General features: G+C 44.1%; 6 protein-coding genes across 9 annotated transcripts in view; 1 reads left to right on the top strand and 5 right to left on the bottom strand.

Moving 5' to 3' along the window:
• rftn1a (raftlin, lipid raft linker 1a) overlaps positions 1-3,661 on the bottom strand; it is a gene marked incomplete at both ends in the record, with an annotated part of 13,638 nt that extends 9,977 nt beyond the window's left edge. Inside the window, one exon of the mRNA XM_080531790.1 lies at positions 3,517-3,661. Within this exon, the coding sequence (XP_080387916.1) occupies positions 3,517-3,661 (145 nt within the window). The remainder of the gene's footprint in view (positions 1-3,516) is intronic.
• Positions 3,662-11,618: 7,957 nt separating this feature from the next.
• Positions 11,619-16,255, bottom strand: dazl (deleted in azoospermia-like; the record flags this gene model as incomplete). Its single annotated transcript, XM_080531789.1, has 8 exons — positions 11,619-11,663; positions 13,719-13,769; positions 14,166-14,246; positions 14,336-14,535; positions 14,672-14,738; positions 15,735-15,786; positions 15,873-15,964; positions 16,154-16,255. The coding sequence occupies 8 exons, from the start codon at positions 16,253-16,255 to the stop codon at positions 11,619-11,621; spliced, it is 690 nt and encodes a 229-aa protein (XP_080387915.1).
• A 1,975-nt stretch (positions 16,256-18,230) lies between these two features.
• Positions 18,231-23,319, bottom strand: LOC308158979 (polypeptide N-acetylgalactosaminyltransferase 15-like; the record flags this gene model as incomplete). Its single annotated transcript, XM_080532703.1, has 10 exons — positions 18,231-18,428; positions 19,511-19,654; positions 19,753-19,854; positions 20,037-20,168; positions 20,268-20,462; positions 20,866-20,983; positions 21,276-21,437; positions 21,991-22,195; positions 22,462-22,628; positions 22,790-23,319. 10 exons carry the CDS (start codon positions 23,317-23,319, stop codon positions 18,231-18,233), a joined length of 1,953 nt encoding a protein of 650 aa, XP_080388829.1.
• Positions 23,320-31,945: 8,626 nt separating this feature from the next.
• Positions 31,946-37,703, top strand: gpnmb (glycoprotein (transmembrane) nmb; the record flags this gene model as incomplete). Its single annotated transcript, XM_080531788.1, has 11 exons — positions 31,946-32,078; positions 32,174-32,338; positions 33,013-33,192; positions 33,420-33,581; positions 33,694-34,011; positions 34,118-34,177; positions 34,909-35,103; positions 36,467-36,593; positions 36,784-37,001; positions 37,249-37,339; positions 37,550-37,703. The coding sequence occupies 11 exons, from the start codon at positions 31,946-31,948 to the stop codon at positions 37,701-37,703; spliced, it is 1,803 nt and encodes a 600-aa protein (XP_080387914.1).
• A 3,997-nt stretch (positions 37,704-41,700) lies between these two features.
• Positions 41,701-58,955, bottom strand: igf2bp3 (insulin-like growth factor 2 mRNA binding protein 3; the record flags this gene model as incomplete). 4 transcript variants are annotated; one of them, XM_080530890.1, is made up of 16 exons in its annotated part: positions 41,701-41,855; positions 42,386-42,499; positions 42,743-42,874; positions 43,028-43,102; positions 43,304-43,423; positions 45,397-45,465; positions 45,727-45,858; positions 46,460-46,595; positions 46,956-47,078; positions 48,131-48,265; positions 48,400-48,678; positions 49,179-49,242; positions 49,423-49,474; positions 51,376-51,424; positions 57,756-57,816; positions 58,781-58,955. In XM_080530890.1, the coding sequence occupies 16 exons, from the start codon at positions 58,953-58,955 to the stop codon at positions 41,733-41,735; spliced, it is 1,839 nt and encodes a 612-aa protein (XP_080387016.1). In that variant the 3' UTR covers positions 41,701-41,732. The 4 variants fall into 4 exon arrangements, with proteins under 4 accessions (XP_080387016.1, XP_080387015.1, XP_080387017.1 ...); XM_080530889.1 differs by lacking the exon at positions 45,397-45,465 and having other exon boundaries at positions 45,676-45,858; XM_080530891.1 differs by lacking the exon at positions 45,397-45,465.
• A 6,860-nt stretch (positions 58,956-65,815) lies between these two features.
• tra2a (transformer 2 alpha homolog) overlaps positions 65,816-71,842 on the bottom strand; it is a 7,719-nt gene continuing 1,692 nt past the window's right edge. Inside the window, exons 2-9 of the mRNA XM_080530493.1 lie at positions 71,660-71,793; positions 71,349-71,505; positions 69,000-69,053; positions 68,254-68,442; positions 67,631-67,746; positions 66,926-67,117; positions 66,484-66,554; positions 65,816-66,366 (exon numbers count right to left, since the gene is read on the bottom strand). Of these exons, the coding sequence (XP_080386619.1) occupies positions 66,356-66,366; positions 66,484-66,554; positions 66,926-67,117; positions 67,631-67,746; positions 68,254-68,442; positions 69,000-69,053; positions 71,349-71,505; positions 71,660-71,793 (924 nt within the window). The 3' untranslated portion in view covers positions 65,816-66,355. The remainder of the gene's footprint in view (positions 66,367-66,483; positions 66,555-66,925; positions 67,118-67,630; positions 67,747-68,253; positions 68,443-68,999; positions 69,054-71,348; positions 71,506-71,659; positions 71,794-71,842) is intronic.

Genomic DNA, 71,842 nt, shown 5'->3' with positions numbered 1-71,842 from the left:
CTCCCACCTCCAGGGCTTATCCCCCGACTTGCTCCTGGCTCACATGTATTCAAATAGGCTTTTAATGACTACCAGAGTTTATCAGGGATGTTTGCCAAACAGCAACTAAAAAAGAATACACTTCCTAAAGAGGTCTCCCAGTGCTGTATGAGCCTGCGGGGAAGACTGCCAGGACTTACAGTGTCTGAGGACGTCTGACTTCTGCTGGTTTTTTCACATAACAGGAAATGTTTGACAAAGTGCACTAAGGTTAGAAAAATGACACCGCCCCAACATAATCTCTGTGGTGGAGTAAACAGCTCCATCTAAGTACATCTGCCATCCAGTCACATTTCAAACTCTCACCAGCAACTTGTCATGCGGTTCCCTAGCAAAACATGTCACTCACTAGCGGAGCTGAACATCTCACAAACAGAAATGTCACTCGGTGTCATAACTAAATACATCACGCTCTCTCATTGCTGTATGCATCACCCACTCTGACAGCTAAATATATCATGTACTTTGGCAGCTGCATACATCATACATCATACATCACAAACACACACACACACACAAAAGAGCACACACACACACACACACACACAGAGTTTGCCCTAACTCGTGGTCTGATGGGTTTCATGAGTGAATAAGCTGAGAGTATCTCTGTCTCCCGGATCTCTAAAACTCATCAGCTCGTTAGTCAGAAAGTGTCAGCGCAGGAGAGAAGCTTTAGTCAGAGTGTGATCACACCTGACTAATTTCTCACCCTCATTCCCCTGTCTCTCTCTCTCTCCTCACACCTTCTCTCTGCCCTTGTTTCCTCCCTCCTTTCTCATGTCTCACCCTCTTTTTACTCCCTCTTGTTCCAGGGACGATGTCATAGCTGCTTCTCACCTGCACTAAATTTATCCTGGTGGATTACAGAGATGTCAAGGCATCCCATATTACAAAAGACGGGTTCCATGTTGAGGCTTCCCAGCAACACTGTGAAAGAGTTACTTGGTATGGATTGATGGATTGGGGTCCATTGATGGATGATTGGGGTCTGTCTGGAGTCCATTCACTACTAGTAAGGTCAGAATCTTAACTTGAAGTGGGCACACATAACTTGGATTGCATGCATTCATGTCAATGGGAGTTTTGTGTAAGACATTCAGTTTTGCCTAAGTTGAAGATGCCATTAAATCTTCCATGAATAAATAACTTTCACATGTCTTGATATCTATAGAATGTTAATGGAAAGAGTCATTACTGTGTGGGAGTCATGAAGTCACAGAGGGAGAAATAATGTTATTAATGGAAACCAAATTGAATTAAAACATGAATTTGACCGTGGTATCTCTTCAATGTCATAGACTGAGACCAACTGATTGCGCTTCTCACACTCATCCTACATCCCGTGCGCGCTCTCTCTCTCGCTCTTTCTCCCTCTCTCTCCCTCCCTCTCTCTCTCTCCCTCTCTCTCTCTCTCACAAACACACAAACACATAAACACACACAGCTAAATAAATCCCATTGCTGGGAATAAGGTCTCTCAATCTCCACAAACAATCAGATAATCCTTCAGGAATCCTTCACTCTCTCTATCACAAACAAACATGCAGACATGCACGCGCGCATGTGCACTCACACTCACACTCTCACACACACACACACACACACACACACATACATACATACTGTATATATACACACACACACACACACACACACACACACACACACACACACACACACATACACACATACACACATACATATATACATACACACACACACACACACACACACACACACATTTAAGTATACGGTACATATATACACAAAACACACAGATATTCAGAGTATCTTCCTTTATCCTCTCAAACAGAGCACTCCATTGCAGTCTTAAGGAGCTCAGGTGGAATCAGTGAGTTTACCATATAAATGACCTGCCTGTCTGTCAGGAGATAAGATAACAATACTGAAGACTGAAAACTATAATGTGTGTGTGTGTGTATGTGTGTGTGTGTGTGTGTGTGTGTGTGTATGTGTGTGTGTGTGTGTGTGTGTGTGTGTGTGTGTGTGTGTGTGTGTGTGGGCGTGCGGGCGTGCGGGCGTGTGTGTGTGTGTGTGGATGTATGCGCATCTGCATGTGTTTCTTTGTGTGTGTGCGTGTGTGTACGCAAGAATGGTTTTGATTGTTTGTTTGTTGTTTGAGTTTAGTTGGGTATGTGTGTTAACATCCAATATTGAGTGTATAGATGTATATGTATGTATACAGTATATTGGTGTGTGTGTGTGTGTGTGTGTGTGTGCGTGCGTGCGTGCGTGCGTGCGTGCGTGCGTGCGTTGTTCTAAGCAGGCTTCAATCTATCCGATAATACGATTTGCAGAAATAGAGGTTGCTGAATTCAGTGCTTTTGGCTGCTGGATCTTCATGGCTTCTCCTGCTTTTGTCTGGTAGCCAGATCTGCTCCTGATTGAGCCAGCTCCACATGCCATACACAATGTGCTATGTGGCTGCTGTGTTGATTGCTGTCTGTTACACAGTAATGTAACACATTTAACTGAATTGAGTTTCCTGCACCTGCTTCTAGACAGAGGATGAAAGAGAGTGCAGTTTAACATAGAGATTAAACAGTACAGAAACATCTTTGCTTTCTATAGTATACCCAGAGATTGAGAGGCTTTGGTATATACTCTCTCTTTTCTTTTCCCTCTCTCGCTTTCCCTTTGTCTTCACAACAGTAGAACTCGTATATTTAGAAACAAGCAGCCTCCAGACGATCCTCTTCAAACGTTCCCAAACTGTGGAGAAGAACTCACACACACACACACAGACACAGACACAGACACAGACACACACACACACACACACACACACACAGACACACACACACACACACACACACACACAAAGACACACACAAAGACACAAAGACACACACAAAGACACACACACATTCCATTCCCAAAACACTGCACTACACGTCAGCTACACTATGCTGTCATCTCTGTCTCATTGTGAGAGTGTGTGTGGTAGAGTGCTGGCGGGGGGGGGACATACACTGTAACCAATACTTAGTAACCCGAACATTGTAGATTCAAGTTGGGGCAATTCTGACAAAAGACAATGTACCTTACCCAGTCAACTTGAAACTTACCCCTTGGGACAGGGTGCATTTGAACTGGGTAAGCTGATCTTCCTTTCAAAATAGTTTTCCTGGGGAAGCTTTATATTTTATATTCTAGAAATGGGGAAGACTAGGAAGTAATTAAACTAATCCTAGATCTATGCTGCCTGGAGATGGCTTCATCCTACTGGCCTGACTGGACCCGTACCTTCCTTCACCCTACTGCCCTGTCTGGACCCGTACCTTCCTTCACCCTACTGCCCTGTCTGGACCCGTACCTTCCTTCACCCTACTGCCCTGTCTGGACCCGTACCTTCCTTCACCCTACTGGCCTGTCTGGACCTGTACCTTCCTTCACCCTACTGGCCTGTCTGGACCTGGACCTTCCTTCACCCTACTGGCCTGTCTGGACCCGTACCTTCCTTCCCCAACAAAAAGTCCAGGAAGTGGTAGGTGTAGGCCACGCCTACTTTGGTCTCCACCTGTGGACGTCGGAGAGTGGAATAGATCTTCCCTGGACTCCTCTCCTCTGTCCTCCGCAGCTTAGGCAGCCTGCAGCCCATCCTCCTGAGAGAGGGGAGGGGATGGGGGTGGCGGTGGGGGTGGGGGTGGGGAGGGTGGGATGGATAGATTTAGAAAGAGGAAAGGGGGAGAGGAAAAGAGAGAATCAGAGAGAGATGGCGAATGAGAGGGAAAAACATGGTATTACAGTTTCTAAATATAAACAGTTGTCAGAAAGAGAAATGTGCTAGGAGATTTATTTCACAATCAGGAGCTACGTGCTGACCTTTAACATTACTACAATCTACTGGGGTTCTAATTTTTGTTTATCTGCAATTACACTCTGGTTTGAAAGCCTATGGCGTGCCAAGGGATTCAGATTAAGCCAACCAACCAATGATTTAATGATTTCATTTCTGTTGGCAGGGAAAAGCCGCTACAAAACAATCTTTTGTTGCCTAGAGCAATAGCTATTTTAAACTCACTCATTTTAAACAAAGGGGTGGACACTGAGGGGTGTCATTAAGGGACATTAAACTGCCTGGACTATGCCCATAGCTGTTTAAAGCAACTCTGCACTTATCACTGTACATTTTTTTTTATTTTGTTGTATACCAAATACATTCTAATTTTGCACACACACACACACACACACACACTCGGCATGCACACACATATACATACACAGACACACGGTATAAACAATACAGGAACATGAATGTGTCAACCATCACCCGCATGGTCGGCTCGGATACGGGCATCCGCAAATCAAATAGGGGTGATTGGGAGCGACATGTTTGATCAGGATGAATTAAAGCAGAAATGAGACTCTGATTTCCTGCCCTGTCAACCGTGACAGCGTTCCATTAGAGGAGTGGAGTAGAAAAAACCCTAGCAGAGAGAAGAGGAGGTGAACGGTCAAATGGAGTAGAGGAGGAAGTGAGTGGAGAGGAGCAGAGAGGAGGAGCTGGGTGGAGAAATGGAAAGAAGAGGAGAGAGCATAGGAGAGGAGAGGGGAGAAGAAAAGAGGAGGACCAGAGAGGAGCAGGGGAGAGGAAAGAGGGTCAGAGATGAGCAGTGGAGAGGAGGGTGAAGGAGGAGCAGAGGAGAGAAGAGGAGAGAAGGGTGAGGGAGGAGTAGAGGAGAGGAGAGGGGGGTCAGAGAGGAGCAGAAGAGAGAAGAGGAGAGGAAGGTGAGGGAGGGAGGAGCAGAGGAGAGGAGAGGAGAGTAGAGAGGGGTCAGAGAGGAGAGGAGAGGAGAGGAGAGGAGAGGAGAGGAGAGGAGAGGAGAGGGGGGTCAGAGAGGAGAGGAGAGGAGAGAAGAGGAGAGGAGAGGAGAGGAGCAGAGCGGAGAGGAGAGGAGAGGAGAGGAACAGAAGGGATGAGGGGAGGAGAGGAGAGGAGAGGAGAGGAGAGGAGAGGAGAGGAGAGGAACAGAAGGGATGAGGGGAGGACTGGACAGTCACAGAGGAGCCGAGCAGAGGAGGGGAGGGTGAGGGAGGAGCAGAGGAGAGGAGAGGAGAGGAGGGTGAGGGAGGGAGGAGCAGAGCTGGTAGCTCTTAATCAGCTGGGCAGGAACAGAGCATCGTCAGGCTAATCCGATGTGACAGCATCGCTACCCTCAAACCATCTCTGTGGTTACGGTTAATATCCCCGTCAGCAACGGTTGGTTAGAGCCGCACAAGCAGACATGGAGAGGTGTGTGTGTGTTTGTATACAGTTATGTACAATGAGGCATGTGTGTACCAGGAAAGGTCTAAATCTGTATGTGTTTAGGGAGCATGGAGAATGACACTAACTCCCGTTAGGCCTTGCACACGGACATGAACTCAGCTAACGAATCTGACGGACAGCTTGAAGTCAGGGATTACAACAAATACACTCTGCTAGTGTGTGTGTGTGTGTGTGTGTGTGTGTGTCTGTGTGTGTGCAACAAACTGCGGTTTAAGCCTTGAGAACATGCTTGTCGAAAGGTTAGACATTTATGCATCTTGAATACATTCCTTTATTTCACAGTTGAATCCAGGACCGGCGCCAGAACCAACACCTTGGGTGGGAAGCAGCAGGCGCGCGCGGGGGGGGGGGGGGGGGGGGGGGTTGGGTGGTGGCTATGGGCAGTGCTAAATAGATAGATATAGTATATGGACCTACAGTACAAATATGAGATTAAACATTCAAAGACGCCCCCTGAATGGGTGGGCAAGACGCACATTTGGGTGGGCTGAGCCCATAGACTGCAGGCCTTGGTCGGATCCCAGACAGTTCATTCTCCTTTCTCTAAACGTTACTAAGGACAGTTAATTAAGAGCAATTATCTTTTCAATGTTAAGTGCTCTTCCATAAGGGAAACGTATCGACTGAAGGAAAACGAGCATGAGAGACAGAGAATGAGAGAAAGGAGAGAGACAGAGACAGAGAGAGAGAGAGAGAGAGAGAGAGAGAGAGAGAAAGAGAGAGAGAGAGAGAGAGAGAGAGAGGTAGAACGAGGCCAAGAGCACCAGACATCCTCCCCCTTCACTCTCCAGCCAACAAGCATCATCGCACAGAAACAACAGACAAAATATTGCCATGGGAACGGGCTCCCTGAGAGAGCGGTACTGTCTGATATTCACTGCCCATCTTTCTTTTTTTTCTCGCCTCTCTCCATCCTGATTCATCCCCTATTCCTTTCTGTTGATCAATCTTTCTCAATCACTATCTCTCTGGCTCTTGTTTGCTATAACCTTCTCCCCCCCTCTTTCTCCATGTCTTTATTATATTAACCTTTATAATCATCTCTTTTCTCCTCTCCCCCTTCAATCACACTCATTTCCTTCTCTATCTCTCTATTTGTGAACCTCTCTCTCTCTCTCTCTCCCTCTCTCAGACAGTAGCTGGGCCCTTCTGCTCCTGGTTCATTCTGCACTACCAGCAGAAGCAGCCCCCTGCTGAGAATGCTATTCCTATAAAGTACTACACACATTCTTCACTAAGCCTGTAAAAGTAGCCTTCCGGTATTACAGTAGAGTGCACAGATGAACTCCACCCGTTCCCTCCCCAAGGCCTGCATTAAACACTCCTTTAATTGTTGTCTCTGACTGGAGGGGGAGATGATTAGGCTAGCGCTAAAAGGTAAGAAGTGTTTTGATGAGAGAATCCCTTTGGCAGATTGTATGATAATAGTGCTGATGAGGACGATGAGGATGATAATGCAATCACAACGCCATTGCCATTGTCTGCTCGAGGCAACCTGGGTTGGGAGTTAGTTTATTCTTTGGCCTTGTCTTCATCATGACTACCACCAGCAATTAGGATTCTCCTCCATACAAACCTTGAATCTCTCTTGAATTGGGGTGTTGGTTAAAGGCTTAACTGTGAGTTTTCTTTGTTGATATTTTAGGAATATGCGTGCACAAAGCCTACTACTCTCTCCCTCTAGGTCCCTCTCTCTCTCACACACTCACACACATAGCTAGAAAGACCCGCAGACAAGACCGGCTAACTTCCATGAATTCATTAATTGAGAACGGAGAGAAGGATATAAGAAGAGAGAGGGAGAGAGAGAGAATGGGATGGGGGGGTATCTCATTAGAGAAGCTCTTGTAACGGAGCGTTTCGAAATGACAGCGCAACCAAGCGCGGATTACACGCGAGGATAATCCGTCTGCGCTCTGCCACCGCTCCGCTCCCCTCATAGCGCTCTTCAGGGGGACGGACGCGTGCGTGCGTGCGTGCGTGCGGAGCAGCGCCATTCATCCGCCGCTCGGGGAGAGCGCGAGATGGCCACGCGGATGAGAAGATTCACGCTAAATATAGAGGAGGGGAATGACAGAGAAGAACGAAAGAAAACAGAGAGGATGAGAGAAAAACCATGGAAGCGCGGAAGGGTGCCAAGGCACTTAAATGGAGGTGTGATCCCCGAGAAAAAAAATGAGGCTGGGATAACCTAAGAAAAAAACTAAACATGATTTGACATTGATGAATTGCCTAAGCACGTTGTCATCCAACCCATTTCATTACGAGTAGCCTACTTTCAAAGGCATTGTGTAGCAGCTGTAAATGCTATATGATATTTATTTTCAATAAATCAAATGGGATTTAAAAATTGCATTTATTATAACATCAATAGCTATGACACCTATGGTACTATTTTAAAACATTTTCAAATAAATATCCCAAACTAATTTCATGAGTTTATGGAATAGCAGAGCCGTATCTCCGTGCGTCTCCCGTTTTCCCGCACGCTCACGTGGAGCGGAGCTGGTGACGCTCGTTATAAAGACAGCAGTTTAGTGAACGGAAAAATAGGTTACCTGACATATGATACGCATCAAGTCATTCTCCCGCACATCTTGCTCCCTGTCACGAATATGGGATGTTAGAAGAGTCTAGCATTAAAACGCAATCTCTGGCAGACCTCACAATAATACACAGAGTTGCTATGTAAGAACATTGGTCGGGTACCGCTCTGACCCGAACTTATGTTATGCTCTTAACCCGTAGCCTGTATCCATGACCCCATACGCCCTCCATTCCCAACAACTCTCGACTCATCTTTAGCAACAAACACAACGAGGACTCTGTATATCGTCTCTTAACCTTTTTTCACAAGAACATTTTAGGAAAACTGCTCAACGTAGCATATGACTCCTCTTACCTTTAGTTGTCGGTCGAGATCCCACGCGCTGTGAAGTCTGTCGGCTCAGGAGGGACGCACGGGAAAGCGATTGGACAGGCGAGCTCATGTAGTCTCCCAACTGGATTAAACACACCAGACTTTCTTGAATAAAGTGTCGTTGTTTAAGGTGTTTCCTTGTGAGCCCCTCAGTCTCCTCCTGCCCTCTGTGAGATCAACCTGAAGGTATACAGTGGCGGTCACGCTGCACTACGTTTAAGATCATCCTGCCCCGGTAACGGGAATGCCGAATCCTCCCTCTGACGGCTGCACCGTATACTGTATCTCTCCAGTAGCCCGGTGCGCGTGATAACAACTCTCACTCCTTCCCCGATCCCTCCCTCTCTCCCAGTCTCGGTGAAAGCGTCAGGGCGCGCGGGCTGCCTTCATCCTCCCCCTTTCCACGTTTTCCCGAGCAGCCACTACAGTTCTAGAGGTTTGACTATAAAGCGTGGCGAGGGCAGCGATCAAACAGAGATCGATAAGGAGTCTGGCATAGGGATGCAGTCAGAGAACAAAAAGCCAGCCACATGACTTGGTGGTGCGGTTGTTAGGTCAAATGTATAGACATGGACAGAGACGCTATGGTCCTGTAGTAGGCTATATGGCTATGATGAGAGTTAGCTAGTTAGTGTGTTTGTAGTGGTGAGGTTGTCAAGGTTGCCTGGGTTCGTGTTAGTATGTTAAGGGGGGCTGCACATTCATATTTCATAAGGTGCGATCCAGACTTATTCATAATTCAGGGCCGTCTGTCTGTGAAGGGGTCTAGACCACCCGAGGGACAGCAGTCACACCATCAGCCTGTGAAAAAATCAAAATGTTCTGTTCTGTGACCAAACGACTGCAGTCTGTTACCATGGCAAACACCTTCACATGACCAGAACGAACCACCTCTGGTGCCGACAGACGCTCCTGTGGCAGACTGGCACAAGTGTGACCGAACCATCATGACCCTGAGCCTGCTCGTCAGACCATACTCTGGGTGTTGACCAAACCATAGTGGAAAGCATCCAACATCAACGCACCAAAATGCTGCATGCTTTTATCATCACGGCTGTACTGAACAAAACCTAAGGAATGTCTAGTACCCACATTTAGGACGGCAGGGTACACTCTGAAAAGGTCAACAAATGATAACGGCTGGGAATAAAATACAAGAGTGTGGCAACTTAATTATACTTTAATTATTTATTTTTTTTAAACAAAAGAAATCCAAACCGTACATTGTCAACATTAACACTTCAACAATAACACCTCAACAATAACAGTGTAACAAAACAAAACAAAAGTGCTATGCCAAGACTTCCGATTAATATCAATATGATCAGATTCAATCAGTATCAAATCAGAATCAATACCCATCACTGGGAGCATGCAAGTGAAAAATGATATACAATAGAAGGCAAAATAACCATGCAAGTAGAACTATGTGCATCTAAGTCACATTTAGAAGAAGTTGTCAAGAGAAGTCCTTGTCTGCATCCATCTTGGACAAATTCTTATAAATTCTTGTAAATTGACTAGTCATAACAGAGTCCTTCTGCTCCTTTAAATGCACCTACTCTGCTGGATGGCTGAAGTGTATTAACAGTGAAAACAAAACAGATGGATTTAGTGCATTGGCTTGAATAACCATCATTACACTACCTCTAAAACATTAGTAATGCAAATTGTAAACCAATTTTAGTGAACAAATAGTGCAACAAGAAACGAATCAATAAAGTGAACTTTTAAAGTGAACTTCAAACTGTGTCAAACAAACAGTTGTGACTGAACACACATTGCTTTGGTTATGTCCTTCATTTCAGAGCCAATTAAATCCGACCCTGTTGGTTGGGCTGCATAACGAGTTGATCAATACCGTCAGGGAAATTGACGCAATGATTTTCCTCGAGCGTACTGCAAGAGCTGGAACCAGATTTTTACAGTAAAAGGATGCATACATTTGGAACAGCATTCAAATGGATTATTAGTACACCCAATTCTAAATACAATCTACTCACTCAATCCCTAAACAAAAAAGCAGGTGACTTGGGCTGGAATTCAGTGAAATTCAGAAAAAAAAAAAAAAAAGTGACAAATAGCCATGTGGATACCTAATTAATTTAACAAAAATGTCCCAAAGATAATGTGAGCATATTGTGTCCAAGTCTGCCCCTACTAGATGCAGTAGTTTCTTAACCAGGAGAGCGAGGGAATGAATGAAGGAATCTATTTATGTTATTCAACATTTGCTGTAATACAATGTATGTACAGAGAGCCTGGCAAAGACCTAAACCCAAACAAACCAACATTAAAATAACAAATAATAAAATAAAATATAAATATGCACAAGCGAGCTTAAAAGTCTCTTCTCTTTTTTGGGGTTTGGGACAATCAAAAACAAACAAATCACAAATAAGGTGAAAAAAAAGAAATTAAGCTACAGGTTTGTCTTCTCTTCCCCTGTGACATAGGTTGTGGTTGAGGGTGGTTTAAAAGCGACTACAGCCGTCAAGTGCAGGTGAAAGTGCAGCAGCCGCAGCAGCAGCAGCGGGGCGTGTTAAAATGGTCTCAGAGCAAGGGATGGAGGAGAGAAAGACAGCATCCTGGAAAAGTTTCTTCAAAAAGCAGTGTTGCGACTCGCTCTCCCAAAGTCAGGATGCCAGTGTCTCCATGGAGACTCACGTGAGCGCCTCCTGTCAAGGACAGTAAAAAGACAAGCGCCCAGCGTCAAGAAGAGACCAGGCAACACATAACGCGGTGTTGGGTACTTACTTCTTCATTGGGCCTAGCAGGATAGTTAGCTGCTAAGATGAGGTGTTGGAGAATCACATGCAACACATTTTACAGTTAATAACACGGGTGACCGTGCATGAGCAGTGTAGTGAGGAGAATCTTAAAGTAAATGTTTTTTACAGCAACAGACTACTACAACTACGTTGCACTAAGGAGCACTATAATACTTTTTTCTGCCTGCCGCAATAACACTGTACAACTCTGGCTGGCACAACCTGGGTTACCTACTGTGTGTATAAGGTCCCAAATGTCTAATTGGTCTATCTTTCTTTTGTATTTTCTTTTTGCCTATTATTCAATAGTTTGCTTTATTTATTTATTTATTTTTACTTTATTATATTTGCTATAACACCTTAATTTCCCATCTTATGGAATATGGTAACCAAGTCAACCAAATCCTGACCAGTTCTAAACCATATGGTTTTCTCTTGGGAGGAGTCAGGACAGAGAAAAAAAGTGAAGGTGGAGAGAGCAGAGGACAGGAGAGTGAAGAGATGAGTGAGAAGAGAACATAGTAGAGATGAGACAGTGTGGGTAAAGGTGAAGTGTGCTTGCCTGGTGAAGCCCGGGAAGTCAGTGGCCTGTGGACTACAGCAGACTCAGCATAGTCTGGACTCCAGTGTCCACAAAGTTCTGGAAACGGGGCATCACATCACAAAATGAGCCGGCTGAAACAACCACAGTAAACCTTAATACATGAACGGCTGCATTTTTTCATTTAAACTGACGATCATTAGTCAATAGCATGAGCAAAACCCTCTGTTATGTATCATTGTCTTTAGTCTCGTCCCTGTCAGCCTTCCTTGTGGAAGGGGTGATATATTTTCCACTAAGTAACAAATCAAACAATCAATCCCTATACAGGCACTGTTCAGAACACAATCTTTTTTTGACCCAACATTGTCATCTAGTGGCTGTTTACAGAAAACTATGTTACAAACATAAAACTCAAGAAGCTGAAGCTATTCATATTCTGTGTCAGAAAGCTTTTCTAAGGCTGCGTTTAAACTGCAGGTCGAAGTGACACAGTTCAGATTTTTTGTTCACATGTGGCACAGATCGGATATGTAACATGTAGGTGTAAGCAGTACAAAAGCACATTGAATCTGATATTCACAGATCCGATTCCGGCCTCAATCTTATGCCTGCCTCAATAAGATACGAATCAGATGTGTCATTTCTACTGCGGTTTAAGCAGGCAAATCGCATAACACACTCAATTACGATTTGCATGTCATTGAAAATACGACGGTCTTCGCATTTTGATGATGTTTGACATGAGTTACACTCACTTCAACAGTGAAGGCCTCTTTCTTCTCCGCTTAAACATACTTCAGAAAGCAATGGCTTTATATTATAATATATATAAAAGGCAGTGTTTCCCCTAGGTTTGCTGCCTTGGGAGGGTGGCATGGATCCACCACCGCCTCCCCCCCCCCCGTTGTGAAATGTTAATTTCTCCCCCCCCCCACAATTAGTGTAACAGATCAGTAACAGAACAAGTTATCTCTGTAATATCATAATATCAATTATGTGACTAGAACAAATATGATAATTTATAGACTTTATTGTTGAGCCACAAAGCCATCACTTATTTTTTATTAATTGTTTTACTGTTTTGACACTATAACAATCTTGACTTCACTATCTGTCCACTTTCTCACCTGGTTCTTCCTGCTCTCTCTCTCTCTCTCTCTCTCTCTCTCTCTCTCTCTCTCTCTCTCTCTCTCTCTCTCTCTCTCTCTCTCTCTCTCTCTCTCTCTCTCTCTCTCTCTCTCTCTCTCTCTCTCTCTCTCTCTCTCTCTCTCTCTCTCTCTCTCTCTCTCTCTCTCTCTCTCTCTCTCTCTCTCTCTTCCTCTCTCTCTTCCTCTCTCTCTCTCTCTTCCTCTCTTCCTCTCTCTCTCTCTCTCTTCCTCTCTCCCTCTTTGCACTGACAATCACACACAAACATATGTGACAGGGTCTGGTTAAAAAGTCTGCAAGTCTGGCAACATAATTTTCCAGTTTTTTTTACTACCTTTCATTATCTACCTGTCATCTGTCAGTGATGACATGCTGACATGTTTAAATGTTTTACTAATTCAAGATTCATGTTTTTTTATTGCCATGTGTGTCAAACGTTTATTACATCCTATTACAAGTAATGAAGGGGGGTGCTGAGGGTGCTGCACCAGAACCATAGGTTCTCAAGGCTACTTGTGGTCTTGACTACCTGTCCACTTTCTCACCTGGTTCTTGCTGTCTCTTTGGTGTGCTGACTGCATCCTGCTCTCTCTCCTCCTCCTCTCCCTCTCTATCCTCCTCTCTCCCTCTTTTGCTGTCCACCGAAAGGCAAACATAACAACCAGAATATGTATAATCTAATAAGAGGTATAAATTGATCCATATCAATTTATAACATCATTCTAATTGTATATTGGGTTGCTGTGGGCAATGCAGTCAGATAATGTCATTTTGACTTGACTCTCTCACCTGAAAAACAATCTTATGTCCATCTATGGAAAAACAGACATTTCCAATGAGTGTTCCAATGCTTCAATCCACTTTTTTATTGTGGTGTAAGCAGGCTTAAAAAAAATCTGATAGGCACTAAATTGGACCTGCGGTGTAAATGCAGCCATAGTCTATGAACTAAAACACCAACATTTTCAAAATACACAAATTCTGAAGAAGTGACGTCAGTCTCACCTGATTGACAAGCCGGGTCCTCTGTTCCCCGTTCCATTGAGGCGGGGCGTACTAAGGTAGACAGGGAAGGAGGTCAGATGTCAGGGAACGGTTTAGCATTGCATGCTCACCATGGGGAGCATGGCTGGAGGGATTGGTGCTTTTTTTCCCATTCTATACCTGAGAATAATGTGACAGCAGCTTGTGAAGCCAGGAACAAGTCGGCAACCAATCAAAATGTTCTGACCTTTATTTTGAAAAATGTAAATGCATTTCAGCATTGTTGAAAATCAATGACACATTCGTTAGTCAAGCCAAAATATTAGTTAATACTAATAACACTAGTTAGTGTAGAGTAGTAGGGATTACTCATTTACTCAATTACAATTTTTCTGAATAAAACTCACCAGCTGCTGTCACATATGTCTAAAGTCTGTGAAGGGGTGGAAAAGAGACTAGTGTGTGTACCTGGTATGCGTAGGCGGCCTGTGAGTAGCTTATTGGCATCTGTGGGATCATGACTCCTGGAAGGTTGGGGTATGAGTAAGGCTGAGGAGAAGAAAAACAATCAGTGTGCACTGCGTATTAAATCAATTCAAAGTAATTTGGACTTGCTCAAACCATTTAATGGGGGTTACCTGGATGTAGGGGGTTCCACCATTGAGTAAAGGTGAGGGCTGAGCCACACCACCACCTCCCATGTAGGGGGTTCCACCATTGAGTAAAGGTGAGGGCTGAGCCACACCACCACCTCCCATTGAGGAACAGCAGGTGCAATAGATGTATTGGGGGGGGCCCATCCATGGGGGTGGACCAATCAGGTGAGACTGCATGTAACCTGGTTGAGACACAAAGGTTATCAATAATTCCACTTTTACACCAATCAAGTGTCTCTGTGAGCCCCCAAACTATCTCAAGTAGCCACAACTATCTTAAATAATAATAACTTGTATTTGTATAAAATGAACACTCACGCAAGGTGCGTTCTTTCATGATGGCTGGACCCAGCTTGAGTTTCTTCCCTTTAAAACTGATCTGTTGCTACAAAACAAAGATGGATACAGAAAACCTGTTAACCTAGGCAGACATCGGAATGAGGCTAGTCTCTTTAGACAGACTGAGGGCACTCTCCAGTGTCACAGCTTGTTCAATGACTTTTGAGCAGTCAGAAGTAGGTGGGCAGTTGATGTTCAAAATTAAATAACCAACATATTACCAGCGAGCACATGCCGTTTAAAAAAATCTAAAAACTTCAAGCCGGCATACCTCCAGGGTTACTGACTCAAGGAGACTGTTGGAAATAGGACGAGGCGGCAATATATTCATGAAGGCCACACATTTCTGAAATAAATGCACTAGTTTTGTATGAAAATACAGCTCCTGAATGTATTTCCCCCCCTGATGCTAGCAAGCTACTCTGTCACTAGTATAGAAGTGCCTGACAAATGTTGATTCCTCATTAGCCTGCTGTGTTGTCGCTAACAACATATTTGGATGAAATCATTGTTTGCCATTTGCAAACTTGCTGTCACAGACGCTGAAATAATGACCTAATATCCACAGGTTGAAGTAACTACATCATTGTCAAAAGCGTTATTATGTTCCTTGGTTAGTTTTGGCTGTATTTCTTTCGTCTGTTTTGTCAATGCTATCCAGCACCACCTTGTTCAAAAATCCTGGGGAGAACCCAGCAACACGAAATATGTTCTTACAAACACGTCAGGAATGTTCAGGCAACCTTGCTATGGAAGGCTACTTTGCCTCAAGTTGCTATGGAAGTATCGCAGTGGCCGAAGTTCCAGGATTTTCAACTACGTAACCAGTGGGGGGTTCAACTCTGGGGGTGAGGGAGGAGCTTCCTCAAGCTAAACAGAATTTCGTCCAGTGCTTTGAATAATGTTTTGGCTCTCACTCACAGAATGCCAGTATAACAAGAGTTGTGTTGCATATACAGCGGCTGTGAGAAGAGGCTAGATTCAGAGGTGACAACCTTTAGGCCGTTTACAAGAACTATTAATAGAAGTCATATCAACTTACTGCAACAATTGTCTTGATGTCAACGTCTCCATCGAAGTAGACAAATCCATACCTTCACAAAAAGAAGACATTCCTGCATGAAGACAGATCTGTTGATTCCTGTGATCTTGATAAAAGCATGAGTTGGCTGGCACTCACCCTTTACAGATACCCCCACGGTAAGTGATGATTTTTACTTCGTTCACCGCACCAAATCTCGCAAAGAAGTCCCGGATTTCGTTTTCATCCACCTAAAGTTTAGATGAGCAAAATACAATTTCGGAAAATAAATATTGTTTTTGGGGACTATACAGATTGAAACGCTCCATGACAGCACACACGTAAAATATAGGCTATTGTAGCAAGTTCAAATATAATACAGTATATAATCAAATATAATACAGTCATAGAAGACTCCTGGTATGATATATCCCACTGACCTTCATGTCAATTCCCCCAATAAAAATCGCGTTGGGCGTCGTTTTACCCTCCGGTAAAATGAAACCGTTTGCCAGCTGCATCAACGACGCAGTTGATGGCATCTGATATCCATTCATTTGCTTCTGAATATCCTTGAAAATATAAAGTGCAGAAAACATTCTATGATGTGTTGGCCTTGCATCAGATTTACCCTACTGCTGCACCTGCATGTACATTCTCTTCACAATAACAGTTAGAGAACTATGAACGGTAGAAATATTGGTCAGACTTCATATTTGTAGTTGCATAGTTAGTAATGAAATTGAGCAGACTCACTGTTGTTTAGTCCACTTGTGTATGCTATGCCATAACTTGACTACTAACTATGTAACAGGTTTAATCAAAGCGGTTAATCCAACACTTAATGCAAAGTGTTTCCAAAATATTTGACAATACGATCGTCCAGTAAAAGCCAGATTTACCAGCACAAAAAAGCCTACGCATTACTTTCTTGCAGCATACTCCCGCAGCAGGACTGTTTAAATTAAGCAAGACAACCGTGACACGTGCTGACAACATCCCGATTGCTAGCTAGCTAGAGTTACCGCTGGTATTATCGTCTAAGGACAGGGTGAAGATACGTTACATGTCAATGATATTGGCTATTATTATGTTACCGACAAAGCTGTCGGCGAGCATGGCTTTCTATGCCTGGCATTGTGGCAGGACATCATTGACCTGAGGCGCGAGGCCTCTAGTAGAACTAGCTAGCGGCTAGAGGTTTGCTCGCGCTGTGCTAGTAGAACTTAGCTAGCGACTATTGCTAAAACGTGGCGGGCAAATTTAAACGATCATCAAACAAAGTAAGGGCCAGACAAACCTGATAATATTGTCAACTAGTTAACTAGAACTAACATCATCTCCATTTATCCAAGCATTTCAACTGTCAAAAATCGTTTACCAGAAGATTAGCAGCGAAAAAAAGCGAAACAAGCTAATTTAGGACGGTGTTAGCAAAGCGATGAGATTTTTTAATTCGTTGAAACCACTGTTAATCATAGTATACTAGGATACTGTAAGTGACAGAATACTCACCATTTCTAAAACCGTAAAAACAGAATACATTAGTATACACGCGACCGCGCAATTCTCTTCCCCCGCTTGAAGTGACACCGTTCGTTAACAAGTTGAACTGAAAGTGTCAAATTGAGCGCCACGCCCAATGAACTTGCTTAAACCCAATTGGGATACTCCAAGAGGAAATAATATAAGGGGTGTTTGCCGTTTTCCAACCTTGGTTTTTATTTGTAAAATATATATTTCGATATAACTTTACTGATGACGAATATGTATGGATATTATTATTATTGTTATAGGTTTGTCTATTTAACAAGTAATGTAAATTATTGAAAAATACGTAGCCTATTTGTCAGGGTTGAGGCTCTACCACTTCCTGTCCCAAATTTGGTTTAATCTGTTGTGAAATACAAATGACCTGTTATCATCAAAACAATTAAATCAGTCATTCTTACCATAAATATCAATAATTCATACAAAGATAATCTGAATGATTGTACCCATACATTTCACATAACTTTAATGTGGACACATTTATCATTGAATATTGACATTTTCTTTAAATTCTTCATTAGGATAACAATTGATTGTTTGGCACTTATGTAAATCAATCCAGATTAAATCATATATCGACGGCTACAATCTGCAATAATTTCACAAAACATAATCTTATTAGAATTTCTCTGTGTAATATTGTAAAAACTCATTTACTCATTTAATCACTGGTTATTCATTTCCACGGCATATTATATTTGCATTGTACGTCCTTAAAACAGGAACAAAATCATCAGAGTACAGGCAATAAGGGAAGCTGGGAGCTAATAACAAAACATGACACAAATGTGCTGAACTATTATAGGCTATGCACAAAAACCATAATCATAGATACTGTATTTGATTATTGCATTTTACCCTACCTCCTGCCCATACATGTACCATACACAATTGATCACAACATGTGCAACTATCAACGATAGCTTATCTAAAAACATGACATTGATGTGCCGTGCCATGTCTGCGTCATGCTCCTTTTGGGACTACTAGTTGCTCAAAGTGCCATTGTTGTCGGGGATGATGGGCACAAGGTCGCAAAAACAGACCTCTGCCTGTTGCATTGCCCCCACTGAGGTGCCCTCTGATGTTGCCCTGCTGAGCCCCCTCCTCCTTCACAGCCTCCAGACATCGCTGAGTCTGCAGGTTAACAACCTGGCCGCTCAACTGTTGGGGCAGAAACAGACCTGTGTTAGCATTAGGCCCACCTGCTTTACCCTTTTGTTTTGCAAGTTAAGCATTACCCTGGTGGGTAATTAGCTATTGATGAACACATACCTCTTGTATCAATTGTTCTCTGTGTCAAATACAAAAACCAGCAAAATACTAGCATTTCCTATGGAAGTGAATCGTTATTTTGTGTGCAATTATGTGCTCTTAGGATATGACCCCTGCCCTTTTATTTATTTAACCTTTATTTAACCAGGCAAACATGTAAGAACTAATTCTTATTTACAAATGCAGCCTGACCAAAAAGCAATGGCTCTTTGGGGGGGGTACAGATGCATTAAAATACTAACAGTCAGAGAGAGGGGAGAGAGAAGGAGGAGGTAGGGGAGAGGAAGAGCGGAGGTGAGGGATAGCGGGGGGAGTGGAGCAGGGGTACTTAAAATGAGGCAGTGATGGGTTATGGAATGGGTGAGAAACGGTGATCAGCAGGTGCATTGATCGACTATGGTTCGATGCAGGATTTGTTTGAAAGCAGTGAGTGTGGTGAGGGCGGTGAGTTTGAGGGTGTTCTGTAAGGTGTTCCAGTCGTGTGCTGCAGCGAACCGGAAAGCGCTGCGACCGACAACGGTACGGGCTTTGTGGATGGTGAGTCGGACAAGATCACTGGATCTTAGAACGATGACGGGGCGGTGAGAGAGGTGCAGAAGGGATGAGAGGTAGAGAGGTGTTTTGCAAAGTATGGTTCTGTAGATAAGATGAAGCCAGTGACAGAGCCGTCTGCTGTGAAGAGAGATGTCCAGTCTACAAGGGTGTACAGGTCACAGTGGTGAGTTGTGAAAGGCGCACCAGTGGCAAAACGAATGGCGGAGTGATGGAGTGTGTCGAGTTTCCTGATGGCAGACTGAGCTGCCATCCTATAGATGGTATCAACATAGTCAAATATGGGCAGGATGGTCATCTTGACAAGGGTATGTTTGGCTGCATGGGTGAAAGAGGCCTTGTTCCGGTATAAAAAGCTTAGGCAAGCTTTGACTTTTGTCTGTAGGTGCTTTATGTGGGTTTAAGGTGCTTTAACTGACCTTTATGACTCTCCACTGGGGTTTGCTATGGGGGGGCTGATGGGCAGGGCAGGGTGTGAGGACCACTCTCTCAGCCCGGGCATCAAAACACAGAGCCCCTGCGGGTCCCCAACGGACCTCCCCCATAGAGTTCAGCTCACAGTGCTGGGGATGAATATGATGAGAATAACCCAGTTCAATCACACAGACTTCATCGTAAGCATTATCATCCTCATTATCAGCGTTGTTATTGTCATGGTTACCTGGTTGCCGTTTCCGCTGCAGGGTGCTATGTCCATTGTCCCCCCCTGTGCCCCCTGCCCTTGAGGGTAATCTGCACAATAGCCAGTGCCAACATTGTATAGCTTCAAACATACAGATACATTAATGTTCATTAATTAACACAATATATTAATGGTCAACATATAAGAAACAACAAGAAATAACATATTACGACATATGAGTATTGTGTGTGAGTGTGTGTGTGTGTGTGTGTGTGTGTGTGTGTGTGTGTGTGTGTGTGTGTGTGTATGTATGTGAACCTTACCTCTCCTGAGAGTGCTGGTCTGTCCTGGGGTACATAGAGTTCTGGGTAGACATTAGTCAGGAACCAGTGGAAGTTTCTGCAGCCTAGGGTCTTCTTTAGTCTCACACGTTCTGTGACGTTTGAGTTCTCAGCCTGCACAAGGAAGAGAAAATCACAGCATTTGAATATGATCTCTTTCACAAAAAGGTACACACACACACACACACACACACACACACACACACACCCTACCTGCCTGATGAAGTGAGCCAGAGTGTCCCTCTTGTAAAAGATGTTCTTGTAAGCATCCAGCCAGGTGTCAGCGATGCGTATCTTGTTCCTCTGGAGGGTATCCTGGTCGGGGAGGGGGTGCGGCTGGTGGTGGCGCTGCAGGTGGGCCACGCGGGAGCAGGGTACCACCTCCATGGAGCCTCCACATGACCACACCTGGACAGGGACAGGAAATGCCATTAGGAAAATACATTAAGCAGCATGGGGAGCATTCCAGATTCTACAGAAACATGCTAACGCCAAATCCCATGGAAGGGAATGTTACAGAAACACTTTTGTGAAACACTCGAAAGATACATCTTTGGCAGGTATGACCAGTCATTACTCCATCACACAATGTGTGTACGGTGAGATGTCTAATGTGGAGCGGGCATTATTTCATATATACTGTATATCTTCTAAATATGTGGATTTTCATACAGAAGCTTTGTGTGTCCAAGGCTATTTCCACTGTGGGACAATAAAGTTATCACATTAGATTGATTTTTTTTAGGAATCAATATAGAAATATAAAATGTTCCAATAATGATCCCTCCCCCCATAGATGTCATTTCTTTACCCTGATTGATAGTTCAATATGCTCTCCCCCCCAGAGTAGCATGCCGGGGTCATAGGCTCCCACACTCAGGAAGAAATGTCTGTCAATGGCTAGGACTTCACCCACCAACGCAGGGCTCCTATGACAACAAACCAGAAGAGATCAGCAATAGGTTATGCAGTTTCCTGAAAACTTTGTAGCTCAAGTACTACTTTATCTCTTTAAAAAAATCCCACTTGTCTCCTACACCAGCATAGTTATTCATTTAACAAATCGCTTATCTTTCACACACAGAGGATTGACCTGCAAACACCGATTTACTCTTTCACAGCTTTGCTGGGTGGTCGGGAGAAACTCACAAAAGTAGTAACTCACAAAAAGTAGCGGCCTCTCCTCATATCTAACAGGGTCACTGGGATTTTTTAATTTACCGGATAGGTTGAACAGATGACTCCTGGTTTTCCTGTTCTGAGACTCTCTCCCAGTGGAAGTCCAGTCTCCAGTCAAACACTCCCCTGACTGGCCACTGGGTGGCATTGTATTGAAATGTCTGCCAGTCTATGACATCTATGATAGGGGACACCACTCGAGTTCTGGGGGTAGAGGAGGGGGCGAGGGGCACCACAGAGACAATTTAGCATTGAGTATTGTATTTAATCTTACATATCTCCATAAAACACCATATTAACCTACATTTCCCCAATCCCCAAATTATTATTATTTTTAAAGCAACTGGAAAACACTTGAATATTTGAGGTGAGGTGTCAGGGAAAGGAATTTGATCATACAGGTGGTCTTCACATAGCATATGGGACACATTCAATGAAGTAACATGAGAGGTGATGCTGGGAGGGGAAGCAGGAAGGGAGGAAAGGTAAAAGGGAGGAAAGATAAAAGGGGATACAAAGAGGGAGTTTAGAAGTGGTACCAAACTTCAGGATAACAAATCAGATTATGTCAGCTTGTTGAAAATGACTGCTACCCTGCGGGATATAGGTCCTGAGGCCTAGAGCCAGGTGATCAGAGCCAAGGATTGGACAGACACACAACACTCACTCAAACACAGCCCTACCTGTTAGATGAAACACACACACACACACACACACACACACACACAGAGTATAGTATGTGTGCAGCCAACTGTACCTGTCTTGTGCCACTCTCTCCAGTAGTGGCTCCAGCCAACCCTGATGGCACTCACAGTGAGAGTCCATGAACACCAGTATCTCCCCTACTGCTCTGTCCGCGCCCAGAGAGCGACACCCAGCCAAGCCCAGGCGCCGTGTGCTGCGGACCAGAAGCACCCCCTCTAGATGGGACACATACTCACTCAGAACACTCTTCAAGTGACCTAGGAACATACAACAGGGTCACAGACAGAGTGAGGGTCAGTCGTCATGTATGCTCTAAAGACACATACATAATTACACACATGCCTATTCACACAGGTAGACAGACAGACTAGATAGATGGGTGGATATAGATAGATAGATAGATAGATAGATAGATAGATAGATAGATAGATAGATAGATAGATAGATAGATAGATAGATAGAGAGCTGGATGGATGGATGGATGGATGGATGGATGGATGGATGGATGGATGAATGCCCTCACCGTGCTGGCTGAGGTCGTCCACGAGCAGGACCTCCCGCAGGTGCTGCTTTGGAACGGTGTCGAGCACGCTGTGCACGGTGCGCAGGAGCGTGGACCATGCCTCGTCGTGGAAACATATCACAACGCTCGTTGACGGCAGAGACTCACTATAGCGCTCCGAGAGGCACCTGTCAAAGGATTCCCATTGGACAGGGGTATAGCGAGGGACTCAATTACGCACGCACACACACAATCATATGACAGATTTTGTGGTTACTTTGACATTGTAGGCTACAAGCTCCTATAAAGGCTTCCCTATTTCTCCTGCTGGCGCCCCTTGGGCACTTACGCAGGATGGCGCGCCTCGGGCAGTCGGCGGTGCAGGGACATCCGTTCGCTGATCACCTCATTGAAACCGTATTTCTGCAGTGCGGATTGCTCCATCCCTTTCTCCAGACCCTCTAGCTTTAGCCTTACCGGTTTCCCCATATGCCCATGCGTCGGTAACACCGGGACCCCCGACTCCTTTTTTACGCTCGATATAACCACCCGGTAACTCCCCTTCCTCGGCGGCGGAGCCGGGTCTCTCCCCCGGGTAGAGGAGGGCACAAAGAGAAGCTGGTCCTCTTGCAGCGAGTCGAGCGGCGAGAGACCGAGACCGTGCTCCAGTCCCACCCGGTCCTTGGAGTCCACAATCACCTCCAGGTCGGCTGGACCGGAGAGCCGCTGGAGAGGACGGCGGGGCAAGCTCGGTGGCAATTGAGTCTGGTCCCGAAAGATGTAGTCCATGAGTCCCAGCGTGGCCAGGGCGAGGGCGAGGAGCAGCACCCAGAGACAGAACATCTGTCGCCGGCAGCGTCTGGGTCTCAAAAGTCTCATACTGATATACGGAGAAAGAAGAGCGGGTTGCGTTTACGCACTGAGAAATCAATACAGTCTCACTCCCCCGTCATTTACTGTGAGAGAGAGAGGATGACATGGTGCTTAACGACTTAAACTGTGGAAGTTGCATTAGACCTGCCGGCCGGGGTTCCAACACGAGATACTCCAGAATCACATGCCAATCAAAAGACGTTGCGCACAGCAGCAACAGCTGTTGCTGATGTTGAATGTCTCCATGGCTGCTCCCGGTCTTCCTTAAAGCGCAAACAACTTGCAATAGTAGAACTATCTGTCGACTTTGCATAGCCTACCTATCGGTATCTTTATTGTTATGCGAGATCTTTATCAAGTCTGCCGCCGCGCAGCGCTTCGCGGTGACATGGGCATCAGTCGGTTGAGCGGACACTGGACAGGTGGTTCATTATGCCCGGCTTGCATCGTTCAAACTAGAGGTGCGCGAGAGAGCTGCGCTGACCACGTCCCCTTCTACTACGCCCCCATGGATCTAACGCGAGATTTAACCCATTCAAGACAAGAGTAGCGGATTTGAGACCCGTTGAGAAATTCTTTACAGTTTTTGATTAGCCTTTAATTATTTATCGTAAATGAATGTCGAGCCAACGATTTTAAAAATAGGCGAAAATAAAAGGAGAGACCGATTTGGTGATACCCAAAACGTGTTATCCTATAGGATGCTATTCATTAAAGATATTGGTATCATAGGGAAATAGTCTTGAAATACATGCTCAGATAGGATCAACACAGAATAATTAGGTATTTTATTCTTCTTTTCGTTCATCAACAGTTTATAGTGTGTGCCCCTGCCTGCTTGTGAAACAGATTGTCAAGTTGTTGCAAACAGCAGCCCAGCAATTGAAGTTGCTCGGACCTGGTCTTGAATTTGCACCTCTTGACTTGTCAACACACGTGAGTGACCGTCTCCTTAAACACACGACGTAAACCAGGACATGGCGGGAGGGGGTATGACCTTTGAACTTGAGGAGTGAGTTTAACATCTCAACTCGATTACACTTGGTGGAGTTCGACGCTTCTCCCCGCTGCGTCACACATCAAAGATGTTTCCCTCGGGCCAGCTGGCGGCGGGCCTCGCAGTCCCATGACCGGCAGTGTGCGCTGTGGAGCCCCGCCGCCACAGACACGATCTCTCCGGTTTTCACATTGATTCTTGGCAGCCTCAGAGCCTATTTTCCTTCCACTGGAAGCACGGCGCTTTGGCTCCCCCCGGACCCAGAGACTAGCCTACTCCCCATCCTATTTAGATGAATAGCCTACACTTTCAACATTAAAAGATACGTTTACTTCTGAGAGGGTGCATTGGGGATGATGTGTTAATGTGTGATGGGTCAGAAAGAAGTGTCTATGCTGTCCACATTTGTCTCTGTCTGTCCATATGTTTCTGTCTATTTGTTGGCTTGTTTGCTTATCACCTGAAAGATGCTGTAACTACTACCCCACCTTTGCATATCTGTCGGTCTTGGCAGTATTGACAGATTTAGCTCCTTGTTTCAGTCCATTGATCTGTGTTTCAGAGATGAGATCCCTGTGTTTTCCTGGTTGTTGTGCCTGTAATTACCTTGAATGATTGGGTGACAGGGTCCATTGTGTCCCCAACCAAAGGGTCCCCTTCAAAGGAAAAAGGAATTGAGTCCCCCTCTAAAAGGTCCCACTCAAAGGATGAGAGGGCATAGACATTACTCTTGCTCAGGGCCTCTGGATAATGATGGAGTCCATAGGGATCTGATGATTACACAGGGGCAGCGACACCTGGAGAGAGAGAAAGAGAGAGAGGTGGGGGGCTATGAAGAGAGGAGAGGTGAGGGGAAGGGGGGGGGGGGGCTGGAGAGAAGGGGGGGCATGAATATGTAGAGCGAGGAGAGGTGAGGGGAAGAAGGGGCGGGGCTATGAATATGTAGAGAGAGGAGAGGTGAGGGAAAGGGGAAGAGAGCAAGGGGAAAAAAAGAGTTGGAGAGAGAAAGTTAGGAGGAGAAAGACAGAGTTAGTGACAGACAGAAGAGGGACTTGAGAGAGATAAAATGAGAGAGAGAAGAATGTGAGAACAGCTAGTTCTTAAAGTTACAGGATAGGACTGTGAAATGTCAGCAGTGTTTAAGAACCTTTTTAGTTGTTGTAAACTATGTTTTGGAGCTTCCACTAATACCCCTAGGGAAGGCACATGCTATCTTTCCCATTCGCTGCATTTGTGACAGCAATAGGGGCGTGTAGTCAACTAGTGTGGGACTTCCTAAGAGCTGGGAAGGCATCAGCCAATTGGATCAAGGCATGGTCTTCTTCAATAGGTTTATCTATAGATAATCTATCTGCCCCCTACTAGGGCCAATAAATGATTGACCTGTGACACTGGAGCTGTGTTGATATTGTGATGAACCTGTGTGGGAAGGGACATTCGGGCTGATTGCCTAATTATGGACAGCCGTGCACTGTGGAAAGCATCATGGGGATAAAAGAAAGAGCAAAGCATTCTTTCAGGGCTGCTGGAGTACAGGACTCTTCACACGGAGGGAGGGGGTCATTCACAGTTTGTATGCTGCTGGTGATGAAGATAGGCAGCCAGGGGGAGAGTTCCAGACATTAGGAGGGGAGACTAGGTGCCTCCTTTAGCCAGATAGGGCCGGGGATTGTAGGGGTGTGCGCACTCTCCTACATTCTCCAGCCTTGGGATTCAGCACTCGGCCTGCCGCTAGTCAGCACAACCGACTGTTGTTCCGGTTCCCCCGGGGGGTCGGATCATGCAACAAGCTTCAGACCCCGAGGGAGAGTCTCGCCGCCTGGGGCGAGTTAAGTTTTGACCATTCATTATTTCTTGTTTAATGTTCATGTGATGTGTTACTTCCCTACCCCTGTCTGTCGTCATTAGGTTTTTATAATTGGGGAACACCAGAGGCGGTGGTACCAGTCGGCCAGCAGAGGTGGAAGAGCGGAGTGAGGTGTTTGGTGGCTGACCATTGCTTGCATGTAGGAGGGGGCAGTTCCCTTTGCTGCCCGGTAGGCAAGCAGCAGGGTCTTGAACCTGATGCGAGCTGCTACTGGGAGCCAGTGAAGAATGCAAAGTAGAGGGGTAACATTGGCGAATTTGGGGAGGTTGAACACCAGACAGGCGGAAGATTTCTGGATGAGCTGCAGAGATCTGATGGAGTAGGCGGGGAGCCCGGCCAAGAGTGCATTGCAGTAGTCAAGCCGGGAGATGACCAGTGTCTGGACCAAGAGTTGAGCTGGCTCTCTGGTGAGGAATGGACGTATCCTACTGATGTTGTAGAGGAAGAATCTGCAGGAGCGTGAATTATGAATCCCAAAACAAAACGGTACATTTCGCAACAAGTCTGACATTTCCATCTGCACAGAAAACCACACCCATACGTTCCATCCTCCAGCCAAAACAGACACACAAGTTTCCACTGCCAGAGTTCCAGACGACCACACAACAGCCAGACACATGGCCGATAGAGTCTGCAACACAGCCAGGCTAGCCAGCCAGCCAGCCAGCTGCACACACACACACACACACACACACATACACACAAACACAGTCACATGCACACACCCATGCCCACACACACACACACACACACACACACACACACACACACACACACACACACACACACAGGAGGGCTAGTCCCATGCATCCTCAGGAATGTTCCTGCATTCCTTCCACTTGCCAGTGATGTAGCTAAATCGTAAAGAAGAGGGACAAGTGCTAGCATGTGTCCTCCCCCTAAAACACACACACACACACACACACACACACACAGATATACAGATGCGCACGCACGCGCACACGCGCGCGCACACACACACACACACACACACACACACACACACACACACACACACACACAGATGCATACAGATGCACACGCATGCACACACACAGGACATTAATTTGGTAGTGAGTGTTAGTATTAAATATCAAACAATTGCAAAAGTTAGTTTTGGGAAGTGATTCAATGTCATGTTGTTCGTCTGAGTTCATTGTTTTGCAGTCAGTGAAACCTGGACTCTTGTCTGGAGCACAGACTGGATCTGGAGCCTCCAGCTCACTGAGACAGAGTAGTGCTGCTCTCTGCTGGAGGTTTAGCTGTGCTGCAGTGTGGAGGGAAAACCCTCCAAACTTGAATGAATGGTCTTTATTGAATGAATGAATGAATGGTCTTTATTTGTCATTGATATAGTACAGGTACCAAACACCGAAATTTGGGAGGGGGGGCTCCCCTGGTGCTAGGAAGCTTGAATTCTTATGTATCTGTTATCAAGAAACCAAAGTTAGGGGTGCTTGGTGGCATAGCACATTAAGGTGGCATAGCACATTAAGGCGTCAGCCATATAATCGCAGGGTCCACGGCTCGATTGCGGCCATCGACATATCCTGCATGTCATCCGTCCTCTCTCTCACCCATCTTTCCTGTCAATCTCTCCTGTCTCTATCCCAATAAAACAGAAATGTCCTAAAAACATACGTAACAAAGTTAATTCAGACCTCATTTTATTTGACAGAAACTTTTCAATACACCGAAATCATTATGCACAGAGAGAGATACTCTACAACACAGGGCAGAGAAAAACCTCAAAGATTTCCTTGAAAAGCAGCCTTTTTATTTCCCAAATGACCTCTTTGTTCCCAACTTTTCACCTCTTAAACTTTAAACCAGATGTAACTTTTCACCTCTTCATACAAATCATAGGTAACCTTTCACCGCTATATATGCTCAGGAATGTGTTATTGCAACAACAGTAGCTACAAAAAGTCAACATGAGTCTCAAGTCAAAGGTTCACTACAACAGTCAAATGATTAGTATCCAATATATCATATTATTCACTGAAAATATGAATATAGCATTAATAATCAGTTGACAAACTATCACAAGTCTACAGCAGTTAATAGTGAAGTTTCTGGCACAGGCACATGCACACACACACACACACACACACACACACACACACACACACACACACACACACACACATATTTATCCAACTATCTATTAGTTGTGCTAAATGTTAACTTGCACGTGCCTGTCTGTTTGTAAGACAAATATTACAGAGAGATAAGATGCAGTAGTCATGTGATTAAGTGGCTGGGAGTCAGTAGTCCAAACTTGTGTCTCTTGTTATGTCTAATTGAGTTCATCAAATCATAATAGAGCATCTCTTCAAATGTCTGTCTTCTCTTCAAATGTCTGTCTTCTCTTCAAATGTCTTCAAGAGTCTTTGAGCTCTGTTACACTCTTATTAACATAGGCCTAGGCCTATATACATTCTCCGTGCAAAAATGTAGTGTGGCTTCTAACTAAGTACCTGGTTAGAAAAACATGAGGGCGTGGCCTTCAACATATATGTATTTGATTAACCTGTATGGATTCATAAAGACACCACCACTTGGACTGACGGGTACACGCTTAATATGAATGAATGAATGGTCTTTATTGTCATTAATACAGTACAGGTACCATACAACGAAATTTGGGAGGGGGGGCTCCCCTGGTGCTAGGAAAAAAAACTAAAAACAAGAAGGGAAAAGAGATGGTTTACATAAATAAAGGCTATGTACACTATCCACTATACTATACTATACTATACAAATAAAACACTGTGCTGTACTCTATGCTATGCTATACCTATATTCTAACATTTCCTATCTCTGAACCTTATGTACCCGAGGGTTGTCATATTGCACATAGTGTTATTGCACATTCATTTAATAGCCTATATCACTGGCGGGAAACGGTGGGATTTGGCAAACCGAATAATCATCATCATCATCATCCCAATTTTCTCATTTCTCGTGACTTCTGGCGTCGTCCATCTCTCTGTTGCATAAATTATGCCAAATCGTATCTGATTTCCTTATGGGTCGGAATGTTTATTAATATTAGTCCTGTTTATTCTTGGTAATCCTGTTGACAAAACAATACATCTGAATAGGCCTACAATGATTTAGTAGAAAATAAAGAAATATTTTCGTCCCTTCGCGCAGTTTATCATAGAGGGTTAATGTTTAGAAACGTTGTTCTCGTGACAGCAACCTTGTATGGTCACAGGTTGAACTGGAGCTATCGCTAATATGATAGACCTAACGGTCCTAACCGGTTATCCGCTTTGCGTTTGCCCAACACGTGCCTATACGCTGTGTAGGAATGGTGACGTGAATGTCCCCAGGCCTATGACTAATAATATTAAATAACATATTATGTTTGATTAAAAAAAATGTTTACGCCTTATAAAAATATAGCCTGACATTGCTCTTTTACAATTTGTGTAGGCCTATATGAATAGCCTAGCCTACTTGATTATTACGTCCTCAAAAACCATCATTTCCTCCTTATTGATCATATCCACCTCGAAGGAGTTAGGGACTAGGTTATCCAATATTAACGACACTAAAAACATTCTAGCGAAAACATCGACAAGATCCAAATGAAACTGCATAGAACAGACAACATGACAATCCACATGAGATATGACTGAATTAAATGTATAAGAAAATACGTCCGAACAAGAAGAACTAACATTTAACTAACATAACATCTTCATTTAGGTTTAGAGTACAATATTTCCTAAGCCATCAGTGAGATCCAATGTCAACCATGTTTTGATCCTTCAAATGTCGACTGTGGTTCTTGATCACACATTAGAACAAGATGAGTTTACTCTTCGAGACCATATCTAATTCCATTCACACTTCACGTCTGGTATCAGCATTAAGCATAACGCATTGGATTGTAGGCTTATTTCATGCCTAAAGCCATAGTGTACTCAAATGATGTCCTTAAACATCTCTTTATCAGCGAACCCAATTGGCTAATGTCTATTCTTCCTTGATACGTATAAATAAACGTCCATAAAGTTATTGTTCTAGTGGGTATAAAGGAACATGTAAGGCTATGATGGGGACGAGCCCGCATGAGGCGCGCGAGCTGCGCGGACTGAGAGATACCTATAATGAATGATGGGGTGCATCTTGTTATAAACATCACATGTTTGAGCGCGCAGCACCGCTATTAAATTATGGATCTCGGGGCACACGGGGGAAGAAAGAGCAGAGAATAGGTGTACAGGGAGCGCGTGGGAGCAGTTCTGCGTTTGGTGGGGTCCGTGTGAAGAGGCACCAGGCTATATCTTTGGAGTCTTGTTATATCCACACATAACAGCTCTTTCTCCAAGGTTGAAATGGGGAGTTTTACATATATTTTTGTATTGGCTTTCACGTTTTTCGTTTATAAAGCAGATGGAGGCAAAAGTAAGTGAAGTTTTGGATAATTAATTTGGACCCGAGCTTTGCTCGTCAATTACATATAGACACTTGCGTGTTAATGGGGCATAGGTAACCTAAATAAATGACTACATTGAAATAATCAAATATGTTATATTATGTTCCTCTTTGTAAAATATTGTGGTTACTGTTTTGATAATCTAATCCACACTGAAATTAGAGCATTTTTGAAGAATGTATCTTCTGTTCTGCAGTGGCCCATCTCCATATCTCTCTTATGGTAATTATCAAACTCATTGACCACCATGTCAACGCACAGCCTTCTATTAGACTAAATATCGTTTTTCACTCAATGTCTGCGGAAAGGGGCAAACCGCTTTTGTCCAAACAGTGTCCGCGCGCCTGTCCTGCCAGTCATAGTCCCATGAGCCCAATTATCTGAGAAGCGCGCGTGCACAAATGGGCGACATGTCTTGTGAATGTAGTTCCTTGTCATTTTCCATACTGTGTATTTTAGGTTATACAGCAATACACCTGTTTTCAAAATAGATATATTGTGTTTATTGATCAACATCACTAGAAATGGATGATAGTGGTGCGTAATACCAAATAGCAAATAACTTCACTATGACAACTTAATACAAATTAATCTAATTATAGAAATGTTTTTAAAGTCATTCTGATATTGTTGTGTAAGGCTTACCATTTTAATGGTTTGGTGTGGAGTTTTATTTAGTCATTATTATGATAATAAAAATAGAGAGAGGCAATTCTGGGTGAATAGGTTATACAAATGCAAAAGTATCCCCGACAAATTATATAACTCGATAAAACAATAAGGGGAACAACTCTCATGAATTCTATAATGCACTATCATCTAAGAAAATAAGAAAACATACGTGCTATATTAGTTTAGATGCATGGAGCTGTGTGTTTGGCTAAGTTCTATTTTATTTTTTATTCTTTCCAAATATCAAATTTTGTATACGTTTTATAATAGAATACATTAGGCTAACATTTAACATGCGCTTGAACTATGAGTACAAGCAAAATATTTGTATATTGTATATTATGATCCCCTCTCTCGTTCCTGCCTTGGCAATCCGCAACTGTCGTTTAGTGGTGAACATAACGCCAAAAGGCTTTGAGTTGTATTTTCGCTCCAGCCTGAAACTATCAGCACATAGGCCTATCTTACATTTAATTGAATAATAAACGGTCAAATCAAACATTTACACTTGTCTTTTGGCTATGATGATATTATCCCCCCCCCCCCACACACACACACACACACACACACACACACACACACCCTCTCTCTCTCTCTTTCTCTCTCTCACTCTCACTCTCTCTCTCATTTAGCATACCAGGACATGTTCCCCCACAAACATTCTTTATTGGCGAAGTTCCCACCGATCCCAGGGTGGAATCCGGACGGCAACCCGTGGGACGATTACCTCTATCCACCTTTTGGTCCCCCCAAGGACCTCCTTATGAGTAGGAAGAGTAAGCACCTGACTCTCACTACAAACACTTCGCACATGACATCCTTCACTTTGAAAGATTCTAGAGCATTTACTGTCCTGTTTAATCTTCTACAGAGAAACCCGTGAAAGTCCGCCTTACCAGCGACAGCCCGGCGATAAATGGCTCACTTGTCTCGTTCACCGCAAAGCTGGAGTACCCGAAGTGTCAGAGGGAGGATGCTAACGGGGACCTCGTGTGGGACGAGAAATGTGACGACGGTATGGAGCTGGAGGCCTCAGGTGCTTCCCAAAGACCGCACCACACAAGTACCACAACATAACCCTACGCACTTATGACATTTTTAGAATAGCCTAGTAAGTAAGTAAGTAAGTAAGTAAAGCTTTATTTATACCTTTCATACAAGAAATGCAGCTCAAAGTGCTTTACAACAGGAATAAGAACATAAAGTGAATATAAAAACATATATAAAAACATATACATGCATAGAAGCATATAAAATGCATGCATATAAAAGCAGGGGAAAACACTAAAAAGAAAAGGTAAAGATCTAACTTTTATAATCCCTTTCATCTCCCTACCTTACACAGTCTTTCTGTACTTCCCACTGGCTTTCCACCAGCACCACTATGAAAATATTTACTACCTAGTATATAATGGAGTAGAATATAGATCTTCATTGTCAACAGTAGTGCCAACAACGTGCCTTTTTCTTCACAAAAAAAGCAAAAACATCAGCACATCATGAAATTCATTTAAATTCAACAACTTTTTCTATATGCTACTAGAACAATAGTAGGCTATAGGCCTATAAGACCAACTATGGCCAACATATTGAGATCATTATATTATTGATTCAAATCATTTGCATCATACAAACACCAACATGCTTAAAACAGAACAATACATTACACTCATTTCTGACAGTAACTCTTCTCTCCCTGTCCCTGTTCAGCTAACGGACAGTTGCGCTCTGGCTATGTGTTCAACCATACCACCTCCACCTGGCTGGATGACTATGGCTTTGCGAAGTGCACAGACACAAAGAAATGCAACGTGTTCCCGGATGGAAAACCCTTTCCTCAGAGCAATGACTGGAGACATAAGGGCTATGTCTACGTGTTTCACACAATGGGTAGGAGGACAGGATACTTACACACACAGTAGGCCTATTCATGCTCACATACACACATACACACACACACACACACACACACACACACACACACACACACACACACACACACACACACACGTAAGGTGTAATCACATCTCTTCCACTGTCATCCCCACACCTTTGCCTCCCCTCTCTACCCCACCTCTCTCCTCCATCCTTCTTTTCCCCTACCTCCCTCCTCTCAGGTCAGTACTTTGAGGTATGCGATGGCTCCTCCGCCACCCTGACTGTTAACACCTCTGACATCACTCTGGGGGCGGGGCTAATGGAGGTGATGGTGTACAGGAAAAAGGAACGCAGAAAGTACACCCCCCTCGCCACAGACAAAAACGTCTTCTTCGTCACAGGTGGGTCCAAGAATATCCTGAAAAAAACAGCCCTCCCACACACACCACCTGGTCTCTCTCAGACAGACAGACAGACATACAGTGATGAATGGATCTATCTTTGCCTCCTCAGATAAGATCCCCCTGGCCGTCAACATGTCACAGAAGGCAGCAGCCAACCTGTCAGAGAATGTGTTTGTGCGCGGCGAAGATGTGGTGTTCAGTGTTGAAGTCCATGACCCCAGCCAGTACCTCAAGACCGCTGCCGCTGTCAACTACATCTGGGACTTCCAGGACGGCAACCAGCTGGTCACCCATAGTAACGTGGCCACCCACGCCTACAGCACGCTTGGCATTGTCCAAGTCAAGTTGACAGTTGAGGCAGCATTCCCCATCCAATGCCCTCCGGTCATGCCCACCCCTAAGAGTGTCACCTCCGCCCCTACCATAGGTACTGTACGCACACAGCTGGGCTTGCATTATCACATCCACATTGGTCACACAGGTGAGCGTCCATCTTCATGTAATATGTATGTTTGTTTCTCTCTCTTTACCAGCAGCACCCACACCTCCCCCTGGCACTCATGCCATCACTCACAGAATGGACACCACCCATGGTGAGGAGTAGCCCAGTGATAGCTAAACGTGTGTGTGTGTGTGTGTGTGTATATCTGTGTGTGTGTGTGTGTGTGTGTGTGTGTGTGCGTCTGTGTAGGTCATTGATTGTGTGAAAGAGGAGCTGTCATGCCAAATAGTGTCCGCCTGCCAAAATTTGTCCAGGTAATGTAATCAGGTCTTTCAAATGCCATGACGCGTTCGTTGCTATGCTGCCACTAGCATTACGGCACTCATTTCACAAGTAATGTTACCAAATTGGCTAGTTTAGCAAACAAACCCACATCACATCAGCCAAAGTAGTGATAAATATAATTCCATAACTGGATACTACTTCATTTCCAATCATAGCTAGCTAGCTAGCTTACTTATTTACTTATCATCTAGCAGCATGCCAGTCATTTGACTGAACTTTTACTGTTCCAAATGTACATTTGATTAGTAAGTAGTAAGCTAGCTAGCTCTAGCCATGATTGGAAACAAAGTAGTATCCAGTTATGGAATTATAGTTATCACTATGTTGGCTGATGTGATGTGGGTTTGTTTAGCTAATGGAGAAACAACGAGCGGTAGAGTTTACTCAGGAATGTCCGGAATGCTCGTGTTGGCATAGCAACAAACGCATCATGGCGTTCGAAAGACCTGATTACACTACCCAGACAAATGTTGGCAGGCGGACACTATTTGGCATGACAGAGCTTCATCCATTTAACATCTGAATGTCTGTATGAAGCTGTTGTAACGACTGGCTTCCCTACGACGGAGCCCCTTCCCCCGACGGTGGCAGACGTGACCCAGGGGTTCAACCCCACCTTTGCCCCGCCCTCTGGCCCCACCCCCATGGCCCAGCTCCGCCGGAGACGACTGGCCGCAACCGAATGCTTCCGTTACCTGCATGGAACATTCCTGGGGGAATTCACCCTCATCGGTAAGGCGGTCGATGATTGGCAATGTTGTATTAATTTACAGTAGTGGCTTGAACTTTTTCAGTAAAGCCATTCACCTATCCACCTATTCATCCATCCACCCACCCATCCACCCACTCATCCATCCACCCATCCATCCACTCATCCACCCACTCATCCACCCATCCACCCATCCACCCATTCACCTATCCACCCACCCACCCATCCACCCATCCACCTATCCACCCATCCACCCATCCACCCATCCACCCATCCACCCATCCACCCATCCACCTATCCACCCATCCACCCACTCATCCACCCATCCACCCATCCACTCATCCATCCACCCACCCACTCATACATCCACCCATCCACCCATTCACCTATCCACCCATTCACCCATCCACCCATCCACCCACTCATCCATCCACCCATTCACCCATCCACCCACTCATCCATCCACCTATCCACCCATCCACCCATCCACCCATCCACCCACCCATCCACCCATCCACCCATCCACCCATCCACCCATCCACCCATCCATTCACCTATCCACCCATCCACCCATCCACCCATCCACCCATCCATTCACCTATCCACCCATCCACCCATTCACCCATCCACCCATCCACCCACCTATCCACCTATCCACCCATCCACCCATCCACCCACCTATCCACCCATCCACCCATCCACCCACCCATCCACCCATCCACCCATCCACCCATCCACCCATCCACCCATCCATTCACCTATCCACCCATCCACCCATCCACCCATCCACCCATCCACCCACTCATCCACCCATCCACCCATCCACCCATCCACCCACTCATCCATCCACCCATCCATACATCCATCCACCCACTCATCCACCCATCCACCCACTCATCCATCCACCCATCCACCCACTCATCCACCCATCCACCCACTCATCCACCCACTCACCCATCCACCCATCCACCCATCCACCCACTCATCCATCCATCCACCCACCCATCCACCCATCCACCCACTCATCCACCCACTCACCCATCCACCCATCCACCCATCCACCCACTCATCCACCCACTCACCCATCCACCCATCCACCCATCCACCCACTCATCCATACATCCATCCATACATCCATACGTACATCCATCCATACATCCACCCATTCACCCATCCACCCACTCATCCATCCATACATCCATACATCCATACGTACATACCTTAGCAACTCCCTCCTTCCTCACCTAGACATAATGAGCATTCCAGCACTTTCAGGTCACAGATTTAGCTTCTTTGTTTGCCTTTACTCCTGCATGGCCTTGCACATTCACCACACCCTCATAGTAGCGCCCAGCAGATGCCCATGTGAGCTTCCTTCTTCCATAGAACCCAAGCAGAACGTAACCCAGAACGTAACCCTAACAAGCAACCAGCCAATCAGTCGGATCTTGGATGTGTCCGCTGCCAAAGTGACCAACACGGACATCAGTTTCCTGGTGAAGTGTCTGGGCAGGTGAGCTGGGCAGGGCAAGGATCACTTGATCATGTTGAACTAAAGAAATAAACTGCTTGCTACTATAATCATCATGACAGGATGTTGTAACTGACAATGATACATCCTGTGATCTAAAAAAAGCACTTTGAAAGCAATATTTATTTGATGTTTAATTTTATTCTTGTTCTCTCCTCCGGCCCCTCATCAGCACCCCCACCTCGGTGTGCACCATAGTGTCGGACACTACCTGTCAACAGGTGAGGAACATTGTGTGTGATGACGTGCCCCCGTCCTCCGGGTGTGAGGTGCGTCTGAAGCGGACCTTCCTGGAGCCAGGGACATATTGTGTCAACATCACTCTGGAGGGCACCAGCAGTCTGGCCCTTGCTACCACCATCGTCACCATCGGCAAACCCGACATCCCCGGTCAGTCACATGTCAAGACAGGTCTTTTTTGAACAGATTCATTCATTTCTGTGTTCTTTTATTATCTTTAATGTGTGTTCATTAAAGTTAGTTTCCTCAGTCTCTGTTACTCTGTCCATATCCATCACCATTTTTCTTCATCCCTCCACCTCTCTCTTTCTCTGTCTATTTTCCTTTCCTGTTTACCTCATCCTTCCTCCTCTACCCCCCCCCCCCCGAACTCATCTTTTCCCTCTTTTCTCAGCAGTGTCTAAGTCTTCCCATGCAGCTGAGGTGGTCCTCTCCTCCAGTGCTGTCCTGGTGGCCATCTTTGCCTTCATCGCTTTCATGGTGTACAAGTGAGTACAAACACATAATACACCATAATACACATAAAACACTTGGCACACATGGCCTCCATCATCAACAACTCTCTCTCTCTGTCTCTCTTTCTCTTCTTACTTTATATCCGTGACCTGTTTTCCTCTTTTCTCTCTTTGCCCTCCCTAAAACATGTCCTCTCACCTCCTATCACCCTCCCCTCTCATCTCTCTCTTTCTCTCTCTCAGGCGCTATAAAGTGTACAGGCCCGTGAGGAGGTCTCTGGTGGAGGATGCCAGTGGCCATGTTGGAGTTGGAGGTCACATGGGCAGGCTGAGGGATGCGTTGTTCCCCACCAATGAGGAGAGGAGTCGCCTCCTGACGGACAGGACCCCCCTGTAGACCCCATATAGTACTGCAGCTAAACCAGGGCTTTTGTTCTGAGAGTTTCCATATTTAGCACATTTTACATCATGAAGAAGACATCTATACAAATAGTCAAGAGAACGTCCTCACATTTTAGTGTGTGTCAAAGTAACACTGTTGATAAGTGAGTGCTAAATTTCACTTCTGCAAAGAAATGTAGTGAAACTAATAATAGCTTTTCTGTTTCGTAAATGTTCCTGTTGGAAAGCACAATTCTACTACAAAGGCGAGTATTGAGAGTAGTTTGTGATAACGCACTATCAACATTTCATGTTGGGGTTGGGACCATCCATTGGACCATGCACACAGCTTTATGGCCCCATTCCATTTTGGTCCCTAGCCCCCTCTCCCAATCCAGTCTAGAGGTTGTGGCTTAGGGCCAAAATGGAATGAGGCCAAGAAGACATTCAGAATGCTCTGTCCCCTGGACATGGAAGGTAAAACATGTTTTACTACTACTAAAAGGTCTTCATATTGTGATGCACAATCCTAATGATTTGACTTTTTAAAGATTCAAATCTTAGATATTTTGATTTTATATAAAGCAATGTGTGAGTGTGGGAAAATTAGAGTATTAATATAACTTGTTTGCATTCATCAATGTTTTATTTCTTTGTTCCATGTTATTTCATTTAGTTTCATAAATTAATTGACTTTAAAGGTCCAGTATATAGTTGAGCTTTAAAATAGTGTTAAATGTTCATTATGCGATACAGAAACTAGATCACATTAGAAATGTTCAGTATGCGATACAGAAACTAGATCACATTATAAATGTTCAAATGCTTTCTAAATTCTGGTGTCGAGGTCAAGCACTGGGCTTCCCTACAATCATTTGTTTACAAGGATACTGGATGCACGTTTGCGGTTTGCCACCATTAGAAAACAGGCTAGAAATGTGCTCAACTACATACTTCACCTTTACAGTCAAAAGGCCTGGTTTACTGTGTTTCTGTTCCATTGGTTACTGAGATGAGGACTCAGATGAGGATTCTAATAAACATTGCGACTAACCGCTTAGTCCCTGAAATCTATTGGAGGAGTGTGTGTGTGTGTGTTACTGTGCATGCATTCCGCAACAATGCTTGAAAATAACCAAGGTAAAAGCCTCATTACCATTACCATGAATCTCAATAGTCCTAAGACAAATAAGAGCAGAAGAAAGAACCAGACATTGCTCTCTAGGAAAGGTCTCCACTAATATAAAACAGACAGTTTCACTAAAGAAAGGAACCAGGACATAGTAACTCAGTAATTTTCTTACAGTTGTGGACAACACATTTCAAATGACAGCAGATGAATCAAGCCAGACAGAAAATACAGTAGATAGGAGCCAATTTGTATTTATTTATTCATTCAGAGGCATTTGACAAGTGGAGCCGTGTGAGGGGGAGTGAGGGGCACAAACATGGTCGCGGGGGGGGGGGGGAAATCATGCTGAAACCAGAGCACTTTTATATTTTAAAAAAGAAAAAGAAAAAGACTCCCAAGCCCAGTCCCTCATACTTCCCACACCAACATGATTTTCCACATTAGACAGCCAAGAAATGCTAACAGAACAAATCGCTATCAAATCAGCAGGTAAATGTAGCTTGAAGACATAAAAGGTAAGAAAAAGACGTGACTTTGTATCTTAAATCTCATACACCAGAAACAAAAGGCAGGCCCCTTTTTAAACATTTTTTTTTCTTCTTTCATCCATTGAATCCAAAATCATAAAGAGGTGATTTGACCGTTTCACAAAAAACCCAAGCAAGAAAGTTCAATACATGGAAGCCACACCACCAAAAATTAAAGAAGCAGAAATAAAAGCGACATGTTTGAGGATCCCAATCAATTAAGCTAGAAGAGGTTATTTATAAAACGCTGGCAAATGAAATATTTCTGATCACTTTCGATTAATCTTTAAATTCTAATGAGTACAACATGAATTATTTATTTTTCATTCATATCTGGGGAAGCGGGAGGCAGAGGAGAGGGACCCTAAATCTAACAAATAGAAGTATGCCTCTAATTCAAATACGTGTCTAAAGAGGTAGATAAAAAAAAAAAAAAGAGAGGAGGAGAGGAAGGGGCAGGGAACGGGGGAATAATAAGTGTCACTTGTGCCCCTCATGTTAGCGCGACACCAGATCGCGTGAGCACGCATGCGCCAATGCAGAGAAGTGTTCCAGGGGACTGAGGTAGCGCAGCGCCGTTGGCGCTGGGCGGGGGTGGGGTTGGCGCGTACTGCCACATCCCCCTCAGCTGAGGTAGACAGCGTTCTACTGTGGAAGCAGGGATACACTCAAGCACTTTTACCACAATCAAAACATATTTACATTCTGCATGAAAACAAATACTTGGTATATTTCGGCATTGGATAGTTTTCCCTCTTTCTTCCTCATCCCAATCAAGGTTCATTTAGTTTTTTTTTTTGCCTTTTGTATGAATAACAACAAATTCACTTCAATCAAGGTGCAGCTGCTGCCACTCTTGGTTACACAAACGCATCTTTTAGTTATCGTTTCCTATAGCAAAAAAAGCTTCTCTATCAGTGTGACTCCCCCCTACCCTCACCATGCACTGAATGACACAAACATTGACACAGTGGCTATGTTGACCACAGTGGCCACAGCACCCGGAGAAGCTTGCTCGAAAAAAAAAAAAACAGGCTGGACTGCACTTTGATCTGTCAGAAACTGATGCCATGAGGGAGATGGTTCTTAGGCCTACACAGGAACCATAGAAATATAGAATCAACATTGCTGCTCTGCCCTCTCTATTTCTATGGAGGCTACAGAGACACATGGCCACTCCCGGACATGCTATCCAAAGCCGTTCCAGGAAGGCAAAAAAAAATGGAAAGAAAATGTGAAAAATGCAAGGTACCGTCAACAAGAAGAATGTTAGAATCCCAAACTAAACGGCATTGCTGCAGTATGTACGGTTGGCATTATTCATTATTCGGCATCTCTGATATAGCTTTTGTACGTTTTCAGAAGATGGTGGATTCCTCAGGAAAACTGAGGCGATTTCTTGATACTCCTGTCAGCCGCCAGCTGAGGAGGCGACAACTCTGCTCAGTGCTCTTATGTACAGATAGACATATGTACAGGGTCATTATCATCACAAATACACATGTACACATCACCAGAGCGCTAGAGTTGAAGGCAGGTCAGTTGGCAGCTGACCAAATTTTAAATTTTCTTAAAAAAATAAAAATGTTCAAGAACTATTAGCTTTATAAAGTATACAAAATACCACAAAGCAAAATAAAAAAAGAAAGGAACATTTTTTTCATATATATATATATAATCATTTTTCTTTTTTTCTGAGGTACTAGATCCTGAGGTAGTTCAGTAAAATGCATATTAAATTGGTTTCCTGGCCAACATCGTTCAACACCTCCCTTAAGTGTTAACAAAAGAGTTGTCCTCGCCTCTCTGAATATATATATACATAAATATGTATGTATATAGGTATATCTATAAAATGCATCCGAATTTATAAAATGCCACTATCGATACAGGGACAAGACTCGCCATATATCCATCCTCGGGGTCCTGTCCCAAAAAAATAAAAATAAAAACGTAAGTCAAGTCAAATGACAAGCTGTCAACATGTGAGGTTGAGAGTAACACACCAGGAAGGTGATTAGAGGGGGTTATTTCTTCTTTGTGTTTTCTAGTGTACAAAAACAAAACAAAAATGAGAACCACTCGCAACACACCCGTGGGAGGGGAGAGAGGGCGAGGGTGTGTGTGTGTGTGTGTGTGTGTGTGTGTGTGAGAGGCTGGGTGACAACATTGTAACCCTCAGAAGTACATTCTCACAGAGATGCAGAGGTGAGGTGGGGCTGGGGAGGAGGGGGGGGGGGGGGGGGGGGTGTGTAAGGTCTAAATCCACAGTGGGATGTCGTCGAGGGGAGGGTGTACAGTAGGTTTCCAACAACCCTTGACCCCTGAGATGAGCGAGTCCCATTCCCCTCTGCTCTCTGTCCGTCTGTCTTCAGGGCAGGTTCCGTCACTGGCCCCCCGGGCGGCCTCTACTTCCTGCGGACGAGGGGCGCTGTGACCCTGGAGAGGGTTTGGGCTGCTGCTGCCTCCTCACCTGGCACAGGATCTCCTGGATCTTCCTCTGGGCCAGCTGAGATGAAACAGGGGGGCAGAGGTCAACCCACACACACTTTAACCATTTAGCAGAGGCATTTATCCAAACCGACTAATAATTAGATATTACAAGGACAGTCTCCATGGAATAATTTAGGACTAAGGGCCTTACTCAATGGTACACTAGTGGTGGTGTTCCCAGGTGGGATTTGAACTCATGACATTCTAATCACCAGTCCAAGTCACTATCCACTACGTGTTTCCCAACCCTCTCCTCGGGGCACCCCAGCCGCACCACATATTTGATCTGTTCCACCACCAGCACACCTGATTCAACTGATCAAGTACAAAGCAATTATGGTTTGTACTTGATTAGTTGAATCAGGTGTGCTGGTGGTGGAACAGATCAAATATGTGGAGCGGCTGGGGTGCCCCGAGGAGAGGGTTGGGAAACACTGCGACTAGGCCACCAATACCCCTACTACATACAGTATAGTATAATGTATATATGTATATGTATATGTATAATGTATAGTCTTAAATCCGGGCTGGTAGATGAACACAAACCTGGCTTGCATAGAAGTGTCCGGTTATTTTGACCACCACCTGGTCGTTCTCATCAGGTGTCTGGTCCCTGGGGACCACCACCTCAGCGCTAGTCAGGTTCTGCAGTTCGTTTACCTGAGGGGGGGGGGGGGGGCAGAGGACAAGAGCCAAAGCAAGAGAGGGGGAAGAGGATTGTGAAATTGACCACAAGCACATACATTTTTCATCTGGTGCCATCAGAAATTCAAAACCATTTAGTCAAACATTGCACTTTTAATTACAACAGTATGTACAATCCCCATTAATATGCCCTTATGTCCTAGAAAGTGGTGTGACACACACGCACACAGACCCACGCACACGCACGCCCCTCCATACCGTTTTGCCTCCCTTGCCGATGACGCGTCCTGCAGCAAACGAGGGCACCTTGATTTGAGCCTCCAGTTTCACTTCCTCCTTCGGCCCAAAGAAGTTCTCCTCCTTCAGCTTCCCAAAGATACGACCCTGAGCCTACCCAGGGCACAGAACAAAAGGGCAAAGTCACACGGCAGTGAGGGACTGGATATCGGTCCAGGCATTAGGATTTTTTTGTCCACTGCAGCTGCTTGCAGTGCTTCCATACAGGACATGCCAGAGTTGACAGTCAACAGGCTGAGGCCTTACCTTGAACTGGGCCTCTGGTGGTCCAGCAATGATCACCATCCTCTGCTTAGCTTCCATTCCTTCCGCAGGGGCGATCTGAGGGAGAGCACAAGACATCTTAAAACAGCAGGCGCACACACCTTGTGTGTGTGAATGGGTGAATGAGAGGCGCTTTAGAGTAAGGCGCTATATAAGTCAGTCCATTACACACACACACATAATCAATCCATCCTCTCTTTCACCAAACCTTCACAAAGCTTGAAAAATGCAGTCCAACACTCGCCCCCGTTCGCTCACCTTGATTGACGCTCCAGCGAAGCGCGACAGTTGCTTAATGTGTTGACCCTGTTTTCCGATAATGGCTCCAACCGCCAGCGCTGGAATGAACAGGTTGACCGACTCGGATTCCGGCTGGCCCTGATGGGTAGGACCACACGACCACAATCAGACCACATTTTCATCAACGAGAACAACCGCAACAATGCCACACAGCGACCGCAGCCAGTTCACCCAGATCACCCAAAGCGTCTGATGCAACGATACACCTCACAGGGTGGCTAAAGGCAGACCAGCTAGCCATCTTACACTGAGAAGACCAGTTTCAATCTGATTTCACCATGAACATATTAGCCAATGAGACTCCATCACAGCTACTGGAAGACATTGCATAGAAACCAACAAGTTACACACACAATACCACTTGAGTATATTTTGAGATCCATTTATGGTAAAGCAACCAGTTCTAGGGGTAATGACAACTCTGGATGGCTGGTAATTAGGGAGACTTCATCTGTGATAGTTTGATTGATCAACTAAAAAGTTGGACCGCTCAAGAGCCGCATTACTCAACACGGGGCATAAGGCTGATAAGGGGGCATAAGGCATTGGACATAGGACACCCAACCGTCACTGCCAAGACAACTCCCATCATGTGGGTCGCCTTGAGCTACGAGTTGCAAAGATTCCATAAGGATTGGTTCATATCCAGTTTCTTTAGCAGAGAGGTGATTTACAGAGCCGATCATTTGCACAACACCATGCTCAGGCATACCTTTGCAGACCTGTAGAGATTCCACTAATCAACAAAGCATTCGGATGCACCATTCCAGATCATTTATTTCTGCTGTGAGTTTGAGCGGATGTTATGGAGATCAGAGAATGTTTGAGCACATGCCCTGGCTGTTTCACGTTCCAGTGCTTATTAACAAACATATGAGAGAAGGTTATTGTATTAAAGATGACCTCTTGAAAACTGAATGGCTGGTGTTAGAGGGAATGTGGGAGACCTTTTAGATGAGGGAGTAGGGAGGATGCATGGTCCTAGATGGACTACCTGTGTGTCTGCTGGTTTAAGAAGAGACCTCTTCAGTCCGTTAACTTCAGATAAGTCACCTAATAATATAGTTCATGTTCAGCCACAATTTGTTCACATCTTAGCCTGAGTTGTCCTGTTAGGCTAGTAGTCAAAGCGTCTTCGTTTTCCACTATGCTACCGTAGCACAGACTAGCACAGTTAGCTGTGACAACCCAATAGACAGGGTTACGACGGCACCCAGTTATCATAATTTAAATTACATGTCAAAATCTCCTTAGAGAAAGGTTGAGTTATGCTGGAAAGGATTTTTTGATGGGCATTCTGTTGAAAATCAAACTATTAGTCCTGAAACTATTTCCTCTTGGTAGACTCACAGCCTCTGTTTCGGTGTTATTAGCCAAGCACTCCCCTCGCAGTGCAATCCTGTCTGGAGAGGGTGCGCTGCTAACTGTTAGCCTCTGCTGCGGTAGCCAAGTCGAGAAGCGGAGAAGCTTTCACTACTGCTTATGAAGACAACTCCAGGTAAGATATTTCACAGAATAGAGAAGAAGAGCGCACACCGCAGAAAATGTAAGCAAGGTGCTGGCGACAGAACAAAATCCAATTGAAAGAAGTAGAAGCCGCACACTCGAGTTCCAGATGCAACAAAATGTGGTTTAATAGGACAACGGTTTCGACTGTAGCCTTTGTCAAGTCTTCTGGAACTTGAGTGTGCGGCTTCTACTGATAAGATATTTCACAACATGAAACATGAAAATAGGCTGAACCATCCCTTTACTATAAACGCTCCAAGTATGCTTCTTACACAAATACATTTCACTATAGCCTCATCAATATGCAAGGACACAGGTCAAGTTGTGTCAGTTAAATAGGGAGCCTTATCAAAACCAGCAGACAGAGTGGTCCCTCAGGACTAGACTCCCATCTCAGTGTGTAAACTCAGACATTAAGCCCTCTCTAGGGTCAGAGGTTATTCGGAGAGAGAGAGGCGCTTATGTGGCAAGGCCTGTCCTGTACCCTATCCCGCAGTGAGCAGCCAGAAGCCGTGCAAAGCACTGTGGGAAGGGTGACTTACAGAAAAGGGCTGGCTGCTCGCCGACAGCATAGACGCCCAAAATGGCGCTTCGCCCCCAAAGGGACTGCTCTATAGGAGAGAATAGGATGAAACTGAGGTCATTGCAAGGCCCCAAATGGCTGCTCTAAAGGAGAGAGGAACACATTAGCCAGTCACTGTCAGACACCAGTCTGGCAGCTCAAGGAGAGAGAATAACATGAAACTACATCACGGTCATGTCCCGAAATGGCAGATCTACAGGAGAGTCACACATTCAGTCACTGCGATGTCCCAAAATGGCTGCTGTGTAAAAGTGGGAGAAAGTGACACCAGGAGGCACTGTAGACTCACCCCGAATGAGGAGTACCCACCCTGGGCACCAGGAGGAGGGGCGTTTGACATGGAGGGGCCCATACCAGGAGCACCGCCAGGGAACAGACCCAAAGCATTCAGGTTCAACCCTGGAATCAGATTGGACTGGAGCTAGAGAGATGGAAAGAAATCAGAGCTCAGAGTCAAACCAAACAAAATTATAAACAGTAGGACTGTTGAACGATTTATTTTTCGCCATTAACCTACTGATTAATCCGATTTGCAAATTAGGAATTAGAAATGTTCTAAACATTGTTTAACAACAAACCCAAAGAGGTGCCTAAACAACGAGTGGGTGGAATAATGGGCTACTGTAAAAGTTTGAAATAAATAACTCCAAATTAGAAGTGCAAATGATCCTTCCCATAGATTGTGAGAAGGGTGCCAATTGTTTGAACAGAGATTCCATAGTACAACATTTGTTTACATGGCTTTCCCTTGGTCTGATATATATAAATATGATGGTTGTCAACTAAAGCATTAGTTGATGACTCGATTAATCTGTACAGACTAAACACACACGGATTAAGGGAACATGCAACACAAAGGTAGCCCTTCATGTACAGAGTGAAGTTTGTATGCGTGTGTGGATGCATACGGCATACGTTTGACTTTGTATTTGATCGTATAGTTATTGTCTGAGGCTTTCTTGACAATAACTCTTCAATTAGACAAACACTGGGTGACATGAGCGTGTCTGAAGACAACCTACATTCATGGCGGCCACATCGTTCTCGTACGACTCTCTGATCTTCTTCATCACCTCCTCCTCGGCCCGCGAGCATGCCTCAATAGAACCCTTCACTGTGATGGTCCGCTCTGGGTTGTACAGAGTCAGGTCCTGCAGCCTGGAGGAGAGAGAGCAGGTGTGGACACTGGTGAGGTCCCAAAGCGGCTACACTTGCCTGCCTGCCAGCCCTGCTACTGCTTCATGTTATTAACTTTTGCACTTCAACAGCCTGTTCTCGTTTGATAGTAAACCCAGCCCCCACCGCCCCCTCAAAATCCTCAATCATTTTTATATCTGTTTGACATGACTCACAGGGATGGTATATTTAGTGATCAAAACTGTGATTTTTCACCAAAAGGTGACATTTGGGAGAGAGAGACAGAGAGGTGTTCGTCTGGGAATATTAGCGGGGTGGTGGGAGATGCTCCAACAGAGCAATTGTGTGACTTGTGCATGTGAGCGTCGGTGATTATCTTACGGAGAGATTGTGATCTTTGTCTCTGTGTCCTGCTCGATCTTCTTTAAATTGCGCCCTTCCTTCCCGATTAGTCGACCCACGAAGTTGTTGTGAGCGAGGATCTTCAGGGGAATCTCCTCTGTACTGCAAGAGGCAGGACGAAGACAACCAGAGATGTTTACAACACATTCAATCAATATCCTTACAGAAAAAAAGCTGGCTCCAGACTAGATGTAACATGGGACTTGTGTCACTTGTTACGTCACATGTTTCTAGAACACAATCCATTTCCAGGGCATCCCCATGACAGTTATTTACGTTTATGTTTGAGTGTATGCATGCATGTTAGTCTTTATGTGCATGCACACTTCCAAACTGGAACACTTCTGAACGCCTCCTATCCTGCATATGTAGCTGTGTGTGCAGTGTTTCCCATTAAGGACCCATACCGTGGTGGCCCACAGTGATTTGTCCCGCCACAGTTTCATAACGAACCTGAAAATATTTTGTATACTTCTCATAATAACAAAAGATCTCCAAGATTGTGTTTTTGCTTTTTAGTTACTTCAGCGAAGGGTCTCTCACCATCACCACGCTGCTGTAAGCTCGCACAGTCACACACTTGAATTTGGCTAATTCTAGTTACCGGTAACTTAATTTTCAGGTCAAATCAGACCTTGGTAACAGCCTGCAAGGAGAGCAGCTGCCTGAGGGTCTCCATCTATGGGCCCAACCCAGAGGAATTAAACTACATACGGGCATTACAAGTGGCCAGGACAATTAAATGTCCAAAATGACGGTGCAAAGTTTGTCAATAGGGATGTAGGGACAGCTGACACACACACACCATGCGTTAGTGGGTGTTTTTTTTAAAAACATTTAAAAAAAAAATATTTACCGTGTCATCACCATTACGGTAATATCTACACAACGTGTTTATGATTAAATTGTTTACTAGAGCAAAACAATTGTTTACAAGAGCACAACGTTCTTCTTAGATCTGGCCTCTTTATTGTGCTCCCAGAGTGCACCAGATTGATGAATTTAACTTCAAAGTGTACTAGATTCTCTTCTGGGGGAGTGTGCCCCCGGACCCCCATAGAGGGTTTGAGGTCGACCCACCACAGTCTCACTAAATCCTGTGGGAAACGTGTGTGTGTGTGTGTGTGTGTGTGTGTGCACGCTGCTGTCCTCACAACTTGGTGTCGAGGGCCTCCTTCTGCATGATCTCCATGATGGTTCTACAGGCGTTGGAGCAGCCGTCTGGGGTGGAGTGAACTGTGATTGGCTTCTCTGCTGCTCCCGCGTTCTCCTTCCTGTGGATGTCGATCCTGTGGTGAGGAAAAGGAATACGTTTGTCAACACCAAACAGTCATACAATACATTTAAGTCATGCAATTAACAAAAGAAGAAAAAAATTGCTTTATTGTTTGTGGTTGGTGTGGTCATACATGCTTGGTCATACTTTGAGTGTGTCTGTTTGGTGATGTTACGGATGGTCGCTCCCTCCTTGCCAATAATGGCTCCTACAAACTGTGTCGGGACGAGGATGCGCAGGGGAACGTCAGACTGCAGTTTGGGGCGCGCCCCCAGGCCTGGGGACCCTGCCCGGGGCGGGCCGCGGGGCACGAAGCCTCTCCTGCCCCCTAGTGGAGGGGTGTCAACTGCAGCGGTCTCGTCTGGGATGTAGGACACCTTCAGGGCATAGTTCTCCATCAGGAAACCGTTCAGCTTCTCCATCGCCCTGGCAACCACAGAGAGACAGCCGTCGAGTCACAGAGAGGTGCGGGTAGGAGAGGGGTTTGAGTTCTAGGTCGGAATAGAGTTCTAGAGACCACGACAGAACTCTAGAACAGAGATCTACATTGTATACAGGCGTTTGTCACAGCCTACCACTGACAGTGCACCAGATCAAGACCGTGATAACTAGGTGAGCGGAAGAAATCAGGTGAGCTAGTGCTGGGATGGAACAACATCAAAGTTCAAGGTCAAGATGGGCGGAAAAGTCGCAGGAAAAAGAGCCCTCCGATGTCATTCACCGTGCGTCACGTTCACCAGAGGGCAGCAGTGAGCTAGTGTTATTCACCCAGTCTGTGATTCCATGTCAAATCAAATGTGGGAGTAGAAAATCAGGTTAACTATACAAATCAACCATCCCAATGCAGTGAATGGGGGGAAAAGAACACACACAAAAAGAGTGAAACTCTGAAGCCAAGAAAAGGTGCGTGTGTGTTTTACACTCACAGTCTAGCCTGGTCCTTGGCTCCATATCTAACGTTGACCACTGCAGTCTCTGTGTCTGTGTTCACTGTGGGAGGAGAGAGAGAGAAGACTCAATGCACACAGAGGGGTTGACCTGCACACTTAACAAACTATGTACAATACACACTTGGACAGAACAAGCTCACCAATGAGTGATGAATACACAAATACAAAGCAGGCGGACCAGACAAAGGAAACCAGATAACATAGTGTGTGTTCCGTGTACCTTGCTCACAGTTCTCCACTGTACCGTACGTGGCCAACAAGCCGTCCAGAACCTGGTAGGAGAGAGTGTCTGATTACAACAAGACCAGATACAAGTTACAATGAGACATTAATAGTAACTTGGCAGAAGATGATCAGGATAGGACCCAGAGACAGGCTACATCTAACTGGTGCCTGAATGTATTTTTTAAAACATACTTGAGATAAAAGACCAGGCAAATAATTTTCATTTTCCAACTCTTGACTGTAGATGAAAACTTCAAGGAAAAGAAGAAAAAAAAAGATCAGAGCTGGGAGAATGTACTGCTTTTATTAGCGCATAAATGCAATGCCAAAGCAATCTGGTAACCTGCCCAAAACTGGCAGCCACTGGATTTGAATTCAAAGATTTGAAAAAAAACGTTCTCCCCTCTCAGCCCAGTGGTGGGCGAGAGAAGGGTCTATAGTAAGCCTACAGGCCAGACCTCCATCCCAGCTCCGTTTAACTCAACACCACGCCCCCTAGAGCTCAACCCCCCTTTCCAGCCAACCACCCCAATCACCCAGCCCCCTTACTCATGCCAAGCACCCTGCCTCCCGCCCCCTCTGCAGTCTGAAAGCCTTCCCATTGGTCTACCCCGTGCGGATGCAACCGTTCCCTGTGGCAAGGTGCAGCTCGCTGCTGAATGGCTGCTCTAGCTGTCTTGCTCCAGGGCTCATCCAACAAGAATCCAGGCCATTCAGGAAAGGGTGGAGTGCATTCCAGCAGGAAGCCATGGGGGGAGGGGCGGGCGTAATGCTACACATTCTGTGAATCTGCAACACATGGAGGCGACTGGAAGACCAGGCCCACCCACCTTCTACTGCAAGCCAACACTCCACCGTGTGCACGCTCCGGCACTGTCATATCCCTGATAAGATGCATAGTCACATTTACACCAAAGACACTGTTCTGTGTCTCTCCTTCACACGCGCGCACACCCCCCCGCCCGCCCCCAATGGAATTGAATTTGTCCGTGGTAATAGCTACTCGGGTCAGTTTTGGCTAAAGCATTGCAAACGGATTCTGAGCATTCAGAATGCATCTTTTCGAGACGCATGGTGCTGGTTTTTCGAAATGGAACCAGGTACTCTGTCTCTATTGTTATATAGTATGTATGCCATTAATTCTCAAAAGCCCCTCTACTGTACTAATAGGCTGCATTTAGCCACGATGTTGGGGCATCAATTAGGGCTGTAGTTTTCTTTCTGCAGGTTTGTCAGACTTGCGAGCTTGAATAAATGTCACCATACTTGATTGGGGAGGTTCCTCACCTTGGTTTATGATAGCATTGTTGACGTGGAGCCATGGTAACATAATTCTGTTCCAGATATCCCACACTGGACACAATTGTCTTTTATTTTCTTGAAGTGTGCCCAGGCGGAGCTTTTGCTGGACTATTCCAACAGCACTCTGTAAACTAACCAACTACAGAATGCGCAGTTGAATGACGTCAGACTCTTGTCCCGTTCCACACAATAGTAATAATAATTACTGAACTATATTAATAGTATGTCGTTTTTCTGTGCATGATTAATACAAAAGCAACAACTAATAGTGCTACAGAACCGACATTAGTTCTGTCCATTAATTAGCGTTTATTTGAATAGGAAAAAAGAAATTTAACGGCCAAAATTTGAAAATCGACTTTGACCCCTGGGAATTATTAATCGATTATTCTGTCCCATCCCTAGTTGATTCTAATACCAAATGATTGCTTTTGAAGAGGTTGGTTGTTGTTTTTTAGACTGATTGTTTAGCAATCTTATTGAACGCACTTCCTGGATAAGACGCAGACCAGGGTTCAACAGGACGATCAGCCGCTGTTCTGAGGACCATTGCATGAAACCAAAGTAGACCCAGAAGTGGTCCAGCACCCCTCCAGCAGAGCCGTTTAAGACTCACAGCCCCACCCATGGACCTCTAATCACTCACCTCCCACTGCATGTGAGGGGGGATGTTCCTGATCTGCAGCTTACAGCTCCTACAACGGGGTGGGGGAGGGGGGGAGGGGAGGAGAGAGAGAGAAGTCAGTCAGCACAAAGGGATCAGTTCAGATAAATGACTGACCCATTCTTAAAAAAAACAAAAAAATGCAAGTTAGACCTCCTCCATCCATCATCCGCAGCACTGGGGGACAGAGGTGTACAAGCTGTGGAGACATGACCAATACATAAAACACCACTTCCAAACCAGCATGCATGTAGATGGCAGGAGGGATGGAGGTGGTGGTTGCATTGTTGGGAGTCTCGATGTGGAAAAAAAACTATTCCAAGTAATGAGATCAAACACTCCCATCTGACAATATGAGCAGCATCGGGAGAGAGAGCGCAAGGAGGAGAGGAAAAACAAACCAGAGGAGGGAGGGGATAAACGGAGGGAAGGAGAGAGAAAGAAAAGGTGCAGCCAGGGAAGACAGATACACAAGAGGGAGGAGGACAGGTATCAGAGGGAAGGAGAAACAAAAGGTGATAAAAAAAGGAGGAGCGGGGCCAGTGGGAAGGGAAGGAGGGGAAGAGATGGAGAAATAAAGGGAGGGCAGGGTGGGAAGGAGAAAGAGAGGAGGGAGAGGGGAAAGGAGGGAGAGTGCGCTGAAAAGGGAGTGTTGCCAAACAGGGAACCTCCACTGACCGCGTCAGAAGAGATGATGGGGATTCAGAGGCGAGCGCTCGCATTGGCAACACGAGCACAAGGCATGGACAAGGAGAGCGGAGACTCCCTCACCAATTAAAGCGCAGCTCATTTTATCATCATTAGCAACAACAACCACATAGGTCGCCAGCATCTCAAAACATCATTCATCCAATTGTGTATACATACATTAAATTGCCCCATTTTAAAGCGCTCTTTGGATCCACAACGAAACACAGTACGCAAGAGAGAAATGTTTTAGAGGTCGTACAAACGCTTCTGTGAGTCGTAATGAGACACACACACATGCCATCCTTGTTACTTCCTCATCCAACGCTCTGTGATTATAGTGTATAATATGGGAGTGACTCGATGTATAGTTGATTCACTTACTTTAGCAGATGTACTTATTGTAAGTCACTCTGGATAAGAGCATCTGCAAAATGACTAAACTGTAAAAATGGGGAAAGCATCCCGATGACTCCAAAGTCCACGGCGTGTTTACACACACAAATCTAAAGGAACACAATGTACATAGTTCCTGTGTGAACTGTGACCCCAACGCACACATACTTACACTCACCCGTCTCAACCATGTAGGAGCACAAACACCCGACCAAGTTCCCCACATACACACAATTTAATGAGTACTTGATCACACACCTACACAAAACATATCTAACCCTTCCACTAGGACCATAAAAGACCATCCTGCTGCATGTGGTTATAGTGAAAAGACGCTTCAAAGAACTGTGTTATGGGACTGGCAATTAAGACTAGTATGACATTTAGACAATGTGGACTACTACGACAAATGTAATGTAAAAGGTCTCTATAAAAATAACTGATTTACATTGACTGCTGTCCCTTGGTGTTGGGTATTAAAGGACTGTGCTCTAAGCTGTGCAACTCAATGTGAGTTAAGTGTCTAATCACAATGAACAGAAAAATCTCCTCTGACCAACTCACGCCTAGGCCAGCTCAAACCTCTTAATCTATCGACATGACACAGAGAGGACTTGGGAGTGTACATAAAAAGTAGGGATGCACCGAACATTCGGCCACCGAATGTATTCGGCCGAATATCGCAAAATAAAGCACATTCGGTATTCGGCCGAATGTGTGAAAACACCGAATGTTTACCACCGAATAGCGGGCGTGTTTTGATGATACTTGCCAGGTCATTTTAGGGAAGAACTGACGATGAGTGAAGGGAAGTCCAGGGTAGATGTAGACAGAGGGTTGATTGGGAGTGGAGACAGAGGGTTGATTGGGGAGTGGAGACAGGTGTGCAGGTTTGGCTGAAGATCTAATTAGCGGGGACAAGCCTCAGCTGCGGAGCTGTGGGGGCGGGGGAGGGTGTGTGAAGGCCCAGCCATAACACTATGTCATTGAACCATATGGACATCAATACTTAAGCCACAACATACAGAATTATCAAAATCCTGTAGCATCTCTTTAAAGAGAGTTCACCTAATTAGTTAACAATCTTCCAAAGTATTTTGTAATAATATTATCATGGCACATTAGTCTTGTTAACACAAGTCATGAATAAAGCTGCGGCCTACATTGATGAAAGATTTTCTTTCAGCAGCTATTCAGGGAAAACAAAAACATTTAATTTGACTGATTTATTTTATTTATTGTGCTTTGTTGGTATAGACTGATGTCTGCTGGAATGTTCAATAAAAGTTGTTTTTTTTCAATCTCAATTTCTTTCTTTGAGAAGCATGAATAAAAAGCAAAATGTATTTAGTTTATGCAACGATAAAATTAAAAACTGCCGATACACATTCGGTATTCGGTATTCGGCCAAGTGTTTCCTTAAATTCGGCTTCGGCCTCGGCCAAGAATTTTCATTTCGGTGCATCCCTAATAAAAAGGGCTGATCAAAACAGACACCCACACGTAAATCCACATCTACGGGCTAGGAAGTGCGCTTATGTGCAAAGCATGCCACAATGAAAGGACGCAAGGGAAATTTCAGTGACATTTACACATTCAACACAAATCTTAGACATTTTACCATGTCAGGTGTCTCAAATTAATTCAATTTGAAACATTAAGACATTACTAAATTCTAAATGCTAAATCACAGAAATTCCCAAAGAGGTTCCGAGAGGAATTCCAGCCCTTTCCGGCCTACTGTGCCATTCCTGTCTGATCCGGCCCCCTTTCCTCGTGTGCTCTGCAATGCAGTGGGAACGCTGTGCGAAATGTGCAAATGCACTTCCAGCCGGATTAACCTATAGCTCCACACACGGAGGAAGTCAGCCGGGGTATGGGGGGGGGGTGGGGTGCATTCCCCAGCCCCAGCCTTTGATTTGGGAACGGGGGGTTGGGTGGGGGGTGGGGGGTAGTAGCCCCGTTTCAGGGAAGGGTAACAAGGGCCCTCTCTGCCCTGTGGATTTGGGGCCCCGTTGCCATGGCCACTGACAAGTCCACCGACAGAAACATGTCGGGGTGGGGAGAAACAGAGAGAAGGAGGGGGAGGGCTTTGTTGGCTTGTCACGTGACTGCATGAAAGAGGCCGGGCTCCTTATTTACTTTTAAATTCAACGAACATTCTACACATTCAACGGCCCCGCCCCCCTCCACGGCCCAGCTGAGATCTATGGGCCTCTGCGCCGTTGTGTGTGCGCGGGGTGTAAAACCCATAGGAGGAATCCCATGTCAAGCAACATGACACTGCACCACATCCATACTCCATTCCTCTCCAACACAACCCCTTCGAAGCACACCGCCACATACACTAGACAGAAAGCTATCCAACGACAAAAACCTCATCCATGTCAGAACACACTCACACCCAGTGCCGTGTTCAACGCCCATCCACATTCATTGACTATTCAGTATGCAGAGGTTCTGAATGACTGAACTCAACACTGCTCATTTTCCGCCACTCTCTACAGGCCTCAACACAACAGCACCCATTCTGCACCAAAAAAGCTCATTTCCAAGTGTAATTTAAAAGATTGATTTGAGCAATGTATTTGAAATTGAGTGACGATTTATGTACATATTTTTTTTTTTAAAACAGTGTGCAATGATATTTCAAAATCAGTAATTCCACACTATCGTGGGGGAGGGAGATTTGTGGCACCTCTGCCCCGTTAGCTGGATGGGACAAGGGGCCACATTGTGAATTTAAAAAAAAAATGTTTTACTTCCGTCCAAAATACCTCCTAGCAGGTGGGGCCCCACAATGACCCCTTGACCCCAAATTCTTTAATAAGAGCTGGGAGGTACTTTACAAAACCAAATTACAGCGATAAAATGTGTACCACGGTTCCAAATTTGGATTTCTGTGACTAGTGTCATTTTGTCGTTGATCTGATGCAAGTGTTAAACTAGGTTCATGTTTAACAATCTACACGAAAACCAAACCGCTAGGGGTGGCTTTTGACTTAGGTCACCAACTCACTAACCTGGCGTCAGTAAAAATACACCTACGCAATAGGCCCTACTACGCCCATCTTTTGGGTAATTTTACTTACTTTCATCAAGTACATTTGTCTAATGTAACACTGGATAAGTGTCTACGAAATAACTACAATATAAATGCTCCATCATACATACATTTCACACAAACACACTGGACAAAACACTCACCGAAACACAGACCATATAAAAACAAATCAAAATCCTAACAAAATTAGAGACTGGCACACTTTGGCCACCGCTAAAAGCATGCCATTTATTTCCTTCTTTTGAACAGTGTTGAGAGTATAGGGTGCACAGCGTTTCTGAAAAGGATATCCATAAATAACTTCTACACGAACCTGAGTAAGGCTCAGGAGGTGGTCACAATGTGGACTGTTCCTTCGGGAGTAAAAGGGGTGCCCTGCAAAAACTCAGTGTAGTTTATAGGGGATGACAGTTACATGAGAGAAGGAATAAATAAATTAGTGAGCAAGTAATGAACAGCCAAAATACACCTAATATTTTGTGCACTTCCTCTGGTCCTTGACTAATTTACACTACCTGCACCCTTTCAAAACCTCATCCACCATGATAAATCTAGGGGGATTAGCCCATAAGGATGGACCAATGAAATTGGAGAATGTCACACATTGCAAGATTACGACAAATTGGCAAGTGGCATGTACTTGCACCAAAATCAAGCCCTATGTCATTACTACTACCCCACCCCCCCTCCTCCTCCTCCTCCTCATGTACCCCTGGTTCTGCCCATCCCACTCTCTGGGACCCTCTGCCTCTCTGTTCACACTTCCCCTTCCTGAGGAGTTCAAAGGTTAAGCCATGGTGATTGGCCGAGCCTCCAGCTGATACTCAACAGGTTGGAATGCAAAAAGGGGCCCCAGTGCAAACCTCTGTGTCTGTGTGCAGCAGGATAATGTTCCCCCATTCACTTCCATAATATTTTCTGTTGCAAAAAGATGACACTATTTACCTTTTTTTGGATGTGTGTAGACCAATAATTAACTGGGGTAGGCTATTTGACCATTCAAAAAAATGTAATAAAAAGAATTAAGAGATTAAAAAGGTTATAATAAATGTGATCACAAAATACACCCAGGTCTGTCCCAACAAACAAGCGTAAAATGTACATTTACCCAGATAGAACCCCTCTGAGGCCATGACTGACCATGATTTACCCTCGACATTTCCATGAATGTCCAGAAAGCATGCAATGCATTTGCAATAGTTTAATCCAACATATTTCACGGTGCTTGGTGAAAAACGTTTAACATTCCCCACGTTGGAAAACAGACACCTACACTACGCTTTGAAAAAGACGTTCGAAAATGACGAAAAGATAACGTCACTTCTAGCTCAACTCACATTTTAAAACTGATTTTATTTTATTAACTGCAGTAAGGATAATATCAAAATTATTGTAATAATTACAGCTATAATTAACGACTCTAATGCTTTTTAAAAAAATGATTAGACAAAACCAATTTCGATGATTGCAAATAAAACGTTAAATAACGACTAAAACGTGTCATGAGACGGAAATTGCACAAGCAATGTCAAATTGTTGCATTTCGCTGGCTTCCACCTACATTGGGATCAATATGGTCACAGATCTACAGTAATACTAGTAACTCGTCATGGAGTAAAACCTGATCACGGAGTAAAGGGTAAGCTACTAGAGGGTCTTCAGTAGACCGGGGGGTTTCGTGACCAGGCCCCAAACCCCCATTCTAATCGCGTTCAGGAGTCCATCTCGTGCACCAGCACAATAAGCGAGCAGAGGAGGGCGGAAGCGTGGGGCAGAATGACGGGCAGATCCTTCTCAAATGGACGACTTCGGAGACCTACGCCTCAACACACGCCTTTACACACATAGGCCTACGTACACACACACACCAAAAGCAAGCCAATGGCTACACAAAGACTGCAGTGTGTGGGACATAGGCTACTGAAAGTATATGTATTTTTCACAACAATGCACCCACTTTAACAGATGGAACTGGTTTCAAGAATATTAACTAGAGCCTAAAATGTGTATCTTTCTAGGTCGCCATAGGCATGACGAGGTGAGTGCCATACACGCCTTTTTAATTTGACCCCAATCACATAGCCGTTCTCCATTTTAAAATAATATGTCCACACAATTGTAAAAGGAAATATGTAGACTTTCGCCTGGTGACGACCAGGGCCCCTTGAAAGCCTACATCTGTTGGGCAACATGAGACGATAATTCAAAATGTTACCTTTGACGTTTAGGGACAGAGTGCTCCACTTCTAGAAGTTTCCCATGAAGTTCAACTTTACCTAGTAGAAAGAATAAATGCAATGTTCAGTCCATCAATCGTTTATTGGTCTCCAAGTTACCATGTTATAATTTGTAGGAGTAAAGTACTTTTTTGTCCCAAAAAGCCCTAGTATTATCTACATTAACTGACATCACATCGGTGGCACAAGATAAGCTATGCCCAATTAAAACACAATTAGATACGTTCTCAGAAGGTTAAATGTAGGCTATCCATGCGAAGACAGGGCCATGACATCTGAGCCGAATATGAGGATATTTCTTAAAATAATGTCGTTTTCTTAAACTGCAGAATGCCAGTTTAGCCCACATGTTATACAGTTGATATTATTACGAGACTTACAATAAAGATAGCCTACTTTATACAAGCTCTTGCATTTCGTTGGCCTACATTTGACCAATACAATTAAACCACCTGGTGTGTCAGTATGGGCGACTACACTGGGCAGTGTGCTACAATGTAACAAGTTAGGCCACTTGCATTTACTTTGTTACATCGGTTAGCGTGCAAGAGATCACAACCGGTTACAGAAGTAGCAATTGTAACAGTATATATATACATTTTTTAATCAACTGAATCGAAGTGATTAGTGTTACACACAACCTACTAAAAGCGCCTACTCCTTGTGCGCCCCCATTGCTCTGAATGGCGTTACAACAGATAGGCCCCTTGTTCCCTCCGATTCTGGGACAAGTTTCTTGACGATGTTTAAATGTATTAACAAATTAAACTGTGCTTATAGTTTCATTTTAAATGCAGCCTTTAAACTCCGGCTGCGTTCACGATGTCAAGAGGCCAAGTAAAGGTTGTGTGAGATGAAGAAATGCCTGGATCCACCCCCCACCCTACGAGGACTAGGCGACATGCATTCATCTATAGGGGTTAAAGTAAAACACCAACAATCCCTAGGATTAAGGCACAGTTTACGCATACCTCAAACCACAGTATTTTGTTCATTATCTCACCGGAAAGAATGTCTATGGCCTTCATTGCAACCTTTTCGTCCGGGCAATCCACGAATGCATAACCAGTTTTGACGAGAAACGGACCACTGTGCGGAATCTTCCACTGCTCAAAGATAGTTTCCAAGTCCTCCGCGCTCGCCTCTTCACCCACGTTACCAATGTACAGCTTATTCATGTTCTGCACTGAAATTGACAATCTTTACGCAGGAGGAAAACCGTTATTTGCTCTCGGGTGTGTAGTGTTTGGAGTAGCCCAAAATCGCCTTACTACTAAACGGAGTGGCTGTGGCGTGGTTCCCTTGGTCGTTCAAGCCACAGATAGATTTGACGGGCAACCTCGTCGCGTTTGCGCTCCCTCGCCCTTCTCTGTATCGCGCAAAAAAATGATCTTAATTATTAATTGCGTCTTTCCAAATGATGGCGGACTGGATGAAAAGCAGGAGAAACTACTTTTTAGTCTTCCTCTAAACCCCTTGGCAAAGAGACAGAGAATGTCACACACGTTAAGGCTCGCGCCCGCCTCTGAATAAAACCAAGAAGAAGAGAAGAAAAAAAAAACTCGGATATTCCGGCTTTTTTGAATGAGCCACGTGTTCAAACTACAAATCAAACCCGCACGTGAATCCCAGTTGCTCAATTAAGTGTTGGATTGGGAAAATGGCACGGGGAATCTGGGGTGGGAACAGTGGAGGGGAGTCGAGCGAAAAAGGAGGGGAAGAGTGGATTGGTGTTGGGGAAAAAACCTGGCGAGCTACGTGCGTTAAGGGATTCCGTGAGAACCCAGTGTATCTTTTACTAGAATCACATTCGTGTGCCTTTCTCTGCAAAGCCTCGATTCTCATTGGTCGCTGAGTGAAATAGTAAAACGGCAGTGCGCTCACGCACGCCCATAGCAGGGGGACAGCAATGTTGCGGGGGCTTGCTTTGCGCGCACGCGAGCCTGCGGTGGGTGTACTGTATGGAACAGTATGGAGGAGGAAGAGGGGGGGGAGGGGCCATTCATAAATGATATTGTGCGACGTTGTAACATTGTATTCTAGTATGCATGTGAACACATTCAATTAGGGGAATCTATTAATAAAGTTCATGTTTCGCTCATAGGTCCAACATGGGAGTGACACGTTTACTACCATCCACATGACGGCATCCATCTTCTCAACAAGATTGAGGTGGTTCTCAGTTCTACAATACAAAGTCCAGCACGTCAGATTTGTCCATGACCACACGAAATGGCAGACAGGTAGAGCTATTTCTGGGTTTAATACCACGCCACGTCCATATTCAGTAGCTTAACATAATATTTGAGTAGACGAAACATTTGTAGAACCTGAAATATATTGTGCTGTCTACTTCCACATATGGCGAATCCCCCCTTGCTCAATTTTCGTGGGTAGGCCTATGGTTAGGCCCACGCAGAGAGAGGGAGGGGTCTATATGCTACACAGAGAAGTGCCCCTAGCGACATTGGAATATGCAAAGCAAGTTTCCTAGGCTGCATGTCTAGGCTAACATAGCACTTGTTAATATGTTGGCGTAAACCACTGGAATACGACAGTAGGCTGCTAGACCATGTACAGATGTTAAAATTCAGAAGTATAATTCAATGCCATAGGCCTATAGTATAATTATATAACATTCAAATTACTTTGCAACTTGTCAGGAGATAGGTCCATGGCTACCATATATATATATATATATATATATATAGATCTATGTTTTAGGCTATAAGATTGAGGGACACATAGAATGTACACGTATTACTTGATTCCAGTGGATGAAGTCAATCCATACAAATCACAATTCGACGTTACAATTTTATAAACTGTCAATTGCTCTCACAACTGGAGATTATTGCCAGTTGTGTAGGCCTATATGCTATATGAGGTGTATTGTTTTTGTGTGTGTATGGATGTGTTTTTGTAAGCCTTCTTGCTAATGAAGTTCCAATAAAGTGGTTGATTGGATTTGATTGATTGAGGCCTATAGCATGAGAATATATTCAACTGACACATTTCCAATTCCAACTGATAGGCATAGGCTTTTACATCTGTTTTGGTAGAAAAAAAAGTACACTACCCTGTTTTATAAATGCGTCATCAGGAATAATATGACCTATCTGTGATTCCGAACAGAATGACAGTATTTCATAATTGTACTTAAATATAGGAGCATGTTTTATGTGATGTATAAGAGATAATAGATAATGTTGGCCTATGTGTAAAAGCCTTTAACGGAAGGCCCTCCTGCTTTGGCACTGTCTGGCACCACATTTTAGTTGACATCGTACTCTTCTGGCCAAACATAGAGTGCTCTCCTATTGGTTAGAAATATGGACCAATCAGAGAGCGTAGCTTCTCTCCGTACTACTTCTGCTGGCTTGGTCTCAGCGTGTTCATTCATTGGCTCTTCGGCTCCGCTATTCTATATGAATCAGCGCGCGAAAAATGTTTCCCCTCTGTTTTTTTTGTAAAATGTATAATAAAACCTTTTGTTCTAACGAAATATTGAGATGCGTCTGGATCCATATTACTTCTCAAATGTACTCTCACATAGGCTATTGTGGAGTTGACATGCGTTGAGTTGGGAATATAGCCTACGTTCTCAATCTTAAAGGGAGAATTAAAGTGACATTGTTTGAAACAACCTGTAACATCTCGTGAATTCAGTTGTAATTCATTAATAGTAATACAATTATCCTCTGTGTCCTATCTTTATTTTTCTTAATGGTATATCCATAACTGTGTTCAATCAATAGAGCTATGCAACCACTACATTATTTCTAAGCTTTAAAGTTCTATGCTTTGAGTAGCCTATTCTCAATATAATTATTTTTTTCGTGAGCATTCATTCACTCTTCCATTTTGAGTGAAATAACGAGATGGTAGGCCTAATATCGATACTGTAGCGCTACTACTCTATCTGCTTTTCGAATGGAATACTTGTTCATATTGACAAACTAGTCATTACACAGAGTTTACATGTTGTTTACAACCAACTCCAAGCTCGCCCGCTCAGGGCTCACAAAGAAGGGAATATATCGGCGAGGGACGTACAGCAAATGTCCCCGCCCCCATTCTTTGGAGGAAAACTTCGGTATGGCCATATTCCATAGGGGTAAACAGTCTTCGATAAAGTAAGTTTCATACCCACGATTGCATCTTAACATTTTAGGAGGAATGGCCTAGTTAAGGATCTTCTGATGAAAATAAAATGGGAAACATCGCACTTTTAAGACGATTGAAGACGGCATTTCGATAGACATATAGGCTTCATCAAACATGTCTATAGTTGTATATTTAAAGTAACTAATATGCCGTGTTGTCGCGGATAATTAAGTCGCATTCGTTTCTGTCGTTCAATGAAAGGGAACCATGGTTGGGTGAGATGCCCTTATTTATTTATTTCTATCTCCAATCTTCTCGTACGACTGCATTCCATTGGCTAAGCTAGAATGTATGGAACATGGTCTTGAACGCCATGTTGCAGTGAATGTTTTATTTGATTTTTTAAAAACGTATATTCCTATAACTTTACTTCAAAGACTTTGCATGGTCTATCGATTATAGGAGGTCAATAGCCTTCTAAAACAGATATCAATCGTGTTAAGTGTATTTTCTTTTTCAAATAATTTGATTGGTAAGATATTGCCCTGTGGATCCAGGCCCCCCCTTATAGATTTACATCATCTCATCAGAAAATGGCGGTTTTCTCCCCACTCCAGTAAACATAGTAGGTAACAATTCCTATGAATATGTCTAATTATAACCATAAATGATATAATAGAATACAAGCCCTGGACATTTGCATATGTGTTGTTGTTGATATAACTGGAGTAGGGCTAATATGACCTATTTTTTTAAGAGCCTTGCTAGTAAATCATCCATCTCTGTTGTTCATTCCACCTACTTTATCCCCTGACATAATGTCAGAAGGAGAATCTTTGATAAATTACCAACAAACATTTGATGTGACAGCATATTAATGTTTTCTTTACAGTTAGTGAAGAGAACCTGTTGCTGTGCTGTTGGAAAGTGTGTCATACAGTAGCAAAGTTGAATGTTGGCATCTGTTAGTAGTACCTAGTTACTGTATACGAAGTTTGACTTGTTAGATACCTTTAAGAATGAAAAATGCATTTGATAACAATAAACATGTTCAGAAAAGTTGATGTCATGTGGTAATAAGAAAATTCACTCACTGAACCCTAAAGAATAAATCAGTTTGCACCCTTGTCAGCTACCTTGTTTTCTAGAAAAACAAAAAAATGCATACATCCTATGTGTTGGTGGGCATGGCTGCGATTTGAAGTAACAATGTTTTGTAATTTCAAGTATGTGTCACAAAAATGTAATACAGAAAAGAAAAATAGGATTTAAATTGACAGGGAAGATTTGTTGGACCAATTCCATTTCAGTTCAGAACAATTAATTCTTAATTGGAAATGTAATTTCATTTTGTATTTATGGGATGATGTCATAATAATTTCTTAAATTGCCTTCAAGTGAAATGGCACTGGCCACTGTCCCTTGACATTATTATTATTATTATTATTTTTTAAATATCCATGTGTTCATCCGATAACTCATGTATCTCCAATTATGATCATACATTATTGAACTTCCATGTGTAATTCACTAGGGATCCATATTTGGTCACGTCCACCATTGGAAAAAAATGATTTGCCATATTGGAATCGCTTGACCTAGTGCCTTTAGATTATTATGGCTCTATAAATCCCTACACAATGTGTTGAGATATTTCAATACACATACAATATTTTCACTGAAAAATAACCAAATCAGTGCATTTATTGTAAAAACATTTCTGAAATGAAAAGTTGGGAAACTAAATAGATTCAAACATGCCATCCCCAAGAATAAATTATCAAAACAACTAAATAACAACTTAACAACTGCATAGCTTTTGTCTGATTGAATTGCAGGCAATTGTGATTGTTCCATCATTAGAAACACAGAGATAGGGGTGCAGCTATTCGTGCACTCGCAAAAATCACTGAACATCACTTTGTTGGTTTTAGGGCAATATGTTTGATTAACCAATTCAATGTGTGGGTTTCCCTGGCTTCCACCAGAGAGAAAAACCCCACCTTCCTGCTGGCTTTACCATAGCTCTCACCTCCCCTGACTCCCTCACATCTTTCCTGTGGGCCACAATCTTCTACCCATCAACCGAATTGTGTATAGCTAATTAAATTCTTGTGTCGCAGCCATTGATGAAAATAAAGACATAGAAATGTAAAACATGATCTCATGAATGTGTATGCCTTCTTTCACACGTGCAAATAGACTGAAGCTCAGCTTCTACCCCAGGGCCATTCAGGCCCTGAACACAGCAAAGACCTAGGTTCTAGGCCCTGGACAATCTAGACAATTTGATGGCAGCTACTAGATTGTAATCAAGTGCAATACTGAAACACAACTGTGAACATTTCAAACCTGCAAACTGCGACACTTTAAATGAATGTGCAATTAACACTATGTGCAATATGACAACCCTCGGGTACATAAGGTTCAGAGATAGGAAATGTTATGATATGTATAGCATAGCATAGAGTACAGCACAGTGTTTTATTTGTATAGTATAGTATAGTGGATAGTGTACATAGCCTTTATTTATGTAAACCAGCTCTTTTCCCTTCTTGTTTTTAGTTTTTTTCCTAGCACCAGGGGAGCCCCCCCTTCCAAATTTCGTTGTATGGTACCTGTACAATATCAATGACAATAAAGACCATTCATTCATTCATTCATTCATTCAACGTCATTGTTATTCATCCATTACTTTTCACTTTTCAAATATCACCTCAAAGAATGTCCTCCCTGTAGCTAATCTCTTGGTATAGAGAAGAAAATAAGATACTCTTGGCAAGGACTTGACACTTTGATCCTTGTACTGTAAGTTTCCAACAGATCTATATTATTATCTGACGTGTTTATGTACCTAATCTGCTGTCTCCCTCCATGTCACGTTAGCATTGTGATGAGAGCTTTAACCCACTTCTTTGGGGCCAATAGATTAGGTCCAAGGTCTCCAGATACTCAAGATAAAGTTGGAAGTTAATCCCATTTTTTCAGTTTCACTCCTTTGATCAGCCATCCGGCCTGAAGGCCAGTGCTCGTCATTTGCACCTCTCCTCTATACCAATCTGTATGTTAATTAACTTGATGCCTCCCATCTGATCACACCCATCCTGATGAGCGTTTGCTCACGAGTGTCAGTTAAGGTGTGCTTATCTGATTTGATTATTCAGTGAGATACAATGTTTTGACATTGCAGACAGAACAGAGTAGACAATTCTCTATTCTACTTGGCAGGGAATCATGTCAGCTCTATACAATACATTTCTGTTTGACCAATACAGCCATCTTTTCTAAAATGTTATTTCACACTCCTGAATAAGCTCACTGGTGGTGTTGGAGATAACAGGATAATGCAGCAGAACAGGACCAGGTTTTATGATCCAGAACAGCTCATAAGGCAGGAGTTGTCTTCTGTTTCTATAGCATGAGGCAGCTTGATGTACTCTAGTTGAGTGAACTCTAGTTGAGGACGCTCGTGCAGCAGACACTTATCATGTTAAGTGGAGAATTGAATCTGCAACATTCAGAACACCTCCCAAATGAAAGACAAAAGGTGAGTCTGGCTATTGTAAATGTTAAAAATAGGGTGGGAGTGGAGTGGACTGAATATGCAGGTTACGTTTGTGTCAGACGCACATTGTGGTTAGAATGTGTGAAGTGGATTTTGCCTGTGTGGTTAGGGCATGTCAATCATGGGAGAATCTGTGACTAGTCTTAACCTCTAACAACTCAGTTCAGAACAGGAATTTCCTCTCCGATCATTCCAGAAGGACCCAACCCCACCTGCAATCATGTATGTCTTGTTGAAAAGAACAATGCAGTAATTATCTGACTATAGCCAAGCATAACATTCATGTCAGAATCATAAGCCTCACACATTTTAGGATTTTCTTTTTTTATTTCAATAAAAATAAACAAAAATCATAATACACCAAAATAAAAATCTCTGGAGGTATCCAAGTGACGACATCCTCGACTCAAAGATGTGTGACAGTATGTGAATGAAGACCACACGCTGTAATCTTACCAATCCATATTTCCATATCCTCTTACCAAACACTCAAAAACCAATGGCTCTGTTAAAATACAACAAAAAAAAGTTCATCCTTCCCTCCATGATCAGACTAGGTTGAATTGGTGAAAACAAGAGTTTTCCTAATTAAGGGATGGAGGAAGGAAGGACGCACGCATTTTATACATTTTTGACAGGGACATCTTTTTTCGTTTATCATCCGCCAGTCTTCAGCAAACACTCACCTGAACGCATCAAAAAGTCTAGAAATTAAGACATCTACAGCACGTAAACAAAATACTTCCTCTGACTTTCCCAAAAAAGTTCTGACAGTTGATATACACTTTTGTTAGCTTAACAATGCTTCAAATCAGCCCCGTTGGAAACCGCTTCTCGACGATCCAATGCCAGTAACGAAGGAAAGGAAACAATCTTGATAGAAGCCGTGATCTTGATGGAGGGGTCCTAGTATCGTCCTGCACATGGAGAAAATCATTAGGCTTTCAACTCGACATGCAACTCTCGTGAGACATGCATGTCTGTTACCATGCAACTGTAAATTGATGCGAGAACTTGGAAGTATGTATACTTACGTGGGCTGTAGGATCGGGACCTGGAGCGAGACCTGTATCGACTGTAGTAGGGTGAGGGAGAGCGCCTGCGACTGCATAGGGAAGTAAGATGGAAAGGAGAGAGATTTACACCAGTGTAAAATGGAGCAATTCATAATAGTAGTGCAAATCATGCCATATCTCCCCACATACATTTCAACAAATCTATACTTACACCATTTCTATTCAACTGTAGTAAGGTGGAATATCAAATGTGACAGTGAGCTGGGGTGGTCCAGTGGTCTAGCACCACGGTCTACAGTGCAGCATTGCCCATGTCGGCACAGGTTCGAATCCGGCCCATGCCCTCTCTCTTACTTTCCTGTCTGTCTTCACTATCTCTGTCCAATAAAGTGAAAAATATGAGTGGGACTGCCCCACAAAAACAAAAAAAAGTGACTGAGTTCAGTTAAGGCACCTGTACCTGTAGTCATATTCGTCATATCTTTCGCGGTCATAGCCGCGGTCATAGCCTCGGTCGTAATAGGAGTCTCGGCTCCCCCTCCTCCCTCCACCACCGCTGCTACTTCCACCGCCGCCACCTCCGCCACCGCCACCTCCACCTCCACCTCCACCGCCGCCGCCACCACCACCACTGCCGCCGCCGCTGCCATTACTGAGGAGAGGGGAGGGAAGAATACATATTTTATTTATGTCAGTCAATGCAGACTGATATCCATGGATATCACGCCATGAGTCCTAGTTTTGTGAAAACACATTTCATTAAATCCCCAAATGTTCTTTTAAGCTATTAAAAGATCACCAACTTCCATGAAACTGAGTAACAGAGTACAACGATTCAAGTCGGATTAAACATTTTCTAAATCAATAAATTGATGGTGGCCAGGGTAAATTATTTGACCCCACGTGCTGAACATAATTTCAATGCCAATGTAGCCATTCTTTTTGGCCTACATCCCAGGAGTGATTTAATAGTGACAGTTAGTGAACGAAAGAGCAGGGTCTGCTGCTGTTAGTCAAATTACGACAAATTCCACACACAATCAGGAAAAGTGGTATTTTATGATCAATTTATTAATGGTCTAAAATAATAACACATCAATAATACACACAGAGGCGCTGTTGTGGATTATGTATGTGATGACAAAATACAGCATTCTGTACTTACTGTGTGGGCCGGCCCATGTAGATGCCAGGCGTGGGGGTGTGGGCCCGTTTGGTGATGGAAAAGTCCACTCTGATGCGTCTCCCGTCCAGTTCCATACCATTTGCACGCTCCATTGCCTAGGGAAACGGAAGAATAACAGCCATTAATAACTGCCTATAACCCATGTTTAACCTGCACAAGGCATTGTCAGATTGAATGTAAAAAGGCAGGCCTTTTATGTATATGCAATGAACACAAGCTGGCACTATGCTGCTACCAGTCCACCTGAACCTATATTACAAGGAAGAGCCTCATGCAGTGAGTTGCAACTGATTTATGTAAATATAGCCAGACTGACACCTAGTGGTGCACTTGTGTAATCACACTAATAAACTATAATAGGGAACTCGCAGACTACTATTGCATATTAGAGGTTGTGATCTTTACCTCTCACAACCTCTGATATGCAATGGAAGTAAATTATGTCATATCTGGTTTATGGTTTGTGACCCATACAAAACAGATGTATGATCAAAGATCAACAATAAAGCTATATGACAATAGCAACGCCTTTTTCCAACCTGCGAGTCTCCCAACCTCCCAAACCCAGAACACAAACAAACAGGCTGTTCCATTTACTGTACCTCCTTGGAATCATCAATCCTCTCAAAGTAAACAAAGGCGAACCCTCTGGAGCGTCCAGTGCGCTGGTCATAAACCACGTTAACACCGGCAAGCGGCCCGTACCGGCCGAACACATCCCTCAGGTCACGCTCTGTGGTGTACAGACTCAGGCCAAATACCCCCAGACAGGTGTTAGGGTCCGGGTTAGCCTGGAGGGAAAAGATAAAGTGGTCAGGGTCACAGTTCAAAGAGATTGATGGCAACAAATATCTATACCGATACCAGGTTTAGCATGTAAACATCCCTGTTGTCTCACTCAAAACAAAATCTGTGAGCTCTCACACATCAATACAAACACACCCTATGCACAATTTCATGGTGGTAATGCGGTACGGTACAAATGTCAATTTTAATATCTAAACATTTCAGGAAAAATGAATGGCCATTTCAATGTTGCGGAAAAAAAAGCCATGAAATTGTGTTTTTATTGTTCAGGAATTTCTCTCCCCCATGCAAAGCATCACAGCATATTTTACACCGCACAACAGCACACCACAACTTATTCTTGAAATTAAGCTACCCCCATGTTATACTTGTGCCTGGTTTGTGTTTAGATTCTTTTTCACCACAAAAACCTATTTTCTTCCTATTCAGACTGCCCAAGGCAGACCTAGCCTTGCTTGGCACACTTAAGCCTGATTTAGGTCATTTAAGCTTAGTTTCACACTGCCCAGTGGTCTTGAATCTTGTAGGTAGGTCCACATACCCTGGCTTCACCATCATCACCATGATTTTGTGTTTCTTTTTTGAAGTCATGGCCCTGTTGATATAATGAGAGGGGGGGATATGGTTAATAAAAGGGGTTATTCAATGCGTCACATCATGTTGTTTCCCCACAAGAGGGAAGGGGACATACAACTATAATGATTAATGCAAGATATTTTGACTTATTGGTTTCAAACATTAACACAACTTAAAACATATACGTATGAAATTACATTCCAAAAACCTAACTCTTATGCACAGCATCCCCTGTTAAAACAAACCTACCATTAACTGTGAAGCAGCTGAAAACCCTAAGAAATACTCTATACTATACATCAGGGGTCGGCAATAGGCGGCCCGTGGGCCATTGCTGGCCCATAATCAATAATATTTGGCCCAGCAGATTATTTTGAGAATCCACTTTTTTTTCTTTACAATATCGGACCGACATTCCCACATATAGCGGCTATAATGTCCGAATAGAGAATCTACCACTACCTAAAGAATGCTTATTGTACTTGTATCCATGTTGAGAGTGAATGACACAGGGACAGACAATCAGGCAGCGAGGTGCACCGTCTCGAGGTGCCGCTTAATATTATAGTCTTTGCAAGCAGCCACAACTTCATTACAGATAAGGCACATCGGCTTTGCATTAATGAAACCAGGTAGGATGAACGCATAGTTCTCTGTCCATTCCGCTTTAAATGCCCTGTTTTCACCGTCAACCTTCCTCTTTAGACCTTTGGATGACATTTTTCTTTTTCTCTTACTAGATAGCAGGTTAAAAAATGTGTAGCTAACTTCTCACTCAAGTAGGGTACAATATCGCCAATCGAATAATAATGTGACGTTGTACGTCTGGGAGGAGCGGGGAATAATTATCTGAATAAAAGTATGTTAAACAATTATTAGAATAAGTTAGGCTCCACTACATCGTCAGTCCACACATTTATTATTCAAAAATATGGAAAGAGAAAAAAACCTCCTCGTTTACAGTTAAGTTTATTACGCCACCTATACAGCTTGTTTACAGTTATCTTGATCAATTCTCTGCATCTCCCACAAATGCATGTCTTATAAGGCGGTCCGTCGCGGAGTTCCAGTAACATTTGTGACGATCGGATGATCAAAATGACTTTTCTTTTGAAACACGGAACTACGTTTCAATTTGAAAATCACAACACAAACTCGCTAACTACAACACTACTTCACATTGTTAGCAGGCTCACAAAACAAGCTGTGTTAGTTGACTAGCGATGTGTCATTGATTTACAACAACGCAGAAATGTATTCACATTTTTCGAAAGAAAAGTCAAAGCATTCGAACGTGTCACATTTCATTTTTTAACAATCAATTACTTAAATTAGCCTTTGATTATATTTTGGCACGCCATCTGGTGGCTCCCCAAAAAATTGGCCCGAGGCCAAACCTAATTGCCGACCCCTGCTATACATCATACAAAAATAACAAAACACATTACATAAATGTAAAAGTACACAATAATATTGACATAGGGAATGGCAGTGGGGAGTTGCTACGGGAAACCGTATGCAAACCTTAAATGGTGGGTCTTACGGTTTGTCTTGAAATTGGTAACCGTCACTAACCCACCCAACAAAAGCAGGCCGGCTATTCCACAGACGTGGTGCTCAATAAGAAAAGGCCCTGCCTCCACCTGTATTCTTTCGATCTGAGGATGCGAGCGGGTTGGTAAGAGTTGATCAGATCTGCCAAATACTCATAACGTTAATAAACATAACGTTATGGGTTACATAAGCAAGACCTTCAAATCTGTGTGCTTTTTTACTGGTAGCCAATGCAATGATGATACAACAGGGGTGATATGATCACATTTTGTATTTCTGGTAGAGTCTGGTGGCTGCATTTTGGACTAGTGGCAGACTTTTTTTCCAGAATTAAAAAGAATATTTTTGCAATATTGGATATGTGGAAATAAGCTATTGTACACATTCTTAATGTTCGACTTCAAATGCCTTGAGCCAATGATCAACAAAAAACTGTCAAACAGGCCTCCAGGACAGTAAGCGGCATTGGCAGGTTTCAATGCAACTTAAAGTTGCTCATCATATCCATAGCAATGAAAATTGAGGCCATGGTGATGGATTGCATTACCTAAGGGTAGCATATATAGGAAAAAAAAGTTGCTGTCTGTTATCACTCCAGGCAGAGGTTACCCCTAGACAGAGATCTAGACAAGCTTACCGCCCCACCCCCATACTTCATACTTGGGTGCCAAACTGGCTTGTAAGAGGCAACTTCATTTTACAGCCTTGCCATACAGAGAGACCCTGACCTTTGAACTGTTCCTGATCCTGTGAAACTCACCCTGCTGCCGGTGTGCCGGCGACGGTTAGAGGGTGACGTGCTCTGGCTCTTTTTCCGGCGGTGCTCTGGACTGCCGGAACGGGAGCGGGACCTTTTCCGGTTGGAGCGGGAGCGTGAGCGGCTGTACCGGCGGTTAGAATGCCTACGGGAGTGAGACCTGAAGAAGGAGGACAGGGTGGAAGGGGGCGGGACAGGACAGAGAATACAGCATTAACATGATGCTACTATTCTTCTATGTACGGAACGTCAATTTGAGATGAGACGAGATGGGTGTGATAACAATAGTGAGAGGTAGGGAAGGGGTGGCTCACCTGGACTTTGAACGTGAGCGAGATCGAGACTCTGAGCGTTTGGAAGCCCGGGATGGGCTTGGGGAGCCAGACCTGGGCTCAGATTTCACACGAACAGGACTGCCCTGGTCCGATTTGGATGGGGAGCGAGATTCCTAGTGTCACAGAAGTGTGTTAGAGCGCACTCTCCCTCTCTCTCAGTCA

This window comes from Nansenia antarctica, assembly GCF_963989245.1.
Source record: "Nansenia antarctica genome assembly, chromosome: 5".
Lineage (NCBI taxonomy): Eukaryota > Metazoa > Chordata > Actinopteri > Argentiniformes > Microstomatidae > Nansenia > Nansenia antarctica.
Note: the sequence above shows the minus strand (reverse complement) of the source record. Positions and strands in the feature narration are given on the sequence as shown.